Source organism: Ambystoma mexicanum, chromosome 5p (genome assembly GCF_040938575.1).
Source record: "Ambystoma mexicanum isolate Mex_15411 chromosome 5p, UKY_AmexF1_1, whole genome shotgun sequence".
NCBI classification, from domain to species: domain Eukaryota; kingdom Metazoa; phylum Chordata; class Amphibia; order Caudata; family Ambystomatidae; genus Ambystoma; species Ambystoma mexicanum.
In genome coordinates this window covers 1,320,184,640-1,320,256,728 of record NC_090930.1, presented here as the reverse complement: position 1 = coordinate 1,320,256,728, position 72,089 = coordinate 1,320,184,640, and positions in this window count along the sequence as shown.

The window sequence follows — 72,089 nt, the reverse complement described above, 5'->3', positions numbered from 1 at the left end:
AGTCAACACAGATACTACCAAGGAAAACACCCAGATAATCCACATAATGAAGTAGCAGGTGGCCAACCTAGAGAATCCAGCAGAGGAAGCAGAAGGGAGAGCGAGATGCAATAATATACGGGTGGTCGGTCTGCCGGAAGGGGAAGAAGACCAAGACCCCACGAACTATGTGGAAAACATGATCATGCACGAGATAGGTGCAGATAAACTCTCCCAAGGATTTGCGGTTGAACATGCACATAGAGCCCTGACGAGGAAGCTGCGACCTGGAGCCCCTCCAAGACCAATTATAGCAAAGATCCTAAATTACAGAGACAGGGAAAAGATCTTGGAGTTCTTCAGGAAAGGAAGGAAGATAAAGAGCGTCTGCCACCATTACCGCATATCACGATAACACTATGCTAGTTCAGAGACAACGCTATAGCTATGTAGCGATTAAGAGGAGACTGCGCACAGCTGGATTTAAATACATGTTGTTGTATCCGGCAAAACTCCAAAGTTCTCCACAAAGACAAAGCACACTTTTTTGATACCCCGGAAGATGCAGCGACGTGGTTGGACGCACAAGGCTGTCCGGAGCAGGACGAGGAGCAGGGCTGAGATGAACACGAGAAGTGACCTAGTAGTCATGTTTGTTGAATGTATGACGTGGGGTGGGGGATCACTGTAATATGAGACATTGGAATGCGTTTGGCTGGAATATAGTGGTTGTAATATAAGAAGAATAACAGACTGTATGAGTAATCTGATGTTTGAATAAGAAGCAAGAAACAGAGACGCCCTACTCCCGAGAGTTAGATTAGGAGGATCGCCATTAGGGTGACGTCTCCCTGCTGAGCCGCAAGTAAGGCAACTGCCAGAAAGGGCTAGATGCGGGGGTGCCTGAGATCCAGGGATGGAGCTGGGCAACAGTTGGGGAAGTGGGGTGTTTTGGGGCAAGGGAGGAAGGGCAAGGGGAAGTTGGGGAGTGTGATGGGGCTGGGAAGGGAGAAGGGTGGGAGAGGGTGGGGAGTTGGGATAGAGTTAGCAGTTGGGAGATGTTTGTATTGGGGAACAAGCCTACATAAAATAAGGGAAGATCTGAGATCTGATGGAACTGGAGGGTACCTGGGGAGGGAAGGGAAGAGACCCGGATATGCTATGGGAGACCTTAAAGTAGTCACCGGAATGTGAGAGGGCTCAATAGCTACTAAGGTTATGATGTATTTGCAACGGCAGAAAGTTGACATAGCCCTATTGCAAGAGACTCACCCACGCAAGAAAAACTGGAGGTGGTACGGAAGAAGTGGAGAGTGACTGTAGTGGGAGCAACATACTCGGTGTATGCTAGGGGGGTAATTACCTGGGTGGCACCGCATGTATCGTTTCAACTATTGCAATCTACGGTGGAGGCAGATGGGAGGATGCTAATATTAAAGGGATTGGTGGAAAACAAAGAGATGTGTGATAAACACCTATGCCCGAATCAAGATACAGCGGCATACTTCAGAACCCTATATAGTAAACTCAGTGCAAGCCTGGGAGAGGCAGTGATTTGGGGGGGGGGGGGGTTTAATTGCGTAATAGACCTGAAGATAGATAGATCAGACTCCAAAATGGATAGACTGACCCCAGCAACTAGGATACTGCAGTCCTTGATAACAGACTTTGGGTTGGAGGATGCATGGAGAACACACTATCCGCAAGATCGACAATATTCGCATTACTCAGCCCCCCCAGAATCTACACACTAGATTAGACTATGTGTTTGTCACACATGCGCTGACTACAGAGATAGCACAGATGGAATACAAGGCAAGGGTCCTATCGGACCATTCGCTGCTTACCTGTCAGTATCCACCTCCGAGAGCGAAAATACCGACATGGTGTCTCAGAGAGGAAGTGCTAAAGGACAACATCTTCAGAGAAGACATGAGGGAGGAAATAATAAGCTACTTCGAGATCAATACAGGTGTGTGAAATCGGCGGGGGTTCTCTGGGAAGCCTTTAAAGTAGTAGTGAGAGGGATGGCAATAGCCAAGTCCAAGGGGCTACAAGGAGGGATCGTAGCAGACTTACAAGAAGCGGAAAGGGAGCTGGTAAAGGCGTTGAAAGGGGGGGAGGTAGCACCAAAGATGATAATGAGGCAATACTTAGGTTACAACAGAAATGCGCGGGATATTGGGAAAGGCTGTGCAATCTAAACTATCAAAAATACATAGAGAGACAGCATGTGGGGGGAGATAAACCACGGAGAGTTATGGCATGGTTATACAAAAATGAGACTCCCAGACCAGTAATCAGGACGATAGTGAAAGAAAATGGGAGTATAGCAGAAACCCAGGAGGATGTGAATCTAGAATTTACAAACTATTACCATGTCCTGTATGGGGACGTGGAGGAAAGTGATAATAATGCAATAAGCAACATTATAGAGGATATAGGATTGCCGCAGATTAGCGCTGAAGAGCGAGAGGAGCTAGACGCGCCAATCACTCTAGAGGAATTGGAAGAAGCGGTGAGGCAGCTAACCACTTGTAAAACCCTGGGGGCGGACGGACTCCCCAGTGAATTTTATAAGGTGTATAAAATGAGGTACTCCCACCACTCTTGGAAATGCTCAACGAAGTGTATGAAGTCGGGAAGCTACCAGAATCCCTGAGAGAAGCGATAATCATACCGCTCCCCAAACCCAATAAGCCTGGTGGTGAGTGTGGATCCTATAGACCCCTGTCGATGCTGAACCAGGACAGCAAAATATTGACGGCGGTCTCGGCAAAGAGAATGAAGAGTCATTACTAAATTGATATACCCTGATCAAACTGGTTATGTCCCTAATAGGAACATGTCCATCGAGTCATTGAATATGCTAACGAAGAGACAAATGAAATGGCAAAGTGTCGCTGGATGCAATTAAGGCCTTTGACTCGGTCAAATGGCCATGGTTAATGGCTGCCTTGACAAATTATGGAATAGGGCCGGGTTATCTAAGATGGGCCAAATTGCTATATAGTGAATCGCTGGCCAGAGTGAAGACAGGGTCAGTTATATCAGAGAGGTGGAAGCTTGGTAGAGGCACCAGACAGGGTTGCCCGTGGTCCCCCATGCTGTATATCCTGGCCTTAGAGCCTTTGGCAATATATTTGAGGCAGCAATATGACACAATAGGCATCGTCATTAAAGGAGAATCACATTTAATTTCCTTATATGCTGATGACATGTTGCTGTATCTGTGCTACCCGGAAGAAAATCTACAGAATGTCCTGGACCGCTTTGCAGGGCTCTCAGGCATAGCAGTGAACCCCAACAATTCTTGTGTGTTTCTATTGGGGAGGTATAAAGGGATCCCACTAGAGCAATTACCGATCCTCCAGATACCATGGGAGGTCAACACGTTTCGATACCTGGGAATAGACATATATCATACGGTAGAAGCAGAGCACCGGCACAATACTGAGAAGGGTGTACGGAACATAGAAAATAGTATGAGATTTTGGGTGTAACTCCCCCTGGTGATGATGGGCATAGGGGCAATGCTTAAAATGGTGGTCCTGCCAAGACTTACATTACTTTGTGAATATCCCATACTTGATATCCAAGTGATTCTTTGCTAAGTTAAGCAGTATATGCAGGGAATTCCTCTGGCAGGGGACAAGGAACAGGATGGCCCTTTGGAAACTGCAAAACTCATACGAGAAAGGGGGCATCAAACTACCAAATTATGAGATCTATTATATAGCAAGCCAACTCCAGTATGTGGCTAAATGGCTTTCTGATGAGCTGACCTCGGAGACCAGGTTGTTCCAACAAGATTGTGCCCCATTCTTCCTTAAAGATATGATGTGGTTACCTAAAGTAGACATGGAGGGGCACTCGAGGATGATGGTACTTGGGTGGGAGATATGGCGGAGAGCTTGTAAAATGATGGAGGACCCTTACCCATGCTCCCTGCAGGTGCCATTGGTAGCTTTGGCGGGAAAAGAAATACAACTAAGATTAATGATCAGGAGGCATTGGGAGTCTGTGGGGATGGCGACTCTGTGAGACATATGGCAAGAAGGGAATATAAGGGATTTCGAGGTGTTGGTGGAAGAAACGGGTACATGCAGGACAGTATATTACATATCATAGGGTGGTGCAGCGGATCAAAGAGACGTGGTCGGAAGAAAAACTATCGAGTGAACCTGATACCGCCATAGACACAATATACGACATAGCAGAGGGTGGGGCCACGAAATATCAAGACTATATGAGCTGATGATGACCAAGGTGGGAAGGGAAGTGGTACAACTTGGACAAGATTGGGAAGAAGTGGGGACCCCAATGAGTGATGGGATGTGGGAGCGTGCTCAACTGTATCACAAAAAAGTGTCGAGGAATGCCAGGCTACAGCAAATACAGTTATATATCACCCATAGGGTGTATATGATGCCACAAAGGATAGCTAAATTCAAAAATGCAGGGCGACAAGCATGCCCCAAAAGTAATGAAGAAAATGCTGGAATGGTACACATGTTCTGGTCATGCCCAGAAATAGAATGTTTTTGGGGTGAAGTAGCACACAGGATGGAAGATAAAAGGATCAAAGTAGAGATAGATACAGCATTGGCTTGCCTACTGGGAGGGTTCCCTGGACCACACAAGCTAAAGCATGTGAGCAAATTGAAGGACCTGGTGTATGTACTAGCGAAGAGGAAAATTGCAATGAAATGGAAAGCATGTCACAGACCAAGAATAGAAATGGGGTGGAAGGATCTACAAAAATGGGCAGAGGCGGAAACAACAGTATGGCAAGAGGCGAGTAATGTTGGTGGGGGAGGAGGAAGCAGGAACCTTTATGGCCTGGAAACAACTAATTGCAGAATTATTTGGGCCCACAAATGACGGGGCTAGTGATCAGGACCCACCGGGAGTAATCAATACAGAAACCCTACCACATGATGAAGAAACGGAACAGGAAGGAAAGTAGGCTTGGGGGGAGGGTGGCAAGGGTTGAAACACAGTGGACAAGACAATATGATGTGTATTAATATTGTCATGAACGCTGTAAGTTTGATTGGTGTTGGTTGTTGAAATAAAATCAATAAAAATAGTTTAAAAACAAAAAAAAAGATGTGTTGTGGGAGCCATTGAAAGAAAACCCTAATTCTGAAGGTATTGATCTTGGGCAATCTCCGGTTTTGAGTCCTTCCCAAAAAAGACCAGCTGACGACTCTGATCCCCAGGCCCCTTCATCTGTAAAAAGGAAAAAAGATGTAAATCCATCGGGATGGGGATTCCAAACCCTGTGAGTCCTTCCCTCTCGGTTAGGGAACAAAAACTAATAGATCAAGAAGGAAAACAGCTGAACCCACAACGGCCCTTGTCGGATGAAGATCTCCCCATGGATTTGGCCACAGCCCAAGAGGAGGATCAGGTACCGAGGCCCCGTCTCTAGATGCAGGTTTAATCATGTCACTCACTTTAACTCTGGCTCTGTTCATGAAACTCCATGAAACTATGAGCTAGCATATCAGAGACCAGACAACTGTGATTGCAATGCTCCATACAAAACCTGTTTTCTTAGGTTTTGTTATTGGCATCCAGGGCAATCTGGATAAGAACAAAGAGGAAATCACCAATATACTGCACACTATCATTGATACGGCGACCAGAGATAAAAACAAAAGTCGATGCAATGTGAATCAAGTTATCCACGAGCATAAAAATATAGAGGTTATGATCATGCCACCTGCTCATCCTTTAACTAATGAAGGAGAGGGTCTGCCGCCTCCCCTTATTCTTAGGAGGGGATTCCAAAGCTGCGACCATACCTCAGACGCTCTATTAAACGAAGTGGTGAATTTGGAACCAGTCTCTGGCGTGTGTGACTCCCCTAAAAACATGCAGCCCTTGTCAGCTATAGTCCCCAGTGATGTCAACCTATGAAGAAATAAAACATCTTTAACATCTTCTCTAAACTATCTGAGGGAGGCCCTGCTAATAATAAGTCACCACAAAGTAAGAGGTCAGCCCTGAAAAGAAAACTGGCAAGGGAACAGGGTGATACCAGCTCAACTCCTCCTATCCAATGTGCCCCGTAACAACCCATACTCAAACCGAGCAAGATGACGGGACATCTGCTAAGAAATCTACTCCCTGTAAATCTGACTGAAGGGAAATCTACCAAAAGGGCCTTGACCTCTGGTGAGGCTGGAACTCTCCCTGTGCAAGAAAGGGATGAGATGGCAGTTAAACCACCAAAGCAATTAGAGGAATCTGTAGAGGAAGACGACATGGAAAACCTAATCAACCTATCCACGTATATCAGGATGAAGATGAAAAAAGACCCGAGTCTGAGCTACCCTTGCCATGCAGCTCACCTGACCAGGCTAACCAAAGTGTAGGGTCTAGCTCCAGTGAAGATGAGCGAGAAGAGACGAATCAACAAAGTGGTCCTCCTAATGGTCGACCTAAACGTTCATTGAGGAGTGGTATTACAAGGTCTCACTTCTACCTGGAGGGGCCTAATGACCTCAGTTTAATTGAGGTCACAGACTCCGAGGAGCCAATGGTGGAAAGCTTTAAGGATGCAGCAAATGGCTGTGCTGTGACTGGTTGGAGTGTATCTTTTCAAACACTGGATGATCGAAGACAAATCTGCCAAAAAATGTTTAATAACAATTCCAAAGGCATAATTGTCAAATCAGTAAAGACAAACCATGACAGACTGACTCCAAAATTCTCCAATGATAACATTGAGGAGGAAATTGAGGCGTTGGAGACCGGCTGTATTTATAACAAGACCTTCAGACTCTCCTTAGAAAGAGTTTTACTCATTAAGGACAACCTGGTCCTGAACAGAACTAATGTTCTGTGTCTCCTTTGCAGTATTCTGGTGTTTAAACAAATCCACTCTAATGACCTGCACTTAATGGAGTTTCGGGAAGAGGACCGATTGGATAAAATAATCATGTATTTATCAGCTCAAAAGGATACTCTGCTAAGGAACAGGGACAAATTGCTAGCTCTGGGCTTCGCATTAAGCGACTATGACACTGAAAAACCTGTCCAAATCAAAGGCAAAGGCCGTCTCGTGGATACACTGGAAAAAGTCGCCAGGCTCTTAAGCCTCCTAAACAGAGTTTTGGGCCAAATGAAAGAGTCCACCCAATGATGAACAGTCTACCGTCAATAACTCGCCTAACTCGCTTTGCAGTGAAAAACAACTATAGGCAGAGAGATGATAAAGAGCACACCCCATAGCGTCGGCATAATTTGGTTGAAGAAGACTGGGGATGGCAGGTGGGGGTTTCGGCCACTGATAATGCTCGACCATAGCACAGCAGAGCAAAGGGGGGATCAATGGAGCCACAAGTAGACATTCCAACGAGATTAAGCTGTTGGAACACAAGAGACTGTGTTCACCTGTTTGGGGAAGGAGTGCCTAATGCGCAAGACTTTGACATCATTTGTCTGCAGGAGATGTGGCTCAGGTCCCCCCATATCCTGGATGGGTATACCATCTACTTCAATCCTGCGTAAAAGTAGTAAACGACAGTAGGGGCTTGGAAACTCGACTATCTCCACGGATCCATGCCATAACAATAAGGGTGGACCCCTTATTAAAGGGGTTGATTAAGACAGTTATGGTTATAAATCTACGTTGGAATGTTGCCTCCCCAAGGGGAAAGGGGTTTATGTCTACAGTTCTAGCTTTGATCGATGAGGCAAGGGCCAGATGGCCTAATCTGGAGATTCTATTATGCAGTGACCTTAACATCTATTGCTTTGCGTCGCTAAACCTCATGAAGACCCTACACCATCGGCCTGTTCGCACACATTGAGAGGTTTATACTGGAGACCAGAACTAGACATGAGAAGCATATATTCTGGCCATATTGCGGAGGATTGCCCTGCCAAATCAACCTGGAGAAGAGGCAAGAAAAAAGGTGCTGGATTATGTTTTTGCATCAGATACTCTATTCACGCAACTGTCCAGCTTAGTGGTCCACGAAACTAACCGTGGTGACCACAAAATGGTAGAAGTGGCCCTCTAGGAAACTTGATATACCAGCTGACATGGAAGTTGAACCTGTGAGAAATGGGCTGAGACTTCAATCAACTGCCTTAGGAGTAGTCCCTCCTGTAGAGGGAACTGTGTCTGGCCTGGGGAATTTACATCTCAAAGCCTTTGATGCAACTGCCCAACTAATAGCAAATCAGGCTTCTCCGCACTTCACAAATTCGATGCAGGGATCGCGAGGAGGAAAAAAGACCTCAACAAAAAAATGAGAACAAACCGCCACATAAATACGGAAGAGGCTAAATAATGCTCCAGGTTGCTGAAGCAAAATTTCGAAAACTGGATGAAAAGCCACAAACGCTGAATGTTACAACAGGATGCGGATAAAATGCTCTAAATATTTTCCACCAAAAACACTGCAGAAATGTGGAGACTTATGAATGCGCCCCAGGACTCTTGTCTTTAAATCCGATCTCATTGGAAACTTGGAACAAACATTTGGAAGCCTTGTTTGCACAGTTCAGCCACCCACAAACCAATGCGGAAGTCTGCTCAGTGGGCCCTTGGTCGTTCTCTACAAAAGAGTGAAATCAAGGCAAGTAACTCAAGGGCTGCTGGTCCAGATGGGACTACACATCTGATGCTTAAATCAGACCTGGAGAGGCAGGCTTTTCAATTATGTGAATGGTTTGAAGAAATTAAATGGGTGAAAATAATTCCAGCCTTTTGGACCTGCTGTACCATCGTTCCGATATTTAAGAAGATGGACAGGGCGAGCCCGAGCAATTATAGGCCAATTGCCTTATTGGACACTACAGGGAAGCTCTTTGGCTCGCTCATTCCCAAAGCCCTTTATGAACTGGAGTAAGTCTACAGCGCACTACGATCCGTGGCAAGCAGCTTTATTAAAGGTCTGGGGATGTCGGTGAACCTTTTTCTTCTAAACCTCTTAAAAGCCAAAGCGAAAAGGAGGAATGAGCAAGAATTGTTTGTGGCCTCAATAGACTTGGCCCAAGCGTTCGATACAATCCACAGGCAACGGGTGTGGGTGAAATTGGAATCTTAGAGATGTCCAGCGGATATAAGGGAAGCTTTAAAACTACTCCATGACCGCACCTCATTGCGTGTGAGATTGGACCAAAAAAGACACCCGAGTGATCCAATTGCAACATTTAATGGCCTCAAACAAGGCTGCCCCCTGGCCCCAGCTATTTTAAATGTCTTCATTTCAGACGTTAACAAGGCACTTATTGCAACTGGATGCTTTCCCACCCCGCCTGGCAGGAGTGACAATTAGTCGGCTGTTGTATGCTGACTATTTGATCCTCCTGGGTCAAACCCGTGTGGGTCTTCAAAGGCAATTAGATGCATTGGAAAGTTACGTGGAAACCAATGGTCTAAGGATCAATGTAAAAAAGTCAAGGATCCTCATCTTTGGTCGTAAAAAAGTAAAGAAGACCCCCAAAACCAAGGCCTTGCAAAGAAAAGGCGAAAGAATTTTGGAAGCAATGTCGCTAACTTGCCTAGGGCTATACTTAAATGACAGCGCAGTGGATGCACAAAGGGAGGCAACACTGCTAAGCAAGGCTAAGGTCTTGGCAGCTCAAGCTTGCACAATCCAAAAGTGATATTGCTAATTCTCTCCAATAACTGACTTCTATCGACTGAAAGTCTCCCCATCCTGGCATACGGCGCTGAAACTTTGTTTGTCCTGTCTGCTGAGGTTTGGGGAAAATTGGAAAGTATCTTCCGGAGAAGAGTTTTGTGCCTGCCCAACTGCGACCCCATTCAAGTCATCAGGGTCGAGCTGGGCCTGATCTCGCTCTACGCCAGCACAGTGTGGAAAACTCATTCTTCAGGAAATGCTGTGGAAAAGACATGGAGGGAGGTCTGGAAGTGATTGGCAAAGCTATGTCTAGAGATTCTACGCACTCACTATTGACCTGGAAATCAGCGTACCTAGAGATCTTGAATGAGCTGACTGAGTCTGAAGAGTCTCCATTGAGTAACTCTGCTTGGATAAAGAGGGAACTCTTTGACCTTGATTGGATCCTATCTTTGGAACATGGGTCTAAGGCCAAACTGTATGGAAACAACCTCCCTGATTCCAGAGCTAGGGGAATGTTGCCACCTTACTTATCGAAGTTCCCTTGTAGATCCATTTGCGGCCAATTTCTAAGATTCAGGTTAAACTTACTACCACCAAGGAAATTACAGAAGTACGAAAAGTGCCAGAGTTGCAGAACTTTCAGTGCAGATTGTGTAACTGTAAAAGGGAGACTGTTCCACCTGACCCTGTTATGACCATGTTTGAGGGAATTGAGGACAAAATGGTTTGGCAGATTTACTAATCAGTTTCAAACATTGACAGCCAGAGATTGGTGAACATGGTTGATGTTGAGTAAACGAGTATCTCCCACGTTGGCATTATTGGCTTTCCTGAAAGAAGTGTTTTTGCTGATCACAAAGAAGACAGTGAGAATGGAATAAGTTAAGACCTAGTGAAGGGGGCCCGACCTTAACCTTGGGGGTTTTACCCTGAATGGAAAATTTAAACTTGAACTCTATCCGATGATGTTAAATTAAGTGTGATATTTCCCTCCTCTTTGGATTCCACTGCTTCTTGTTTTCTTCTTATTATTTCTCCTTTATTTAATTCTAATGCCTAAAGGTAAAAGGTTTGTCTTTTAAACCAAATGCTAATAATAAAAAAAAAAATAAAAGAAGCAAAGGTGGTAGTGAAGCCGTCAAGTGGCAAGTGCTAGGTTGAAGGCACAGGGTGTGTCTAATGAGTGCGGTAGAAAGAATGGCGGGAGGAGGGGTCTGTAGGGTAACTGATACAGTCCCCAGTGCAAGGGATTGCCAGGAGGCAGTGTGGGTGGGTGGCAGGGTGAGCAGGTACCTGGGCCCAATAGTCAGAGGGTGACCAGGTGCATGATGCAGTGCTTCCAGGACCAGAGATGATTCTCCTCAAGTTTCAGAGTGGCATGGAAGCTGTTCCAGAGTGAGGCCCCAGCTGAAGACGGAGATCTACCGCCAGCTTGTTTCTTTGAAAAACGACTGACCCTGAGGGAGTTGTAGGTGGAAGAGCGCAGAGCTTGGGAGGGGAGATATTTACGGAGGGACAGCTGAAGGTATTTTTGACCCAGGCCCCAGAAAGCCTTATGGACAATGCAAAGGGTTTTGAATTTAATCCTTGCAGCTACAGGAAGCCAATGGAGAAATTTCAGGGCTGGAGAGATACGATCTAAGGGCTTGAGGCCAAGAAGTCTCGTAGTACTGTTCTGGATAAGTTGCAAAGGGCAGAGGGTAGCAGCAGGAAGATTTAGAAAGAGGCTGTTGCAATAATCCAACCTAGAGAGAACCAGGGCTCGAGAAACAGTGAGCTTTTGGGGGAAGGAGAGGAAAGGCAGAATACCTCTGAGGAGGTGCAGTAGGAAGTTTGACTTTTTGGAGACATCGGAGATGTGGGCAGAGAAGGAGAGCGTGGAGTCAAAGATGACCCCGAGGTGGGTTCTCTTAGCAGATTGAAATCTTTAAATCATGAATGGGAACTCCGCTCTCACAAGGTGCAAGAGTTCCTTTCCCAATGTTTCATGTGGTTGTCTTTACCACCCATCTCCATTTCGGATGCAGTATTTTTTTCTTCTTGCCTCGGGAGAGTTTCCAACTCTATCTTGGGAGGGCCTGTGTCTCTATGCTTGCCACCCCATTTCTGCAGATTCATATAGTAATCTTGAATTTCCAGGTCCTTGTCCCTCAGCCCCATCTATCCGTCTGTGTGACTATTTTTGCGGTTTGCTGGTGGCCAGCAAGAAGTTGTGTCTCAAAAGCTTGGCAAGTCTCTGCAGCCTTGTTCTCCACCTCACCCCCTCGAAGCATTGCAGGATTCTACCTGCCCCTTCCTCCCTTAAGCCCCATGTTTGTCAGCTTGATTCCTCAGCAAATTACCTTGGTCACCTATGACGCACTGGGAATCTTGGTTTCCAGTTAGACCTCACTAGGGTCGGTACAGGAGGAGCAAGTGGACTTGTTCTGGTCACTTGTGCAGAGTGCCTAAAATTAACATGTTGCCTTGCTCGCTGACACTATTCTTTTATTTCATAGTTGGCCAGATCGGTCTATTCCATTTGATTCCTGCTGGGCTTACGTTTCGGTTAAAGGGGCTTACAAAAGTTCAGGTCATGTAACTGTCCCTTTTTGATCTGAAGATTAAGAGGCATTTTGAAGGGATTATCCATCTCTTCCTCCAGCGAAGCGTCTTCATATCTCACTGGACCTCAACGTGTTCCTTGTAGCATGGCCTTTTGAGACCTCTGTCAACATTAGCTTGGTTACGTGGAAAAAACACTATGCTTTGGGGAATTACCTCTGGCACCTGAAACAGCAAGCATAAAGCCCTTTGAACATGTCAAACCGATTTTTCAAAGGGACATGGTGATCCTCCTGGCATATATCTTTTTAATTCCTAAGGTGATCTTCGACTTTCAAATTTACCAGGATGTCTCGCTACGCACATTTCTTTCTCCAAATCCTTCTGAAGCAGACTCTGCACAGCTTGGATGTATGTTGAGTGCTTACATTCTGTCTTGACAGGACAAAGGACTTCTATAACTCAAAAGTGGCTTTTTCTCCTCTATGAAGGTGCCTCCCTGGGACACCTGTCTTCTAGGGCAAGTATAGCCTGATGGATTGTCATTTTGCAGTGTCTGAAAATTACCTCCTCGTAAAGGCGTGTGTCCCTACTCGGTCGAGTCTAAGCCAGCTTTGGTTGCTTTCCAAAAACCTGGCCCCTGGCACATCGTTAACAGGCTCCTCCCTAAGCCTTGCCTTCTTTCTGCATGCACTTTTGCAAGGAGGCCTGTTTTCGGGCTGATGCCAGAATTGACAGAAGAAGAATTCCCAAAACAAGCTACCTACTGGTGTCACACTTCTGGGCTGGTTATTTAGGCTGAAATGAGGCAAACGTGAATCACAGTCTTGTGTCAAAGCAAATATCACAAGATATGCACATAGGGTAGTATTTCAAAAGGAAATATTCAATTTTATTTTTCTAGTACATATTAAAAAAAGGAACATAATGGGTCCAATTATTAACGTGACACGTTCCACACACAGGTTTATGTTCACACATTGTCCCGACTGGGGTCTGCAAAAGTACTACAATACTTTGTCTATGATGTGAAGTCACTTTTTTCACTACTAACATCACCTTAAAAATAGAACAGGTTTGATGTACAATTTGACTCAAGTAAATAGATTCACGTGATCGTTTCACATGAGTTTTTTTCCAACAGGACTGTGCTTTCTCTGTTTTGTCTTGTGCTCTTTTAATAATTGGACCCATTATGTTCCTTTTGAGCTTTAAGTATGTGCTTGTCATCCAGACTTGTATTGAAGCAACGCAATTCCTTAGGCAAATCCAGCTATACTGGTGCCTCTTTCTCATAACATGAAATTGGAAGCTATGCTTGTTCGTATTGCTGTTTTCTCTGTCTTTACCCATCACATTTAAATTGCCTATCGGCCCTCGGGGGCTGATTCTCATTTCTGTAACCAATTTTTGATTTAGCAGCTAATCTGCATTTGAAGTTCTCCAATCTTATAATTAGGGGTGATTTTAACTTTGAATCTAACCCCCCCTGTCTCATTAAGGGCAGCCCAGTTCATTGAAGCCATGGCCGACTTGGGCCTGGAAGAGCTAGTAATTGACCCTACTTTACCTTTGGATAACACGTTGGACTTGATTTTTTCAGCCAACTCCTTGGTTACCACCTTTTGTCCTTTTTCAATCTTATGGTCCAACCACTCTGTGGACCTGTTTTCTGTCCAGGCACAGGTCTCTTGTGGTTGCTGGTACCCGTGACGTCTTAAAGGGCATTTGGCATAGGATAAACAAAGGGGACATTATAGCTAACATTCAAGCTGAATGTAATGCTACACATTTGATGTATTTCACATTACTAACAGACTTTCATCTCCGTTGCCGACCGCTTGGCACCACCTAAATTGCGGAGGGTCACATGCCATCCCTCCGAACCCTGGTTTAACAACGAGTTGAGATCTCTTTGTTTGGAAAAACACCAAAAGAAATGCATGTGGTGTTCCTCCTACTCTCTGGAAGACTGGGCTTAATTCAAAAGGCGCTCAAATAGTTACTACCAGGCAATTTGTCTTGCACAATTGGTTTTCTGTGCACACAAGGTGGAATATGTGCTTAACCAGCCTAATGAGCTTTTTTCTGTGGTGTGGTCCCTCCCGCCTAGAACTGACACACTGGCTGGCTGGCATAATTCCCACACAAGATTTATGTGATTGTCTTGCCTGAACTTAAAAAGAGGGGGGGGAGGAGGAAGAGGAGGAAAGCCTTTGGCGCAGTGAGTGCAATATAGACAGCACAGAATGTGTCGGTCAGCAGGATTGTATACCTTCCCTCCCCTAGGGGCTAGTTGATAAGCCTCCCAAGTGCATGCCATAATGATGTAGCATTAGCTCACAATGATAGCCTTGAAACAGCAACATATGAAATGCCTGACCTTCAGTCCCTGAAGAGATGAGCCCAGCTGACCCACATAGACCCAGACCCTATGGATGATGTCATTAGTGATGCTGTGAACTTTTATAATACACTGTACATGATGACTAGACTAGAACATTCTCAAGCAGCAGAGTCCTGTGCTGACCCCTCACCTGTTGTACAATTAAAACCTTGCTATCCGTGCAAGCAATCTCTTGGCCTTTTTTCCCTAGAGGGTTGTATTCTTTCTGGAGTGAGCATACCAGGGACTTGCCTTCATAACCTTGCATGATAATCTTAGTGGCACCATACTTCCCCAGACAAACTTGGCTCTCGGACCTCCTCCAGCTATTGGAGGGACAACCCAATCCACCTGGCAGCCCAGTCCGATCTCCTGTCGCAGAACAATGGAGTACTCCTGCATCATGACCAGTGCTCACTCAAGCTGACAGCGTGGCTCCTGATCACTCCGAATTCAGCCACCTAGACATCCCGCTGGAGTGTCAACCTTCCACTAACAGCTCGTACAACCAAAAGTGGAAAAGATTTTGCATGTGGTGTTCACAACAGTCCAACCTGCTACCACTGGATATACAACCACAACCTTCTAGCTTCAAACAGGTCCTTCCATACCTGCTGAAGCTAGCAGAGGAAGGTCTGGCTATCTCCTCCATAAAAGTACACCTGGCAGCAATTTCCAGGTTCATCAGGAAAAGGGGGAGACCATCCCTCTACAGCAACAGACTACTCAAACATTTTCTAAATTGACTTTTTCACTCCCTTTCCCCTAAACAAAAGGATACCACCAGTCAAGCCTAAACCTGGTCCTAGAGTCCTCATGAAGCCCCCCTTTGAGCCCCTCTCTTCAGCACACATCAAGTTTGTGACTTGGAAGTTGGCTTTCCTGGTCGCTATTACATCCTCCACGTGGGTCTCAGAGCTACAGGCATTGGAACAGGACCCTAAATACCTCAGTTTTGCAAGGGACAAAGTGATCCTCTGCACCAATCCCCACTTTATCCCAAAAGTGTCGTCTGAGTTCCACAAAAACCCAAATAGCACGTTGCCTACCTTCTTCTAAAACACCAACACCCCAGCAGAGAGAGCATTACACTCCCTGGATGTCAAAAGAGCATTGAAATATTACCTCAACCGGACAAAATCCTTCAGAGCAGTAAGACCGCTCTTTATCGCTTTCGGACCCTCGAACAAAGGGAAAGCTATCACGAACTAGGGTATCACAAGGTAGATATCCTCTACTATCGCCTTCTGCCCTGCAAAGGCCAATGAGCTACTGCAGACTAAGGCCAGAGCACATTCCACAAGAGATGCAGCTGTCTCGGCAACTCTGTGGTCTGGCGTGCCCATCAAAGATATTTGTCAAGCAGCTACGTGGGCAGTGCACCACACCTTCACAAGGCACTACTGCCTGCAACAACAGCACGCAAAGGATGCGCAAATCGGATGGACAGTCCTTCAACGGCTGTTCCAGTAAGTAAAGTCCAGCTTCTGGGGTTATCGTTACGTATGTATACTACTTGCACGGGCATAAAATGCAGGGGTTCTGATCTGTTTGCCTGTTTTTTCTCCTCCTGTCATGTATACTGCTATAAAATCTATTCACAGCATGCAAATCTATGAAAGATCCAATGCTGGAGAAGGGAGTCATTTCTTACCTGTAGCTAACTCCATTTCTCCAGCGTTGGTATCTTTCATAGATTCACATGCGCCCTCTAGCCTTCCCCTCCAGGCAAACACCCTCTGTATGTATTATTCCTCCAGCAAAAGTGGTTGAAATCTGAGGCGGAAGCTGCTGGGGCGTGTCTATGCACTCTGAGTCCCATTGGTAGGGACCAAAAGCACCATCAGTGATGTGGGTCGGACACTCAATGTGTCTCCTTTGGAAAGGTATTACAGTATAAGCAACCAGGGTTTCCCAGCCTGATGACAGGGAATATTCACAGCAGGTGAATCCATTGTGTCGCGCCTTGAAACACTTGTGTATAGGCGTGTTATATATGCCATATCATATCATATCATATATGAAAGACCAACGCTGGAAAAATTCAGTTACAGGTAAGAAACTACTCCCTTATTCAACATTTATATACAACCTCTCTTACTGCTTATCTGCTCCCTCGGCTTCCAATGCTACTCCTATGCTGATGACAACAAATCATCGTCCGGCTTGACCTGGCACAGCCAGATTGTCTCAGTTTAGAGGTTTCTTGCTGGTGGGTAGCTGGATGGGTAGTTATTGGCTCAAGTTGAATGGAGACACAACAGAGGTGCTGGTGGTGGGTCCCTCTTCTGGTTTCCCTTCCCCCTCTTCGTTCTGGTAACCTGCTTGTTGGCCTGTGGAACTTAGCCCCTGCCCCTCACCTGTTCCTCAGGTGAAGAACCTTGGATTCATGTTCTCCAGTTCTCCGTCTGCCTCAGCCCAGGTAAGTTCTATTTGCAAAATGGGCATCAACCAACTTAGGGTTTAGCAAAAGGTTTTGCCTTTCCTTCCGGTTCATCTACGTGCCATGGTAGGCTCCTCCCTTATTTTGAGTCGCTTAGACTATTGCAATTCCATCGTTCTGGCTCAACTTCTCTACATTCTGCACTGTCTTCAGTTATTGCTAAATCTTGTGGCCTGTGTTGCCTGCGTTGTTTTTTGACATAAGCAACTCCTTATGTAAAAAAGGGAGCATACGCTCCTCTCCAGAAAGAACATGGCATGATAACCTGTTCTGTGTTTTTTCCCAGCTTTGAGATGAGAGTTTGCAGCACACGCTTTTTGCTCACTGTACCTTTCACAGATGGGAAATATCCATTTGCATTTCAGTCTTTGTCCCGCCCACATGGGCAGTCCAGCACCGAAATGCTATGGCAATTCCCTTCTGAACGAAAGTACCAACAGCAACCCCATACACGTGTCGCAGCCTTGTTGGGCCTCATCAGTGAGGTGGAGCTATGCCTCTATAAGCACAGGGAGCAGGGAGTCCACGTCTAGGTCCCCCCAAGTAACTCTGGGTGAAACCCCAAGTTCCTTGCAAATATTTAAAAAAAGGTAGCAGGCGCTACTCTCCAGAAAGAACATGGCATGATAACCTGTTAAGTGGTTTTTTCCCACTTTGTGATGAGAGTTTGCAGCACATGCTTTTTGCTCACCAGATGTGGACTATTTTATTTATGTTCTTCTACTGCATTGTGCACGCTAAAGTGAAAGTGACTTTTGGGAGAATAATTAGGATGATTTTAAGACCCTAACCACTTTTATCAAGATTAATATAGTAATGTATCAGATTTTTCTGATACATGTGGTCACTTATTTTCCTCTAAACACCACAAACCAATGAGATAATATTTACATTGTTGGAGATTGCAAGACACTTACAAATGTCTCAATTGTGACAGCTGGTTACTGTAAACATTTCCCATAAAATTGATGACCTCCTGTTATGAGGATGTGTATTAAATCTCTGAGCTCCAGTACTTGTATGTCGATAGTTGTCAGAATATCAACAAATAGCGTAGGCTTTTTTATTAAATGCATTGCATATTTGCATGGTGATTGAGTAAGTTATACAATATGTCTGTTTTAGCTTGTGGAACGGTTTCATGCATGTTATGAATATTTACTATCTAAATGTGTCTAGAAACTTTTACATGGAGACTCCAGTCCAAATCATGCCTTAGTTGCAAACCTGGGATTGAATATTGACAGTTGAACTACAGGATGCCTTCTTCCATAGGCCCCATTAAGTCACTGAAATTCTGAAGTTTGCGACCTACACTACTATGACAAATGAACCATGTAAAGGCTGCACTCTACAAAGAGCTTGCTTTGGTGTCCACTGCTTCCCCTTCCTAGAAAAATCATGACTAAGAGCGCATTCTTGTCATAAGAGGCCTTACAGCCAGATATCTTTTTTTTTGTTTTTTTGCAGAGCTCTGTTCAGCCTGACAGTTCAATCTTGTTGAAACTCATCAATATGCCCTTAACGAAAAACCAAAAGTTCTCTAGCATTATATATTTTATGGAGCAACATGATTGAAATACGTATGTTATTGGCTTGGAATTTGTGGTTGCAATTGATGTAGCAAAATCCAGGAAGTAACATTATGCAGGGTGTCCACCACACTTAGTTACTTTTGACACCTGCCAATGACGTGGCTAGTTTAATCCCCTCTTCAGGGGGCCATCTTTCTTATCTTTAAAGCAAGAGAATCATCACCTTTCCTCCGGTGTATTTCATTTGTTTCTTTTCCAACTTTCCAAAGCTCTTTTCAGCACGTCTGTTACCTATTATATTCAATGCAGACAGAGCATTTTTTCTTAGTATTTTAAGGTCTGGTAGATTAGTCTTTTTCTAGCAACCTGTCATGTCGGGTCCTCAAGTGGAAACTGCCACCTTTTTAAAACCAAAATGTCCTTGTTAAAAAACTGTAAGACTTTGGAGTAGGCAGGCAGGGGTAGGATTGCAGCAGGGAGGATAATCTATTTCTATGGACTCATCTATTGCCTCCAACCCGACCATATTCTTGAAGACTGAAAAATATGCCTGGCATACCTAATGGAAGTATCTCAAAGGTAGGTGCACATAACTCTTGCTTTAAGTTAAGAGATGGTGGTCTCCTCAGGAGACAAATCAATCAGAACAGGGCCACTGGAAGTGGGCAGACCAGAAGGAGCACACCGTATCCTCCAGGAAGAGCTCACGGACACATCTGCCAAACATATGAGCTATAAAAAAACAGACCACAAGTGGTGATTAATATACCTTTTAGAGTATATATATATATATATATATATTTATATATATTCATTCATCGTTCATCAGCATCAACAGCTAGGGCTTTAGCTCAGTCTGCACCCTTCAGCACCTCGCATTTCTCCTATCAAGGATATGCCAGATGTGTCAGAACAATTTATAGCAGAAAAAGCTGAAAACACAGATGAAGCATTGCTGACATTTCACATCATGGAGAAGACATATTTTCTGAAGAGATAAGGGGACTCAGAAAACGACACAAAAGCTTGCAATCTCTGCAGCGTATAGTCGCTCAGTACGAGAGCCTTGCAACGCCCAAGAACCTATGAAGGAGTACTCGCTGAAAGACTAGAAAGGTCCTCTGTTACCACAGTAAAGGCCTTCTGCAATTGTTAATGGACCCGTGCGACTGGCAGATCCATCAAGTGCTTGATGGTGGAGACTTATGAGTGTTCAGTCCCAGAAGAGAGGGTGTGGTCTCGCAGGAAAAGGATGATGAATGGGAGGATTACCTGATGTACAAAATGGAAATGATTCCTTCTGTGTGATCTGCATTGAATCCCCGCTAAATCCATTTCATGTTTCTAACAAATGATCAGGAAAGCATTTCTTGTTTTAATATTCACAGCCCATAACAAGAGAAGACTACTTAGCTGTGCTTTAACGCTCCTGGTGTTGATTGAAAACATCTAAGTCTAACCCTCTGATTAATGTGTTTTGCCAAGCAGGGATGTGCCTCTTCAAGACCCCTCTGAGCCAACCTCTGTCTCTAGCTAGAGACAAAAAGTACAAAGCACTGAAGTGCACCCCGCTTTGCCTCAGTGGCCATCCCAAACCAGATTGTGGGCTAATCCTGTCAGTCCCTGGGTGCTCTTCAACCCCTGGCTGCTGCCCTTAATATCTCTCCTGATGGGGAGGGGAGGAAAGTTGCTTCTGTGTTAACTGCTAGGTATGGCAGGGAGATGTGGTTCCACTTCGTAGATCTGAACCAGTACCTTTTTGAAGATTAACGTGAGGATTGTCTGAGAGGGTGTAAATGCCACAAGCTACGCTATCTTCACCTCAGATCATATTGCAGACTCTGGCTTCAGGTATCAAGCTAATTGGCTGATCTTGAGCTGCCAAACCTCGATGAAGGCAACTCGCATCCAGTTCGAGGTTCAAGCTAGAATTCTGGAGAAGTCTGTTTTTGTCCAACAGGTTGAGAATACCTTAAACAAAACAATACCACTGATGTGGCCAAGGCCATGTCTTTTCTCAATGTCCTGCCCCTTTTATCATTATTTCAAGGCTCCATATTTGAGGGTGCAGTTACATGGCACTTGTTCTGCCACCATAAGAGATAGCCAATCTTCATCATACTACCCCAAGTACCAGCACCTGCATACACACTAAAGGGTGCAGATGGAGGGGCAACAAACATAGAAGGGGCTGAGGGTAGGCTGTGTCCCAGCCTGCATGCAACACTGACTCTCTGGCCTCCTTCTGATGTTGGCATCCCAGCCAGTGGAGGTATTTCACACTTAACTCCTGCATGAAAGCCTAATACTTCAGAGAGATGGATGCTTTAAATCATCAACTCTGGCCACTCCATAGAGCTGGTTAGAAACCACCATTCAGTGGCACGTGACGAACAGGGTCTGGGATTGTATTCTAGGCGATCTTTGGTCCTTGAGAATAAAGAAGAGCCTCAACCTCTTTGACCTGAACAAATAAATGAAGAGGCAGTCCTTCTGGTTGTCTATTCAGCAAGGATTACTTCCACGCTTCAGCTAAATTAACTTTCTTGCAACAATCAATTTGGAGGAAGCTTATTTTCATATTCTTTTATTATTATTTTACGGTAGAGCCTGGGCATTGTGAATTCTAAGTTCTGTTATCCGGCCTGCAGTCTGCCAAATGGGTATTTACAGACTTTTTCTTTGGGGGATGTTGTTGGGTGCGAGGTGACCAGCCAGTTCTCCAAAGTAAAGATTCAGTGGCACTCCTCATACTTAAGAGATTGTGCATTGTAATTGCCAAACATTTGCAGATCTTTAGTTCTCCCTAAACTTTGTAATGCCAAACGCTCAACTAATTTTTAAACCAGGTCTGCTTTCGAAATGCTCTCAAACCCTTTTGTTCCATGGGTTGGTCCTTTAGAGGTTCGTCCCTTCACTATTTCTCGATGGTCATGGTCGTCAACTCAAAGATATTGTGCACTGTTAGACAATCAAAATACCTGCTGAGTGTTTTGCCAATAAACATAGGGCTCGTCTCCCACTGTCTGCTCAGAATGAGACCTCTGCACGAGCTCCACAACTCTTGATGCATGCAGGTCAAGTGTGACTGGGAGGATCATCTGATGCTGTACAGAGACTCCCACAAAGCCTTTTATTGGTGGTTGCAAGTTCACAATCTAGACATGGGTATACAATGAGAGTGCCTTTGCCCTCTACACCCAAAAGGAACTGGTGCTTTGCTTCTTTGGGGATGCCCCTCAACAAACATTTGGTTCAGTGGGCTCAATCGAAATTATGTCTACATTCAAATCTCCTGGAACTCCAGTGCATTTGATTAGCTCTGAAGCATTTTCTTTCAGTGACAGAGTTGACCACCACCAGAGAGTTCAGCAGGACAAGACTGTGTCCAAGTTCCATGTAAGGGTTCAAGGGGGAATGAAGTCCTCACTGTTGTCTCTGGAAGCCCAGGTTCTTTCATATTGGGGTTTTTCAAGTGATGTAAATGTCCTGATTAATCACTTTTTGGGAAAGTCTGATTCCCTGGCACATGCCTTCAGCTGTGACACTGGAACAAGCTTTGAATGGGAGATCTACTGTGACCAACTACATCAGCTGTGGCACGCAGAATTTCCCCAGCTGTCCATTCACCACTAGCCCCCTCATGAAGGAGAATAACTGGGCTTTCCATCACAAATGGAAGAGATTCTGTGGTTGATGGCATTCATTTAGTACTGATCAGGTGCAGTTACTGATGCAACAGCGATTTGACTCTCCTGCTGTTTTAGAAAGGGCTTCACCCATATTCTTTGTTGGTTCACCTGTCTGCTATATCCTACTATGCCAAGTGGGAAGCCAAACCTTCATGGTTTACTGAACCAGTGATGGCTGTGATGAAAAATTGCTATGGTCAGGAATGGGAAGACAACCAGAGAGTTCACATGTAGGCAACCTCATGCTAGATGGTGAATGCAAAGCATCTCCCTTAGAGCTGTCAAGTCGTGGAGGTGCCAACCTCAAAAGAACCCCTCCATAAACTGAAGATGCTTCTGTGTCAAAGATAGGTTTTTGGCACAGAAATCATTAGGGTTGAGGTTGCCAACTGAACCTGGTGCAATTCCGGGGTATGCAGGAATTCAAACAAGTCAAAACCCTGCCTGAAGCCTCGAGAATGATCGAGTCACTCCCTAAACCCTGTGCCGGTTAATTACATGCAACCACTCAAGCAGGAACAACTAAATTCAGTCTCCAAAAGGGAACCGGCAGGGAGAAGCTGTTACTCTCACCTGGTCTACACGGAGGCGTCCCACGAAGCTGAGCGACGAACGTCTGTGCGCGTCTCTTCCTGTCTCACTACTTCCCTCACACTTGGGCCTTTCCCCTAGAATGATGAACGGAGATGTTAACTTGCTGTGCAAGGTGGGTAAGACTGCCACCTCCCTTAAACCTCCAACCGCGGTTCTACGTGATTTCGCCAAATGAAATGTCATTGTGGGACATTTCATCGCCGAAATCTCATCGCCAGAAACCCTGTATTTTTTTTGTTTTTATTTCTGGGGGGGGTTCCCCCCAGACCCTCCCCCTACTTTAATAATCATACCCCAACCCGCAAAAAGAAAAAGGGTTTCTGGCGATGAGAATTCCGGCGATGATATGTCCCACGATGACATTTCATTTGGAGAAATGCCTGTATACCCCAACCGCTTACCTCTGTGCTTATGTCCCACCTTAGGTATTTTAACGATGGGCTCTCCGCCCTGCGTTTGAATGCAGGGGCACTTTAATGTTCTTAGGCACTTTCACTGGATCTAGTTCCGTCACTGATCCTGCGGCCTGTAGAGGAATCCAGACCAGCTGTGACTCCGTAGGTAAGTCCTTTTACCAATTGGTTCTTGGTAACAGTTTTTGTTTAATGTGTTCTTTTGTTGCCAAAGTTTCACTATTGTGCTTATTCTTTTACAGGAGGGGATTTGGAGATGCCAGATGAAAGAATGGACTCCTCGCTGCGACGCTGAGCAGTATTTATGCAGGTGAGTGTTAGCGCGAGAGCGGTGTCGAGATGTATTTTAAAATGGATATTTCTATTGCGCGCTAACCTGGTGTCTCTTTTCCCTTCCTCTGCAGGTGCGGTGAGGCTCCGGAGCTGCGATCGCGTAAACCGCTTTGATGACATCCTGAGATGACTGTCGCCTCCGGGTAAGTATTCGTTCTCCCTTCTTGTGTCGTTTCTGCACTCGCGGCGGTTCCCAGGAGCGGCGGAAGAGAAAGCCGTTCTGATGGAGCTGGAAGACTGCTTCTCTCAGGTAAGAACTCAACCGCTGTTGTTCTTCTTGTTTTCTCTTTCCTTTCTCCGACAGGTGCTGATGGTCCATGGTTCCCGAGGCGTGGCTGAAGTCCAGGTAAGCAGGAGCTGAGCAGGCACGATGGGCGTTACGCTGCAGGAGTGCAGAATAACGCGAAGCGTGTTCTCTTCCTTGTGTGTGGTTTATATAGCCCTGGTCAAATAGTCCCAGGTAAAGTAATCCCAAGTCCAGCCACTCCTTGGAAACTAGACTGCTTAGCTCATTTCCTCAGGACTGGGCTATGTGTGACTCTATGTTCACTGAATCCTCATCCACATGATCAAATAATATGAGCCTGGCGCCAAAGGCACCAGGACTGCCTCCAAGAAGGGCTCGGAAAAGGTTTTGTGGCCTTAAAGGTCCCAATGGAAGCCTGCAACTGGGGAAGGCTGGTCTGGCCCTGAAGACTGGAGGCATGCATCATGACAGCAGCATCTAGCGAAGAAGACATTCCCTTTCCCTGGTGTATCGAAAGACATTCACCAGACATGCTCATTGGAGGTATCTCTCACTTATGGCATATTTGGGGAGACGGGTATAGCAATCTTTGCAGGAGTGACCTTAATGCACGACACAGCATGGCTATTGATAGGAAGCTCTTCTTTTGCTCCTTGATTTCCCAGAGGTATATCCTGGCTCCCAGCCCCCCGATTCTGACTTTGACTGTGCTACGGTGAGTCCACAGTTTCCTACTAATCTGTGAATGATAGGGTCTTACCCACTATACTGCTTGGGGCTTTGAACAAGCGACCCATGTTGACGACCATGTTTATTTGAACGACCTGGAGTCTACAGGTGTAGGCGGCACATACACTCTTTGCCTGCTGCATCTTTCTTACGCATCCAATTTGGACAACCATTTGACAACAGTGTATTGCTTTCTTCCCCTGATGAAGATGTTTCAATATCTTTGTATGCCAAAACTGGTCGGGACTGGTTAACTACAGGGTCTGGAAAATCTTCACTATGTACCCTTTTCCCCTGACCAAATGAAATGGTGTTATGTTAAACTACATGGCAAATTATGTGTATGGTTTATGGAATTTTAGAATTGAGTATGATTGAATGATTGTTAATGTGTTTGGTATGATTGAATATATCAATCGGCCCAAGAGGACCACATCTCCCCAGCCCTAGCCTGAAGGGTGACTTTCAAAACCTTATGCATCTCCTATCGAGCACTGCATAAAACCGAACCTCAATATCTTCAAGACAAACTAAAACCCTATCACCCCCCTCGCACCCCAAGATCAAGCTCAGCCGGCCTCCTAGTCATTCCTAAAACAAACTTAGTCAGAATAGGTGGATCAGCAGTCTCAGCCTTGGCCCCCACCCTGTGGAACTCACTCCCACCCCACATCCGCCAAACTGAGGATTTAACATTGTTCCGCAAACTGCTGAAAACCTGGCTCTTCCCCTAAAACCAACCGGTAACCAAACTAACCCAAACAGACAATCGGCATCTCAACGACACCAACCCAATAAACTACCTGAGGCGAGAAATTGACAGCTAATGACCCTGAATATAAACTAGAAAGACAAACAGAATGTAATGAGTAAAGTAGATCAAAACAGTGAAGCGGATAATAAGAATAAATCATAGGGAAACAGTAATGAGATGTAAACTGCTGAAACGCACATAATGCATGAGGAGGGAACGAAATGAATGGCGTCGATGAAATAGTTAGAATAAATGAAGCATGTTGAACAGATTAATGCACTAAGTGAAAGAATGCATGAGTGGAAGAACTAATGACTATATAGACTGAATAAGTGTGTAAATTGAATGAGTATGTATACCTGATAAGTGTATAGAAAGGATGAACTTGTTAAGCGTTTCAGTGTGTAGAGTGGTTAAGTATAAACAGTTGAGTACACTGAGTGGAATAATGCATGAGTGGAAGAACAGATGACTACATAGTTCAAATGAGTGTGTAAATTTAATGAGTATGTAGATCGGATGAAGGTATAGAATGGATGAACATGTTACACGGATGAGCGTCTGGGGTGGTTGGGTGTGTAGAGTGGACAAACCTATATGGCATATGAGTGCATAAATACAGAGAAGCGAATGTAGAACTGATGAATGTACAGAACGTATGAGCGTGTAGAGTGAGAGAGTGTGTAGAGTGGGGGAGCGCGTAGAGTGGGGGAGTGTGTAGAGTGGGGGAGCGTGTAAAGCGGGGGAGCGCGTAGAGCGGGGGAGCGCATAGAGCGGAAGAGTATGTAGAGTGGAAGAGCTTGTAGAGCGGAAGAGTGTGTAGAGGGGAAGAGCGTGTAGAGGGGAAGAGTGTGTAGAGCGGAAGAGCATGTAGAGCGGAAGAGTACATAGAGCGGAAGACTATGTAGAGCGTGTAGAGCGGATGAGTGTATAGAGCGGATGAGTGTATAGAACAGATGAATGTATAGAGCGGATGACAAGTGTATAAAGCCGATGAGTAGATAGGACGGATGAAGCTACAGAGCAGACGAGGTTACAGAGCGGATGAGGTTACAGAGCTGAAGTGTATGTAGAGCGGAAGAGTATGTAGAGTGGAAGAGTATGTAGAGCGGATGAGTGTATAGAACGGATGAGTGTATAGAGCGGATGACGAGTGTATAAAGCCGATGAGTACATAGAACGGATGGGGGTATAGAACGGATGAAGCTACAGAGCAGACGAGGCTACAGAGCGGACGAGGTTAAAGAGCAGACGAGGTTACAGAGCGGATCAGTGTAGAGAGCAAATTAATGTATAGACCAGGATTACTGCATATTACCGAATGACTCTAAGCGGCTGATGAGTGCATATTAACGTTGAACGCGGGGAAAGCACGAATGCATTGAGCGGATGAGTACGGAGAGTGAATGAGTACGGAGAGTGGATGAGTACGGGAACGGATGAGTACGGGGAGCGGATGAGTACCGGGAGCGGATGAATATGGGGAACCGATGAGCGCCGAGAGTGGGTGAATGAAGTAAGTGAATGTGTGCGGGAGCGGATGAGTTGAATGCGTGGAAAGCATGAGTGCATTGAGCAGATGAGCACATAGAGCGGATGAGTGCATAGAGCAGAGAAGTGAGAAGAGCTGATGAGTGAGGGAACAGATGAGTGCAGGGGAGCGGATGAGTGTGGGGAGCTGGTGAGTGCGGGGAGCTCGTGAGTGCAGAGAGCTGGTGAGTATGGGGAACGGATGAGTGTGGGGAGCGGATGAGTGCCGGGAACGCATGAATGTGAGAGCGGGTGAATGCAGGGAGCGGGCGACGGCATAGGGTGAATACGAAATACAGGGGCAGACAGGACTGGATGCATGGGGCAGACTGGAGCGCGCAGGGCGGACTTGAGTGCGCGGGGCGGACTTGAGCGCGCGGGGCGGACTGGAATGCATGAGTGCATCGAGCAGACCGGAGTGTGTAGCACAGACGGGGACGCATGGCATGGATCGCATAGAACTGCGCGACGTACATAGTATGGTCTGGAATGCAGGGAACGTTTGAAAGAGCATGTAACCCATCATATCACACCCCACGCTTACTCTCTTCTTTACACCACCACTCAACTAGAACCCAGAGATACTATGACACCATTCGGTATAACTGTTCTCATACTAACATCTCCCGTTCACTCCCCATCATTCTAAGTAAACACTGCTGGTTACACACCCCCCAGCCAGGCGTTCTCCTCAGGCCTAACGCAGCCACAGGCGGTCTGGATAAATCCTGCCAGAATGGCTCAACCGCCACACCTACCGATAAGAAGCAGCTATTTCACGAATACCGCACCAGCAGCACACATACCCTGTGCACACACGCGCCGTTGACTCTCCCTACTCTCTCTACTGACCTGAACTTCAGTTCCCAAGAGTGTTCAACCTACCAGCGCCTTCAGACCATACCAATCGTATATAAGGCGCTATATAAATACAAAATAACATAACAATAACATAACATTAACATATGATTGGCCGACTCTTTTTGATAATAGATATGTGTTTCTTTTGTCTTTTTTAGTTTGTTTTGCCAAATAATGGTTGCCTTTTGGATTGAGAATTACATCTTGTGTTTTGAATTAGTAGGATTCTTTTTCTATTGGAAAAGAAAAACATCAAATACAAGTTTCTTTGCTAAATAAACCTTCTGTTTTTTTCCCATTTAATTGTCCCCGTTTCTAGGGTTAGGGACCCCTGCTTTTCTATTTTTCTATAGCTCGATAAATGACAGCAGCTTAGGCTTGTGGAAATGTTTCATGCTCACACAAACTATTAGTATAGCACTCTCGATCCTTCACCAAAACGCAACCATCTCTAGTGTTCCCAATCGCTTGTAAAGGTGCCCTGCCTGGACGTGCAGTAGGCAAAGGTGCTCCTGGGACCTCATCCATCCTTGATGGTTCATGTGACAAACTGGTGCTGTCACCTACCTTCATTGGTGTTCTCGGCAACCTGTCTATAGTCTCGTTGGGAGGTTTCCCTGATTCGTCTAGAGCTACCTGAACCTATCACTGCATCTGAGTGGGTATACCATCTCGGTGCAAAAGGCTCTGTCTTCTCCTGCTAAGCTACAAAGTATGTGACCTCGGTGGGGGAATGCTATGCTCCTGCCTCAAAGCTGTTGTGAGGTATTTGATACCTGCACAATCTGGCCTACCTAACAGCTGCTGCGTGCCATTTCCACAGAAAAAAAAGGTGATGAATGGAACATTTTTGAATGAATATCATCCATTGGGCAACTCTCCAGCCCATTGTTTTTGAGCCTGACGTGCCATTACACAAGGGAAAAGAACACATGAAAATTGAACTTGGTCTCACCCCAAAAGAAGCAGCCCAGTCAGAACTTGTTGATCACATCCCGTTTGCTCAAAACCACAAGTTACCACAGACGTGTGTCAGGCTCGTTGGTCATTGCCAGTGAGGCTGGTCTTTGGTCTCAACATGGCAAACCTAGGATCCACATTTGGGCATACCAGTCCCACTCAGGGTGACTTCATAAAAACAAAAAGGTGATGGCTGGAAAGTTTTGAATTTATCACCTACCATAACAGACTGTCTTGCTCAGTCAGAAGAACCAACCCTACAGTGATGTTCCATCCTAATTTACTGAATAGTGCAACAGATCTCAATTTCAATGATTTCTGGCCAATATAGGATCAAGAGGACCCATCGTGACTTGAATCTGTGACACCAAGTTCAAACATTGATCTCTGAAGTACTTGCCCCAGTCTACTGAGCCACAGAATACTGAAAGTCACCAGTGTGTTGTAATATCTTACAATGGCACTTGCCACATCCCAAGCATGATTTATTACTGAAGGCCATGCTAGAATGGGTTCCGTGCAGACAAAGAGAGTACAATCTGCTGTCTTTTCTTTTTTCCTTCTTTCCTTTAGTAAGCAGATAAACAATCTACATTTTGGTAACCTAATTCTCTGGAAGGGGATACAAAAGAGTGCAGCCTGTTGCTTTGGATTGTCTTTCATAAATTAGCATTAGGAAGCAGCAAATGTACGCCGTACCCTTTATTGGAAACATCTTGCTGCTGTTTGGCTAGAATTGTGGGCAGGCAAGTAGTTCTGTTAATAACGAGTTGCAGAGCAAATACCAAATCAGGTGAAACATTTTTCTCTGGACCAGTCACAAATGTCAGTGCTCTTGTGCAAAAAAAACATTGATTTCCTTGCCCAGTTAGTCTGCGCCCTTTGGGAACCCAAGGTTACCCTGCTCCCCTCTATTAATAGGAAAAATCAACTGCAGTCCATGTTATGAAGGGGAGTCCAGGCTGGATTATGCAGATTCACTCCCAGAAGAGCCTAGCATCTAGCTGGGAGGAATCCAGCCTCTCATACTACCCTTACTCTTGCCATACATCTCATAGCTGGCCAGAAGAACTTTCAGTCAGCCTGGTGCAGGGCCTTGCTTCCAGTGGAGCAACAGAACAAAAGCCTCCCTCATTTTTAATAACACCCGTTGTTCCTGCCAGCTTTCTGGTCTATAGAACGTGGACGTTCGGGACATAGAGAGCAAGTGGAAGGAGTGCTGTCCTGCTCCTTTAAACAAAGCTTAGCTACACCTAGGGTGTGCAGGAAGGCCTCAACACCCGTAAACTGGAGAACTTTCAGCCCTTTAAGATAGGCCAGCAATACATTTTAGAGGAATGGGATGCAGAGGTTACTCAACCACCAATAAACATAACGACTCAAGAAGTTGGCAAAAAGATAACTGTTTTAATATCAATTATCTTAAACGTAGTACAACGGACATCAATGAACGTCTCACAGCGTGATCTCACTGAACTTTACAAAAAAGCACACTTTTATCCTAAAATCTAGTCATAGGTGACGTACAACCTGCGTATTAATAACATCATCCTATGTGGCAAACTACAAAAACCAGAGGTCGAAGTGTACGTAAAGAAGTAGTGGAACTATGTTCCCTACTGTCCTGCACCGCTCCCCACAGACCCCATTGCTTGCTGCGCCCCCTCCCATGCACAATAAAAAAAAAAAAACACATGTGCCTGCTCGTTAAGGAAACAACCTGTGCAGTGCACTAAAAGTGCAAGTTTCAACTTCTTCCTACACTTTTATTTTAAAACAAAACCTCTCTCCGGAACGGTTTCGTTTTAAAATAAAAGTATAGGAACGGTAAAACTTAATTAAAAGAAGTAGAGGAGCACAGCTCCCGACCGCTCCCGCCCACTTCGACCACTAACAAAAACCTACTGTAGAGAGTGATAGGATCTAAGGGAATATCTAAGTATACAATCCATACTCGTCTGATGGGCGTGTGAAAGGTGATAGGGTTCTTAACATCAGGCGGGGCAACTAAGCCCTTCCCTCAAACCAGGTCACTATGAACGTCACTAAATACACAACGTCCTATCGGCTACTTAACTATAGGACCCTCAATCATGCAATCCTCTATCATTGGTTGGCTTCTAACCTCCATAAGCATGCTTCAGCCCACGCTAGCCGCACGCAGGCCAGACTGTCAGGTGCTGGTGAGTTAGTCTTAAACATCCGCTTCCCACCAATTCGAACATCATCCATCATCACCTTAGTCATTGGTTGTCAATTAGGGCCTTTTAACTTGACCTTGAAAATGTTCTTTTGCTCTGGAAGATACATGGGAGTAGAGGCACTCTCTGCCCTCGTGCATAGGTGTGACCACCCTGCTCATCTAACTCCTCCTCCCCATCTGATGGAAGACCACAAAATTGAGCTTTTAGTGTATTAAAAAGACTATTTTCCAATGAGCCTCTGACGTCTTCTTTGTTCTCTCCAAACTTCTGAACAGGAGGTTCATTCCTTCACAAGATTGTAACTAATTTCTGTTTTCTCAGCCAGATACGACCTTGGCTTCTTGGCTCGTTCAACCTCGCCTGTCTAAACTTAGTTTGTAATCCATTTGTTTTCTAACTGTGCCACACTTGGAAAAGATGGCCTTTCTCCTTTAGCTCAGCTCTGCTTATAGTTCATAATTGGACCATCTATTCTTTACTTATTCCTATGTATCCATACATTGGCGCTTACCGCAATCTATTCACTATAAAACCAGCCTCATGAAAACTTTGTCTGCTTGTGTTACTTTGCATCTGTACACGTGTGAACTGGCTTTAACAATTTCATCATTTCTGTAGCATAAGCCTCTTCATCTTGAGCCCAAGATGTTGCTTATCTCTGATACTTTCTTGATGCCTTATAGAATATCCGCATTCTCTCGCCTCTGCATCTCTTTTATTTACGTCATCTCAACTCTCGCATGACGTCACCAATCTGATTCGTCAGTCAGGCATCCTGCTTCTTCTGGGATTTCGTTTAAACAGACATCATAATGTCTTGAATACAGGTATGGTTTTCTTAGTGGGAACCTAGCCTCCAGGATTTCCTTTGGCCTCTGTCGTTTTAGTTGTTCCACATATGTCACATACTCTGGTTTCCAACATATAGGCTTTCTGGGCAAAGTAGTTGAGGTCGGGGTGCTTAGCTCCTTCTCTACACACGTGTGTATGGTGCAAGCAGCTTCTGCATACAGGCCTTATGAAGGACAGTTGCCCCCTACCTCTCGAGTGTTGCCATTAATGTGAATGTCTCCTTTGACCTAGCTAGCCTGCCATGCATCATTTTACAACATTAACAGTAACTTAAATCTCTCATACTACATTCCAGTGGCTCATTTACCAATTCACTATAAAACACGTGTTCTCTCTTCTCTACTGAAAGTCAATTAGGTATGTCTTGGGGTGGGGGAGATCTTTTTTGTCAAATTCTCATTTTGTGTCCCCAGCACTCATTCTGCACATAGCCAATTCCTGGTTTTGACCCCTCCATCAGCGGACTTGCCTTTTCCAGAACCACCCCCCAACCCCTGTCTGCCATCAACTGAGGTAATCGAATATGATTATCGGTTAATAGCTCCCACAACTCATTCTAACTCTTGCACACACCTCAAGGTCATCATGCATCCAAAGCAAGATTTAACATAACCGCACTATTGTACTAGTAACGGCCTCTATGAAAGTTCTGCTGGCCAGTAAGGGTGGCTCTTGTTCTTTCTTTTGATTACCTTTACATTTTCTTTTGTTCAAAACAATATATTTAGCATAACAGTCAACCTTAAGTTGTCATATCCCTACATGTTGTGAGTTAAGTCTGTACTTTTTGTCTGCCAGCCTTTTCCCCACATCACCTTTCCTTTTCACCCCACAGACTACAGTCTGGATACCACCTGGATGGGGAAACTATTTGTCTCTTCACAGCAAGGTTCATTGCTTTTAGATATCATAACATAAGAACATACACATTATGTTGCAGTTAATTTCCTAGACGAAATTGGTGTAGCCAAATTGATGTAGCCAAAAGAAATATACACAACGTTCTACCAGTGGCAATGCTTCAGCCAGGCTGAACATGCCACGTAGCTCTAGATATCAGATATGCTACAATCCTCCTTATATACATTGGGGCTCCTTCGCCCTGGAAATAACTTGGGTTTTCTTTGCAAGGCTTTAGTTCGCTTTCCGTGCTGCTGCGAGCACCCAAGCGCAAGGTGAAACATCCCATAGATTAGCCGCCTCCAACCTTACAATGCTAGTATTTTCAACCTCAGAACTCAGTCATGGTAATGTGTGAAGAGATGGAGTGTATAGTCCTATGACACCGGCTGATGTCATGAGAGGGTTCAATAGAACTGCTTGTTTATGCTGAACAACCTGTTTAGTGGCCAATCCGCCTCTGTGGGCTCTGTAGTAATCAAGTTGGCATCCGTCATGATATTGTGCACGGGGAGGCCAGCAATACCTACTGCTGCACACAATTCTAGCTTATCGACCCTATCAGGATTAGAAACTTAAATAGTTAAGATATGTTAAGAACCGATCGAAAGCTGCCTATGACTGAAATTGAATGGGCCTTCTGCTCCAAACCTGCTAATACAGTGGTATGTAACCTGTGGCTCTACAGATTCTGTGGAGTAAGACTCTCATAATCCTTCACCATTGGCTTAATTGGCTGGAACTGACAGGAGTTGTAGTCAAAATATCTGGTGATACAATGCTTGTAAACTCCTGTGCTCATAGGATAGTAGGGTTTAAGCTAGCAGTGCTTAGTGACCAGAAAACATGCTGCGTCATTTCTTTGCAGATGGCCTTCGAGAACTTTAATACCTCTTTATTTTCTTTAATTACCACCATGTCCCTCTTTCTCGTTCCAGTACTTGCTCAATGAAGGCCATCCAACTTCCCACAGAAATAATAAAAACCATTCCATGTTTTTGCTCCAATTTCCGCCCACTCTCCTATAAAGGAGATTGCTTACCTTCTCTCGTCCTGTTGTTTTTTTCCGCCCAATCCATAGATCGGTGGAGGGTCTTCTGGGCTGGTCCTGTTCGTGAAGGATAACTTGCTGAGATCTCCAACCCACAGTGCATGGCTTGCCGGGGCAGTTGCAGTCAAGGAGGACCTCGTTTGGGTAAGTTGTTCATCGCCAATGGACATCCCGAGCAGGTGAGAGGGGGGCTTAGAGGTCCTGGTCTCTGCTGGGTTCACAGCACCAGCAGGGGCTTAGTGCTGATGCCACTTTCCCTAAAGAAATGCCGCCAGTGCGATGAAATGGTGTTGTCTGGCAGAAGCACAGTCACACCAGCGCATGACTTCTTGCCTGGTGGGAGGTGCCCAACAGCCAGCAGAGGGCCATGGAGGGAGCAGAGATGCTCCTAATAGGTAAGCAGGCCCACTGGGGGAAGTAAGCTCTGTCCTGTTGCTACACAAGGCGAGGTAGCGGCACCACCCCAGCCCATGCTCCACACAGACTGTACCATGCTTCTCTAGGGTAGGTGTGGCTGGTCTGGGTCCTCACCATTCTACACTCATCTCTGGAGGTTTTGACCACCTTTGCCTGTCACTAACTCCCCTTAATCCCCCTGCTGGAGGAGAGGGAAGAACGGGGATTAGAACTGCATTTCAAGGTGCACTGCAACTAGGGGGGGGGGGATTTTTGTGGCTTAAGACTATGTTTCCCAGACCTTCAGGGGACTTTTAAAGGAATGCCTAACTGTTGTACTGAATGTTGTCTCCTACGTCTTTCCACGGCTTCAACATGGGCAAAGCTAAGGAGAGAACTAGGTATGTTGAATCCTCCTTTTCCACCTCTGATATCTTAGTTACCACAGAACAGGAAGAATAGAAGGGAAGGACCTTAAAGCAGCTCAAATGAGGGCCATTATGAGGGAAACCATCAGAGAGCAGTCAAGCTGGGATCTGAAAGATAGAGAAGGGATCCCTCTTCATCTCCCCTCCACCGCTTCCTCATCAGAATGCAATGGACCCTCGAGGACAATGGGGAAACTGCTTGACCGCAATGCAGTGGCAAACGGTCTTCTCGCATGTGATGTCTGCATGAAATTAAAAGACTTAGCTCACACCTTGACAGAAGACTCAATGGTTCAGCAGTTTGAGGAGGAGATTAGAAGAGACCTTCCGGTGATTCACGCTATCAAGAAGAAGGTGTTGAGATTGGGGGACCCTGGAAAGGTTTCAGTCCCCTGCTTCATGAACAGGTTGGATCCTTTGGGACCTGAAGAAAAGGTACTGTTAACAGTTGAGGTGGACTTCTTGTTATCCAGCCTACCTGGCAGGCCCTCCATTTTTGCAGAGAAGGCTTCAGTAAAGGGACCCAACAGACTGCAGAATGCTTGCAGCTCTTAAAATGAATTTTGAATGCTCACATCTCACTATGATATCATACATCTATGCCGCTTTCATAAAAGTGTAGCCTGCAGGACTTCCAGCAATTGGATGACGCCATGGAGACAGGGAAGACTGTTCAGGCCTAATTGAATGTAGGCACCATCCAGCAGACTTCCTCTCCGACCTGTCATTTGATGGCAGTAGGGCAGCTGGAATCACCTTAGGTTGTTCCTTTGCAGCTGAAGGAATGCACATGTCCAGGATGGAAAAACAAACACTGCTCAGAAGTCAGTGGACTGGCATCTTCCCTTTCTGGGGTCGAAACTCTTTGCGGATGACCTGCAAGAAAGGGTGGATAAGGTCCACAAGCAAGACAGGCAAGCGGACAATCTGGTGTAAGGCTCGATCCCACCGGGAGATGTCTCGACCAAACCCCAGATTCCTAAGCTGTCTAAGCTGCCTGGCCATTAAGGGAAGATGTAGAGCCCCTACATTGGGCAAGGCTAGCTCAATCCCTCCAAAACCTCTACAGTCCTGACTGGGACTGCTTACCCCGGGCCGGGACAAGACTGTCACAGTTTTATCACCAGTGGTAGGTGGTTGTCACCGACTCATGGGCTCTCTATATCATCTGAGATGGCTACCTACTGGAATTCTTGGAGTCGCCAACAGACAACGGGGTCCAACATGCTCCTATTCTACAGGACCTTTTCAAACAGGCCACTGTACGGGAGGAACTGAGGATTCAGCATCAGAATGGTGTATTCAGGTTGTTCTGCCACAGGGAGAGGGGAGTGGATGTTACTCAATCATTTTGCTCTTACAAGATTGGTGATTGACTTGATGGGAGTAAATACCTATGTGAAGCAGATCCATTTCAAGATGCAGAGCCTGCAGCTCATCATCTCATTAATATCAAGAGGGACTAGCAGACATCCCTAGACATGCTGGATGCATACCTACAAATCCTGATACACTAGGCATGACATTCCTTCCTCATGTTTGCTGTGGGGTCTCACCATCTCTAGTTAATGGTCCTCCTCTTTGGCCTCAAATCCACCCCTGGGTTGTTCACCAAGGCCTGTGGATGCAGTCCTTGAATTTCTTTAATTCAGAGGGGATCCTTCAGTCTGTTACTGCGCTGTAAATTGATTTGTAATGCTCAGTCTTAAACTGAGTGGCGGCCTAAGGGAAGTTTCATGAACCAAGTGAACTCTACAGAGGATGCAACTCATAGGTTAGGTTCAAAATAGTTTTTCAGAACTATATATAAAGGTGGACATTCCAAAACTGGATAACAAAAAATGTCTTATAACCAAAGATTCTTCATAAATCTCTCTGGGTCTGTCCCTGGTGCCATTCCGTCTTGAAATACAAGTGTCAACTGTTGATCATTGTCCATGTCACTGGTTGGCCTTTTCTTTGGAGGCCACAGATAGAGAGTTCCACCCGAGGAGTTGTAGATACCCCAGTTTAGGATCCAGTAGGGTCTAGGTGCTTGGTTAGGTTGTAGCATACTTTCCTGTCTTGAATACTGCGTTGCCTCCAAGGGAAGGGCCTACTCGAATAGTGGGAACTTATTCTTCATTGCCTTAAGCCCCTTCCTGACTTGTTACAGACCTGCAAAGAAGACCCACTTTTGTTAATCTGCGGGATTGTGCGTTTTTACGCACAACTGTACTGTTGAGCACAAGGCTCCCCTCTTCTTAGGGTTAGACTCGAAAGTTAGGGAACGAACTCTGAACAATGACCTAATGCCATTCGTATGCTAACTTGACCCTTTCTTCACAGGTGTGGTTATATTTCCACTCAACTGCATTAGGAAACGTGTTGTATATATACTGTATAGATTAAGGATTTTAGTGATCATTGTTTTTCTCATTGCAAAAGTTATTTATGTCTATTTGATCCGGCTGACAATAAGTGTATAGATATCTTTCATATACATTTTTCTAAGAGTAATTTGTGGTTCGTTGCTGTGTGTGCTCATTGTAGGATTCCGATCACTCTTACCCCTCCTGAGACCTAGTCTTGACTGCCTGCAAAGCTACCTAGATTGGTCTGGCTTGTCCAAAATGTTCTCCTGTTTCACTAAACCGATGGTGGGCTCCTAAACATCTGCCCACCAGGTCAGAGTTTAGAAATCTATCTTAACACAAGGGGACAATAAGGTTTTCCCCTGAGAACACTGCACAAGAACTCTAGATACAACTCCCATGCAGAGGACTCTGCAGTAAAGGTGGTAGAAATATTGCACAACTCTCTTCCTGATAGAAAAGGAAGACGTAAATACAGATTAATAACACAGATTTCAATCACCAGTATCCGTATCTCCCCCAATTACCCAGTTCAACCACTACTACCACAGAGAAAGCTTTAAGACTTTGATAAGTCTAGGCAGGCATTTACTTCTGAGGTGTTAGGCCACAGTCTAGAGAGCAGAAATCCACTGCTGTCAAATGGATGATTTGATCATGCATACAAAGACCACAAAATAAATGACCCAGGCTGCATGAGGACGTACCTAAGGGACATAGAGGAATCCAGATTGGTTCCAAAGAAAATTGTCTCCTGAGTAATAGTGAGAACAGAGAGGCATACCAGAGCTGCTATAGCCCAAACGCTTAAGGTGAAGTGCTTCTATAAATAAAAACCACACCAAATCAGCCATGGTTTTCCAGGAGAAAGACAGGTGAGGGGTAGGTAAACAGCACGTAAGGTCTGCAGATTCGATAGTGGAAGCATTTTTGGACAGCTAATTCCCATTTATCAAAACAAAAGAGACATGCATATAGTAGTCCAGAGGGCTGTATTGATTATACACCCACCAAACAAGTCCAGGTAGCGAAAGTATAATCTAAGCAAAGTCAGGGTACAGGTACCTGGTCCTTAAGCCAGGTTGACCAATAGTTCAAATGAATAGTCACAAGTAACGGTACTCACACATACTGACGGACCAAACTGACATGTTGCGAAGCAGCTCAGGCCAAACTTCCTACAGCCATATTGCCAGGTTTGTGGTTTTCCAAGAATATGGAACGTGTGACTGGCCAGTGTTATGATGCCAAAGCATCAAATGTGATAATATCATTGCTTGCTGTTCCTTACAGGAATAGTAGGTCCTTCTGTGCTGTTAAGATGGATTTGTAGATTCTGGCCTGGTGGACAGATTTTAGGAGGCCACCTTAGTTATTGTGAACAGGGGATCTCTGAGAGGTTTGCCAAATCCCCATCAAGGTAGTAATGGAGAGCAGTCAAGGCTATTCTCAAGAGAGTGTGAGTGGGGTCAGGGCTCCACAAAGAGTTCACACAATAAAGCACACAATAATTTAAATTAGACAAGGATGTATATACATACAGTATTGATTCTCGGCCTTAAACACACATTAGAAAATGAAACAAGCTGGTGATATCGCACAACACTCAATAAACATATATACGGTCACCATTGGTTCTTAAAATGTACTCAATTACTTAAATCAACAAAGGAGGTAAGCAAAGTGATGCAGTAAGATGGAACCCAGTCGCAAGTGACATTCCCTACCTCCATCAGTCCAAACCCTGCAAAAGTTACAACTATGTTCAAAAGAAGAGATGCAACAAGTTACTGGCTGGGTAAAATGTGTTCTTATCGTTCAAGTATTACTACTCAGGTTTGATGACCAAAAAGCAGGGAAATGGAAGGCTGCACAAAGATTTGTTCTCAATGTTATCCTACGGGGGACAGGAGGAGACACATGCTTTGCATTTACTTACTCCGCTCCCCTGACCTCGATTTTCCCAGAGGATTGAATGGGTTGCTTAGGGGTTGTTGGAGGATGGATATCCCACTGTTCGTTCTGGTGAGAGGTGTCCAGGAGCTGATGGTGCAACACTTGGCTTTCGAGAAATGCAGGATACATCGATGTAGCCCCCTTCAGGACCCTTCACAGGATGCGGGAAAGTGAGTTCCAGTGATGGTCATTACACATAGACGTCAGCAGGTATCTTTCAGTTGCAGTTGTAGAAGTCCTTCAGGACAAGATCCCCTGAAGCTAGGAGGCGACTTAACCACAAGCTGGCAGCCACAAAAGTTATGGCTGCAAACAGAAAACAGCAACGTTTCTAGAGAGGTAGCCCACTGGAGAGCTGCACAGTCCACCAGGTGGGTGAAGGACATTCTTGAAGGCTCAGGATAGCTGGATCCTCGTGAAAACATTGAGACTGGTTGTTCTCACCAATGCAGGGGTTGAAACACTGCATAGGGCCTTCACAAATCAGGTAGTTCAATAGGGCTTCACTGGGTCAGATGCAGGAAGAGATGCTGGGCCTCTTCGGAGTCTTCTTCGTATCGTCAGTCAGCTCTTCTTCTACAAGGGATTCTTGGCTCCAATGCTGATCTAAAGAAATGGCTGCAGGAGTCCTTTTCTTATCCGAAATCCAGCCTGGAAGCAAGTCCAAGCCCACCAATGCTAATGATCTGCACCATTCAACCAGCCAGCAGTTGTCCAGTCTCCCCCCCCTATATGGAATTACCTGGCAAGGCAGGAAGAAGGCCAAACAATAATATGGCAAAAGTACAAACATAAATCCTGTGGCGTGGTCGATTTAGGGCACTAGCCATGGTTAGTAGCCATAAGTGGTAAACGCGAATGTGCACACTAGAAATAACACAACAATTGTAAAAATAGCACCAGCTTGTCTTTAGGCACATATAAAAGTAACCACAAATCCGAAGTGTCAGAGTCCAGGGTGATACAAAGGTATCCAAGAAGATGTGTGCAATGTTAAAAGTTACATATAGTAAAAGACAAAAAGGGAAACATAGTTTCCCAGTACTAATAGTCTGATGAGTTTCCCCATAACAAATGAACAAAAGGCCAGAAGAAGTGAAGCTGAAGTCTTTACTTCACCTAAAACAGAACAGCTTCACAAAACAAAGCAAACCGAACGGGGGTCCGTAGAATCTATGGAGGGTAAAGTTTCCAAAAGAGAAATCTTGCCGAACTAAGACATTGCCCCAAGTGCCATGGTAATACCAGGTTTCATCTGCAATAAGTTAGCACATCAAGTACTGAAATGGCATGTTGTCACTACCTCTCTAGTAACGTTGCTGTTCCGTGTTTGCAGCCCTAACTTTGGTGGCTGCCAACGTGTGTTACAAGTAGCCTTTGCGTCCAAAATTCTGCCTCTCTGCTTCAAGGGATTCTGTCCTGAAGGACTTCTGCAACTGGAAGTATACCTGCTGTCACATGTGTGTGATGGCCGTCACTGGAACTCACCTTCCCGTATCCTGTGAAGGGGGCTGCATCAGTGTATCCTGCATTTCTCCCTTGCCTTGGGTTGCGCTCCGGACCCAACTGGAAGAATACATGCGCCAGCATCTCCTGGGGGCACCTCTCACTGGAACAAACAGCGGGATATCCAACCTCTAGTGACCCCTAATCGACCCATCCAATCCTCTGGGAAAATCGAAGTCAGGGGAGGGGATAGGTAAATGCAAAGCATTTGTCTCCCCCTGTCCTCCATAGGAGAACATTGAGAACAAATCTTTCTGCAGCCTTCCATTCCACTGCTTTTTGGTCATCAAACCTGACTAGTAATACCTGAGAGATAAGAACACATTTTACTCACCTAGTAACTTGTTGAATCTGTTCTTTTGAACAACCTTGTGACTTTTGGGCAAACGACCCCACTCTTCTTAGGGATTGGACTGCTGAAGCTAGGGAATGTCACTTGTGACCTGGTTCCATCTTAATGCAACACTTGACTTACCTCCTTTGTTGATTTAAGTAATTGAATACATTTTAAGAACCTATGGTGACAGTATATTTGTTTATTATTGAGTGTTATGCGATATCACCTGCTTGTTTCATTTTCTAATGTGTGTTTAAGGCCTAGAATCAATAGCGTGTTAGCTTGCCAAACTAATCTTTCACTGAATTTATTTCATTCTGTGCTTTCATTAAATCTTTTTTTAGCATAGCAACCATTCCCCTAAGTTCAATCATAGCTTCCTCCGAGCTTTTTTTTACGAGTAAACAATCAAATAAACAAACATGCTGATCTCTCCCCATATCTGTTTCTTTATCGTTAGTCGTCGTGCCTTCATTAGCCTAAAACAAAAAATGTATTGGAATATTTTAATACCAGAGATTTACATTTGAGGTACTTCTAACCCACAGCCTTTCCCATAAGGCTTATTTCTCATGCTTATTTGTTACTAAGGTAAACCAAAAGTCAATATGTTCACTTGAACATTCTTGCTGTCCACCTGAAAAGGTAGTAACACATTCTCCACTTACTCAAGGAAACCATTATTGTTCTAACAATGATTTTTTTTTCCTAATTGGTCTTTGCTTAGTGAGGTGGCCAGTTCCTCATTTCCTGTCTTTTTAGTCCAATGAGTATTCTCAGCAAAAAAGATTGTTTTAAAAGCAACAGAAAAATAGGGGTTCTGGTTCCAAAACCATAAGCACCCGGTCACCAAAACCACTTCTATCATGACTGATAACAAACACAAAAATTCAATGCTGAAAAGAATAGAAGAAATGAGAGCCTGCATATAGATCGTGGAAAATTGGCTGATTGGACTCCAAGGCCACAAAAGGCCCCCACTCATCTACAATCATAGATTTCTCCTTACGTACCCACAAATCTACATCCAGGCGAGTATCCAGCCTTGCAAGAGTGGGTGGGGAAGCGAGCCACGAAAAAAGTATTGCTACTTTTACCCCAAATGCAGTGTGCGCATTTCCATACAGTATCATTCGCTCCAGTCCAATCAACTTTTTGGGTAAATTTAGTGGCAAGTGGCAAATGGCATTTTGAGAGATAAACATAACAAAACAAAACAAAAAACGACAGGACCATTACAGGTGCAGGAAACTCATCTATTAGAGCTCTGTGGAGCAAAATATATGCAAACCTCCTAATTTGCATATGGATTGTACCAACAGAAGTGACTTCACTGAAAAGGACATGGCAAGGAGCACCATCAGTCTTTGATACTTGGCGGCACCAGGAAAGTGACTTTAGAATAAGTGTCATAGGTAAGCCAAGTGGCAAATAACTGTGATGCAAAATACCTAAATTGCCCTATTATTATATATGGAACAACTCTGGTCACCAGGCTTTTTTTATGATAACATGATATATTAACATAAGCGTGAAGTGAATCACTTAGAGCGCTGCACATAACACACAGTGCAAATAGATGATTTGCCCAGGAACACACACTTTGATTAAATGGTGAAACCAGGATGTGGACAATTTAAGCAACTTAACACAACGTCCCGGGTTTAGTTGATATAGATATTTATTAAGTTCATGCTTTGCATTTCATGTGTTTAAATATTACTTTATTTATTGCAATATGTTGTAATGTATGTCTGGCTTTGCTGGTGACATCATTATCGCTGGAATGCTGTGATGTCAGTGTAGAGTGCTGATGTGTGTAGATCTGAATTAGGTTCTAACTGTTACAGTTGAAGAGTGCAAACTGGCACAGAGGGACGTGCTGATGTCTTCTTGGCAACTATCTTACCAATAAACCTACAGTAAACATACCTGCTGGTCTGGATTACGGTACCACGTTATTTCACGATACCTTGGAAGAAAACCACATTGAATAATAAACTAGCCTTTCATAATAAACTAACTTTCCACTATATACATCGTTGGTGAAATATGTTGTGAAATAAGAGTATGGCTTTGGTTTTACTCTCCTCATCCTGCATTCAAAGTCACAGTAGTATTAATGGGAGCCCTAACAAATCCCTCTTGGGCTTTAAAGCCATAGTCATTATTTCATAAAGCATGTAGCATTATGCACCCTTCTCGCTTCTGATCACCCCATTCACATTTCTTAAGAGACAAAAGTCCCTGCAAATAGTCCCCCCTCCCATCAGTACCTAATGGCTCCCATTGTAATGCTCTGTTGCCTGAGAGCAACATGCCACGCCCTCGGGAGAGCCACTCTACTGCCCTGAGCTCTGTGGGTCATTGGCCTGGCAGAGAGACACCTCTCCTGTTTGGCACCCTCACTGACAATGAAGCTGCTGAATGGGAAAGGTGTCCTGCTGCCAGGACCATGAGGGTTCTGAGCAGGAACACCTCCTGCTCGGCACCCTCATTGTCTCCCACTCCCAAATGTCCCGGTCTGGCTGGTGAAAAGGAGGGGGTGGGGTTGGGGGAGCTGCCTCCCCACCACCCCGCTCGGTACGCCACTGTCTAGATCAATTATTGACAAAACGTCATGGAAAGTGCCAAGCCCTCTGCTGGCCCCCTGCCATCTGAGACACAGTTACACTGATTTTTTGTTTTAAGTATCTTGCAATGGCATTGCCAACAAGTTAGTCAACTATGAAGTGTCAGCCACGTTCGGAGATGTAAATACATTTCGCAGCACTTCACAGCTGGTAATATTTCAGTAATAGTTAAAAGTCACGGATCTTGCACGAAAAGAAAAATTGCCTAGTGGTTCAGTCCACGGTAATGTATGTGTCCTTTCAGCTTTCCAATCAGGAAAGAAGCTCTTCTAGGACTCACGAAATACTCCAGCTTCATTAAATGGTGTAGTGATGTGAGAACAGAGTCAAAAAATCAGAAAATGGCAAGCAATTGTCAGGGACAGCAGGCAAAAGCCCAACGCACCCCAACTGCCATCAATGCACTGCCATGCATGTTGACAGCAGTCCGGGTAGGCAAAGGATAATCCAAGCAAGGTCAGGGGACGCATACAAGGTCCTTAAGCCCGGTAGACCAATAGTTCAAGGTCAATCTGCTCTCACATACTGACGGGCCAAACCACCCTGTTGAGGAGCATCGCAGGCATAGGCTTCCTGCAGTGATATTGCCAGGTTTGTAGATTTCCAAGAATACAGAGCATGTGACTGGCTAGTGATATGTGGTCACGGCTTCAAACGCGACCACATCAACAGTTGTTGTTCCATGCAGGAAGAGTAGTTCCTCCTGTGCTGACGTTGCCCCAAGTGCCATGGCAACACCAGATTCCATACACAATAGTTCTGCATATGAAGTGCGGAAGTGGCAAATTCTGACAAAGTGTTAGCTTGCCAAATTAATCTTTCAATGAATGTATTTCATTCTGTGCTTTCATTGATTGCTTTTGAGCGTGGCACCCATTCCCCTGGGTTCAGTCATGGCTTCCTCTGACTTTTCCTTTGTGGCTAAACAATCACACAAACAAACACACACCGATCCCTCCCCGTATGTGTTTCTTTGTCATTAGTCGTCGCTACTCCATTAGCCAAAACTGAAAGTAAATTAGAATATGTTAACACCCCAGAGTTACATATGTGAGGTACTTGTAACTTGAAGCCTCTGCAATCAGGCATTTATTTTTTAATGTTTATTCGTTACTAAGGAAAACGAAAAGGCAGTGATTTTACTTGAATTTTCTTATTTTCTCTCTGAAAAGGTAGTAACTAAACCTCCATTTCCCCGACTAAACCATTAATTTGGTCTAACAATTCTTTTTTCTTAACTGGTCCTTGCTTAGGGAGGTGGCCAGTCGCTATCTTTTAAGCCACTGCACATTATCAGCCAAATGATTTTTATTTAAACTAACAGAAAAATAGGGGTTCTGGTTCCAAGACCATAAACACTAAACATGCAATGCTGGAAAGAGTCGAAGAAATGTGAGCATGCATATAGATCGTGAAAAATAGCCAGTTTGGAGTCCAATGCTACAGATGGCCCCCACTCATCTCCAATCATATATTTCTCCTCACGTCCCCGCAAATCTACATCAATTATTGACAAAACGGCCTTGGAAAGTGCTCTGGCTGCCGGCCCTCTCTGCTGGCCCCCTGCCATCTGAGACACAGTTACACTGATGTTTGGTTTTAGGCATCTTGCAATGTCCCAGTCAACAATTCAGTAAACTATGCTGTCACCTTCGGAGATGTAATTAAATTTCACAGCAGTTGTACGCTTCCCTGCTGGTAATAATATTTCAGTCATAGTTAAAAGTCACAGATCTTGTTGCGCACAAAAAATAATTGCCTAATGGTTGAAGCTTATGGGAATAGCAGAGAAAGCTAGAGGCAGAGTAGCAAGCACATGGAACAATGCAAGGTGTCTGTGTATGTGGCAGTTCGGCGCCGCAATCATTAGAAGCTCTTTTAGAACTCGCTGCTGGTACTGCGGCTTCGGTAGGCGATGCGGTGATTTCTAAACAGTGACCAAGAGCAGCAAATGGCAAGCAGCTGTCACGGAAAGCAGCGCGGAATAAGGCGGACAAAAGCCTATCCCGCCCTAACTGCTTTAGATGCACTGCCAGGCGTGCTGACGTGCAGCAGGGAGATTTTTCAATGAGGTTTGCTGGTACTCCTCCTCAGGCCCAGCATGAACTGTTCCATCCACTGGGATTGCGCTGCTGATAGTACTGTCTGATGCCCTACCAGCACGCAGAAGCTTTGTGCAGGTCTTTCCTAGTCAAATGAAAAGGTGTCTTGCACCCCAACAAACACAATTCATGTGTCTATATATGTGAAGCATTACTGAAATTCTCAGGTCCATGATAGCTTTTTAAGCTCATGCTGGGAGTGTGCCTAGCCATTGGGTGAGAAGTCCACAGCATAGCGCAATGCAATGCCCCGTCCATAGTACTAGACTGAAGAGAAGGGATACTGCAAGAACAGCCAGCCACACTCTGCACTTGCCCTCATAAACCAAAGAAAGATAATTGGCTACTGCACAGGCATTTCTCGCTTCAACCACACTCCTCCCCATCTGCTTGCACGTCACATTTGGCTTTGCCCACCTGTGGCTGATGCCGCAATTTGCATTTCGATGTCTTGACTGCCCAGACAAAATCCAGAATGTGTTCAAAAGGCCAGGAAATAGTCTGATGTATATCCATTGCTCTCGGTATTGGACTAGTCCCCAACCATAAGAGCAACACACCGCTACAAGACGGGCGCTCTGCCACGCAAACTCCAAATTGCTCACCTGGCGTTGGAAGGCCACATCCGCCCTCCCCGTAAAAAATGGGTCCTGACTGACACCAAAGACCCCCAAAAATTCACCTCCCAAACCTGGTAAATTAGCATAGATAAACAAGGTGCTTAGTATTTAAGATGGTAAGCACAGTACTGCCACTCAGTGGTAAACTCTCCACCTGCTAAACTGTCTCTCTTTCCTATTTATCGTACTGCAATGGGTGTTGTCTACAGTCTGCATTCATTACTATGCTATGTTATGTTGAGAGCACCATCCGGCTAGAAGGCACTTTTTCCCTTTCTTCTGTAACTTCTGCAGTGTGTTCTGCTATGTGGTGATGTGCTTAAATACTGTAACATAACAATACAATAATTTTTTTAACAGAAGCCCCCCCCCCTTCTCCCCCAAGAGTCAGCAGTCACCAGCCTGAAGAATGAGGCCCTTGTGAGCATCACCAATAGCATTATAATATTATTCTTATAAAGAAATACCCCCCAAAAGCTTTACCGTTTGAAAAAGAGGTGGAAAACGAGGTGCAGTGCCACATCATGGCATTAGAGGTGCTTCCCACCCAAACTGCCTAGTGTACCAAGCTGTGACTTTATTGCCTGTGTTCCCAACAGGCAGCACCTGATATGGCAGATTTTCTCTGAACTGGAGGTTCGCAGGAGGCATTTGCTTGTCAAAGACCATGTTGAATTGCTGGTAGAGAGCAAGGTGTGGTGCTCCCACCTCTGAACTAAAATTATGTAAGCACACCAGGAGGGTGATATTGAAGCACCCACCTTCTTGTCCCTGACTTCACAAAATCCCCCTCAGCTGTACACCTGGACTTCTCCGTAGCCCCCACTCTGTTATTTTCGGCCTTATCACTCGCCCCCATCTTTGACTTCCCTGCCTTCACTTAAGCCGTTCCCACTCTTGATCCTCTGTCTTTTCACTAAACCTACCCTTGCACCTCCTGCCTTCTTCTCACACACCCCATACAGGTCACAACAGATCTGTGGAACTTGCGGACTTCCGCCCCGATTCCCATTTGATTCCTTGCGTGCCATGGGACACATGCCACAATCGATGGCACTGAGAACGCAGAGTGTTGCCCTGTGATTGCCCCATTGTGCATTGAAAACCATTTCAGCAGAGGCTGAGCAAGTGGATCGCACTTGTAAGCACTGCCCGGGTGATATGGTAGGCATACTCTTCAAACATTTGATACATTTTGAGCAATGTGAGCAGTGGTAGAAGAAAGGGGCCATTTATGGATTGGACAACTATTCCCGGGTGACCACAACACAGCATTGCAAGAATAAAATAGACACATTTCCCGTGCCTGAAAAGGAAGAACCCATACTCTCCCTGCCCTGATCCTCCACTTCCCTCCTTGGTTCCCCTTACCAGTGGCAGCCATCAATCTTCGCTTCCTGCTGCAGCCCACCCATGTCCCCCCATTTCACCCTTCACATTAGAGGCAGGCATCAAGCATCCTCCACTGCCGACCCTGATTGCCCGTTCCCCTTCTTTAGTTACACTTTCTAAGCAACTCTTTGCTTTTACTGAACATTTCACCATGATGTGCTGAGCTTGTGTTCTTGCTCCCACAATAATATGTTTGACAAAGGTTCTATTATGTATTTCGTTCTTGCACTGAGTCGCCTGGACAGTATGCAAGCTGAGTGACATAATGGCACAAGCATTTAAGAGGGGGCATGCAGTGCACTCACATACTGGTTCTTGCCCGATAGCTCACCACGACCGTGGGGAGAACCTTTTGAATGTGGTTAATATTCCTTGCAAAGGTGTCTATGGTGAAGACCAGCCACCAAAACGCTGATATGCCGGCCAGTAATGGTTTCTTGTTGTTGATCATCTCAATAGGATTAAGGTCAAGAACGTCGACGGATGGTTCGATGCCAATTGAGCCCCTGTCCTGCCATAAAGGCAGCTGCAGAAGAGTAATTGGCAGTGGCAGCAGCACAGTTCCCTGTTTTCTTTAGTTTCACGGGCGACTTTTGCTACCTGCCTCTCTGCAGGGGCGCATCCCTCACTACGATACGCAACAAATGTAGCACAAATAATGGGAGCCGGTGGGGCGTTGCTAGACTGGCCCCACTGCCTCTCATTATTAAGCCAGCAGCATAGCCATGCTGGTGAGGATGCCTCTCCTGTCAATCAGCGTGCTCACATTGTGGAGACCCGCAATGTGAACATGCTGACTGGCAGGGCGGTCATCCTCTCCTATCAGGCAGCGTCTCTACATACCCAGAGAAGGGGGCTGGCCATCTAGTCCTCCCTGTGCCTTTGCAGACACATGTCAATGCATGAAGGTAAGGTAAGTGTATTTTTTTATTAACTCTGTATTTCTGCATGCATTGCATACATGTATGTATGTATTTTGGGGTTTGTTGTGTGTGAATGATGCGTGAATGTGCAGGTCAAAGTGTTTGTATTGTGTGTGTCAGCCACCACCCCTGAATGTATGGGCCTCACTCAGTGGGGCCCCTTCCTCTAGAGGTGTGGGCTGCTTTGGGATTGGCCTTTTCTTTGCTTTACACTGGATGCATACAGTACTGTGCATCCGGGGTAGAGCAAACATGTTAAGTGAAGTGTTAATACATGGATAGGCTGGCTGTAGGCCATCCTATCCATGTAATAACACTTATCATTGCTTTACCCATGATGCACAGTTACTGTCCATTAAGGTTAAGCAAACATGATTTGGCTAAACTGGCCTACATTCAATGTAGCACAGACTATCCACGTAATAAAACCTGTCTTTGTTTTACACTCGATGCACACAGTACGGTGCATCAAGGGTAAAGCAAACATGGTAATTGAAGTGTTGTTACGTGGATGTTCTGGCCTACATTGATTGCAGGCCAGTCTAACCATGTAATAACACTTGTCTTTGTTTTACACTTGATGCACAACATACCGTGCACAGAACCTCTGGCACATGAACATGCCTGCTTATGATAGAAGAAAATGAACACTGTTATGGCTGGGGTAGAGTGGGTGAGCATTTTAGCGTAGACGGATTGGAGTGAGGTACAGTGGGTGGGCAGGGTGAGGCAGAGTGGGTGAGTAGGGAGAGTGAGAGAGGGTGAGCAGGTTGAGGGAAAATGGGTGAGTGTGGTGAGCTATAGTGTAGTGCAATACAGTAACCTATCTTGCATGAAACTTTCAGCTGGCATCCCTGAGCCCAGTGAGAACGGTAGATTACACCTATGCTGACGTTGATCCACTGCTGGTGCAACAGGATTTCTTTTAGCTGTCCTTCTTATTGCAGCAAATCATCTATGATCTTGCTGAGCTGCCTAATGAGAAGGATGCAAAAAGGGAGTGTTAATGTACAGTGCTGTAGCATACAATTACTTTACTTTCATCAAGCAAATCTTGAACAGCTTGTATCAACACTGGGCATGCTTTTAGAGTTCAACAAGGGGTAATGTGACAGTTTGAGTAGACTGTCCTTGTCAAGAGTGGATAGGAACCCCTCTCAGCCTATGGTGCGAGACCTACTGGGTATACGCCAGAGCCATTCCTGTCCAAGAGGAGGAAGGTGGCAGTTGAAAGGCCCCAGTTCCTGTCCCCTATGTGCTTGGTCAGTACCACCGTTAGTCACCAAATTACTCTTCATAAAGACGCTGGCCAGTCTCCTTGCATTGCTAGCCACAAGATGCATCAACAGCTTGAAGGTGTGATGCTGGAAATGCATCAGAGAGACATGGCCTCCGTATCCTTGTCCTTTACTGCTTTTTATCATGTGTTATGTTGTGTTTTCTGTGCAGGAGTTAATGTGGGACTCTTGGCGGTGTAGCTCTCTCTTTTGATTTGGTGTACAGACCCATGGGATACCCTTAGGGCACCCATGGGTTTGGGTACAACCCTGTGCCCCTAGTGTATGTTTTTGGGCACCTCTGTGTGTGACCCACAGAGCAGGGTATGGGCTGGTGGCAGCTCCGTGCTGAATTGACAGGTGCCCTGAGCGTCCTCCATTTTGGGATGCCCTGGCCTTGTCATTGGAATCGGTAGATTCCTGATGGAAACAAGATGGTCCCAGTGGCCTCTTGCCTTCCATCGCCTGTTACCTTGGTTTTCCCAAAGTCCCGGGAAGCCCTGACTCTGTCCCGTCCCCCTGACTGGCTGTTGGGTAGAAATTCCATATATGGTAGTGTGGCGAAGTGCTGACCAGACTGTCTGGAGCCTTCCCAAAGACCGTATGTTGTGGGTACACCTGTGGGTGGGACCTGGGTGAATGGAGTGTGTGACGAATATACACTTCATGTTGTGGATGTCTGGTATCTGGTGTTTGACACAATGACTGAGACAGCCCTGCCCGAAACTGGTATGAATGCAGTGTGTATTGTTGAATGGCGTGGTACTTGTCTGAATCCACATTCTCTGTGTGAGTGTCTGGATGGAGAAGAATGGCCTGAATGCACCGTGTGCCTTATTGGCTGACAGACTGCCCTTCTGAGTGATTAGTTGCCTGAGTGTGACCCAGCAGAATGAATGGGAGGTCCACTAGTATATCTGGGGGCCTCTCACTGCTAGAAATCGTTCATAAACTGGAGTTGAAACTGACATTGAAACTGAAGCTTAACCATGAAGCCCTGCTGGAAGAGAAGTATTGCTGTTGCTCTACTTTGTCGATCTGAAAGCTGCTGTGTCTCCAAGGACTGATCTAGAGAGGACTGTTTAGGCGCCCTCTTCCCGAGCTACGAGGGACCATCGTGCACTGCTAACCTTCGCCGAAGCACCCTGTAAGTCAGCCTACGAAAGACTGTCAGCCCGAGACGGGGACCGCCGATGAGAAACAAAGAGAAGCAACAGACATTCCGTCCACCGTCGTCGACCAGGGTTCGCAGGTTTGCTATAACCGCTGGAGGCCCATCGAAGTTAGTTGCCCAGAAGCGGGGACTGCTTGATGCTGTGCCATTGATGACCGGAGCCGCAACGCTCCATTGATTAAGACATTTGATTCCCGGACGTGCTTGTCTGCCCCGCTGACCGCCTTATCCCACCAGAGACGGCCAGGTTGTCTATGCGCCGAGGAGCATCCGCCGGTGGGTTTCCCGCCACCCAACGACCATAGAAATGCCAGACAACTGGACGCCCTTGCTGGGCCACAGTTCTTCACAAACTCTTTGCGGTCCTGTTCTATCTACCTCAAGGTTACCCGCACCCCTCATCCTCGCAGGACGTTTACTCGTAGTTCGACAAGCACAGCCAGGACCGAAGCTACTGCCTCCATGCCATTATTCACCCTTTCTTCAAGGGATCTCAACGATCCGTGGCTCCTGCCTTAAAGGGAGCCACTCAAGAAGGATCCATCGACGACCCATCATCGAAACCTAAGATTCCAGGTACATTGGGGTTGTAGAACACTTTAGAAGGAAATAAGACTCATTGAACAATATGTGGACTGAGCTTGTGGTATATCTTTACTTTACAGGTTGCCCAGGTGGGGGGATCTCCACACAGAACTGTATCTAGGTAACGGGGCCAGCATTCTGCCAATTATTCAGACCGACTGCTTTCCTCCTATATCTATTGTTGGTTACCTTTATTAATTGATGTGTGTGACATTTGACCAGAGTACCGTTGATGCACTTTACTGAAATCTGATAATAATTGTGGTACCACTTAGAACTGTATATATTTGCCATTGTAGATTAAGTAAACACAAAGTGAGTTATTGTGATTGTGTTTATAACCTTGAACCTTAATTATATAAAGACTGTGTTTTAACTAATACAGTGTGCGGACATTCCTTTGTGGGTGCTTGGGGACTACACTGTCCTTAAGAACCAGCCTGCATCACCTCCTGAGAAGCTAGGCCTTGATTGCTCATCCATTGCTACCAACAATAGTGAATCTTGGCTGGGGTCCTCTGTGCCTCTCCTCTACCATGTGGAGAGCAGGAGTACAGACACCCCCCTCCAGTCTTTACAATAGTGGCAGAGGTGGGATGCTTATGGTTTTAAGAATCAGTGTATAACCGTGCCACTTACAAAACATCTGCACTTTGTAAAATTGAGGTTTAGTTGTGTGCAAGATAACTTCATTACAAGCAATGGAAACTATTGTGAATGGCAAATTGACTCGGATGAGCTTAGAGGCTCTCCAGAGTGCTTGTGAAGCCAAGGAGTTAGACTTTGAAGATAAGTCTAGGGCTGAGCTGATAGCTACCCTGGTGGACTACCAGACCGATTGTGAAGCTCTTGAAGGGGAGGATGTAATCATTGAGGCCCCTGCCCCTGGGGTTGCCATTGAAGCTGTTTCTAGGAATGCTGCCATTCCTGCTGCCTCTGTTCCGACCTCCAGCAATGTTTCTTCAGAGAATGCCTTGGAGCTTGAGTTATTAAGGATGAAATTGGCCTTTAAATACCGCAAGTTGGAAATAGAAGCTGAGCTTAAAACAGAGGAGTTGGCACAGCAAGTTGAGCTCAAGAATAGGGATCTTGAACTCAAAGATAAGGACCTTGAACTTAAGACCAAGGACACTGAATGTCAGAAAATCCAGCTAGAGAAAGCTAGAGTGGAGACTTCAGCTAAACCAGTTGAGAGTGTCAGGTCCCCAGCTACCAAGTTTATGAAAGATTTGGTTGGTGTGTACGTGGAGGGTTCTGATATCCTCCAATGGATTGAAGCATTTGAAATGGTTTGTGCAATTCATGATGTTGATAAGAGAGATTGGGCTAAGTGTTTGTTAAGCAGAGTGCCTCAGACTGGATATGACTCTATTCTGAAACTGAGTGTGGAAGAAAGGGGTCAGTATGAGTGCATGAAGTCTGCATTGATTGCCAGTTTGGCAAGACATCTACCCAATACTGTAAAAGGTTCAGGGACTTTAATAAAAGAGAGAATGTGCCTTGGGTTGACTGGGTGACTGCTGCACGTATGAACATGATGGGGTGGATTGATGGATACAAGGTGAAAACCTTTGTTGAATTGTCCCACCTTTTGTTTTTTGAGCATTTCTCTGAAGCCTGTTCACCAGAGCTGCGTCAGTATGTTGCTGACCAGAACCTTTTGGATCTCTTTAAACTGGCCAGGCTGGCTGACAAGTGGGTCTCCCACCGGGTGTCCCCAAAGGACTCCAATAGGAAGGACAAGGACAAAGGCAAAGAAAAGGGGACCTCTCAGAAAGCTGAGGGGTCCCAAAGCAATAACAGTTGGGTAAACCAAAACCTTCCTCTCCTAAGACCCAAAATCTAGTGGGGATAAGTCCTCTGTGGGTGGGAATAAGAGTAGTGGTCCACCTGCTGCAAAGCAGGCTCCCATTGGTTCCAGTACCGTACCCCGCATTCCTGGCACTTGTTGGGACTGTGGGGCTCTGGATCACAAGAAGGGTGACCACAAGTGTAAAGGTAAGGCACTTGGAGTCCAGGCTGTCAGCCTGAGCTACCCTTACCCCATGCCTGCGATGGAGGCCACTGTCCTCTCCCCCTCTAAAGGTATCACATTCAGTGCTCCCGTAGAGATTTCCCTAGCGTCCCTTGGGGCCTGGGACGCAGAAGTACTGGCGACAATCCAACAGAACCCCCGTAGGATTCTGAGAAGTGTCCTCTTCAATGGCCAGCCTTCTACTGGTTTGAGAGACACTGGGGCAAGCATGACAGTGGTGGACAGGACCCTGCTCAAGCCAGAGGACTATGTAGATGCTCCTATGAGAACCACCAGGTTAGCTGCTGGGCCTCCCAAATTATCGCCTGTAGCCTTAGTCACACTCATGATTGGAGACAAGACAGCAAAGCTTCCTGTCCTGGGTCAGGACAATGTCTCTGCTAACATTCCGTTAGGAAATGATCTTGTAAAGTTGGGGTTGATCTCGGATGATCTACCCATGACTGCTGCTGCAGTCACTAGGTCACAGGTGACACAGGATCTGGCTGTGAGTCAGGTACCCAAGCCAAAGGCGAAGCCTAAGGCAAGAAGACGGAAGAACAAGAAGTCCACCTCTGTGAAGGGGGCTTCTTCTCTTCCTGCTGTTCATACAGCACCCATTGAGATCCATGCTCCGGACGGGCTGGGTCCAGTGGAAAACCCAAACTCAACTCCTGAGGGAGAAGAGGCAGAAGACCCTCCTGCGGGAGAAGTGCTCAACCCGGAGGACCACCCGACCTTCAATACCTGTTGGCTGAAGGGGGACCCTCCTGGGCAGACTTCTGTAAGGGTCAGAGAGAGTGTCACTCTCTCGAGGGTCTGAGAAAACAGGCTCTGTCCCAGGCACAAGGAGACATGCCTAGGACATTCCGGATCTATTGGGAGGGTGAGCTCCTTGTTAGTGAGCCCACTAAGCCTGAACCTGGTACCCTCAAGAGGTTGGTGGTACCCCAGGTTTACAGGCCCTTCCTGCTGCAGTTGGCACATGAGGTGCCCTTAGCTGGTCATCTTGGTACCAAGAAGACTAAGCAGAGACTCTCTGACCATTTCTACTGGCCCCGGATAGGAGTAGAAGTGGAGTCGCTCTGCAGGACCTGCCCAACTTGTCAGTTGTCTGGCAAGACGGGAGGCAGTGTCATTGCCCCACTGCAGCCGTTGCCAGTGGTTGGCACAGCGTTTGAGAGGGTAGGCATCAACATTGTCGGTCTACTTGACCCTCCCACTTCAGGTGGACATCGGTTCATCCTGGTCTTGGTTGATCATGCCACCAGGTACCCTGAGGCTATACCCCTTCGGACTGTTACTGCCAAGGTGGTTGCCAGGGCTCTCCTGGGCATTTTCACCCATGTTGGATTCCCTAAGGAGGTTGTCTCTGACTCTAGAGTCCAACTTCATGTCTAGTTACATGAAAACCATGTGGAGCGGGGTAACCTACAAGTTATCCTCCTCTTACCATCCCCAGACAAATGGTCTGGTTGAGAGATTTAATAAAACTCTCAAGGGTATGCTAGGCACTTTGGAAGAGCCCCTAAGGAGGAAATGGGATCTCCTCCTGCCATGCCTGCTCTTCGCTTACAGAGAAGTACCTCAAGAGGGTGTTGTTTTCAGCCCCTTTAAGCTACTCTTTGGACATCCCGTGAGGGGGCCCCTTGCCTTGATCAGAGAAGGTTTGGAAGCAACCCCTCCAGGTCCTGCCAAGCAAGTGGGGGACTATGTGTTAGGCCTCAGACGGAGGATGACACAGATGATGGGTCAGGCGACAGCGAATCTCAAGGCCAGCCAAGAATTGAATAAGTACTGGCATGACCTTAAAGCCTCGCACGTGGATTGGACTCCAGGCCAGTAGATCCTTGTGATGGAGCCTACCAAGCCTTGAGCGTTGGCAGACAAATGGACTGGACCCTTCAGGATAATCTCCAAGATGGGCGAAGTCAATTATCTGGTTCACATGGGAGTCTCTGGGGTAGCCCCTCAAGTATTCCACGTCAACAGGTTCAAGCCTTTCCATAGGCGAACAGAGGTCTCATGTCTCTTCCTAGCTTCAGAGCAAGAAGAGGATGAGAGTGAGCCCCTTCCTGATTTGCTGCATAGCAACCCTCAGGATGGCTCAGTGGAGGTAGTACATCTCTCTCCCGATCTGATGACAGAGCAGCAGAGGGCCTGCAGGGTTTTGCTTCGGCAGTATGCCTCTCTGTTCTGACTGACACCAGGCCCTACAACGTGGTGTAGGCACGGAATTGACACTGGTGACAGTGTGCCTGTCAAAAGCAGGTGCTACCGTATGTCAGATACCGTTAAGAACCACATCCAGGCTGTGGTTGCCAAGATGTTGGATCTGGGTGTGTTATTGAACCCTCAACCAGTCCCTGGTCCAGTCCAGTGGTCCTTGTCGTCAAGGCAAGTTCCCAGGCAGGTACCAAGGATTGAAGGTTCTGTGTGGACTACCGAGGAGTCAATGCTGTCACCAAACTGACGCGCACCCATTGTCCAGGGCTGATGAGCTTGTGTACACCATAGGTGCTGCCAAATTTGTGAGCACCTTTGACCTTACCTCAGGCTATTGGCAAATAGCTCTGACGGACCATGCCAAGGAAAAGACAACATTCTCAACACCTGAGGGACTCTACCAGTTTAGGGTCATACCTTTTGGGTTGAAGAATGCCCCTGCCACCTTCCAGAGATTGGTCAATCATGTGCTCAGTGGTCTGGAGGCCTTTTGTATGGCCTACTTAGACAACATTGCCATCTACAGTTCTACTTGGGAAGAGCATTTGACACATCTGGATAGGGTGTTGCAGGCCTTGAAAAGGGCTAACCTCACTATCAAGGCCACCAAGTGCCAGATAGCACAGGGGAAAGTCATGTATCTTGGTCATGAGGTAGGAGGGGGACAAATCCAACCTTTCCCCAGTAAAGTACAGGATGTACATGACTGGGAGACTCCCACTTCGCAAACCCAGGTAAGAGCCTTTTTGGGCCTCACTGGGTATTATCGCAATTTCATGGAGGTCTATGGGACCATAGCTGCCCCTCTGACAGCTCTGACTTCACCCGAACAACCTAGGAAGGTTAATTGGATGGAAGGCTGTCAGAGGGCCTTTGATGGCTTGAATGAAAGTCTGTGTAGGGCACCTGTGTTGTGTGCACCTGCAGCTGACCCTTTATCGTCCAAACGGATGCCTGCGACACCGGAATTGGAGCTGTCTTGTCCCTGTTAGATGACAAAGGGAGGGAACATCATATCATATTCATCAGTAGACAACTTAAGGGTAGAAAACTTAGGTGGGCCATTGTTGAAAAGGAATGTTTTAGCATAGTTTGGAGCCTTAAGCGTTTAAACCCCTATCTTACTGGGTCTACCTTGAAGGTCCAAACAGATCATAAGCCCCTGAAGTGGCTTATGCAGATGAAGGGTGAGAACCCAAAACTGCTCAGGTGGTCCATTTGCCTACAAGGGTAGACTTCACCATAGAGTATAGACCAGGGAAGAGTCACGATAATGCAGAACGTATGCTGGATGAGGGCGTCTATCTTGTGGGAAGTTAGGCACCCTCACCTCAGTCTGGGAGGAGCAACTGTGATGCTGGAAATGCATCAGAGGGACAGGGCCTCCGTATCCTCGTCCTTTACTGCTTTTTATCATGTGTTCTGTTGGCCGAGGCCTCTTGCCTTCCATCGCCTGTTACCTTGGTTTTCCTGAAGTCCCGGGAAGCCCTGACTCTGTCCCTTCCCCCTGAATGGCTGTTGGGGGGAAGTTTCATTTATGGTAGTGTGGGGGAAGTGCCGACCAGACTGGCTGGAGCCTTCCCAACGACCATATGTTGTGGGTACACCTGTGGGTGGGATCTGGGTGAATGGAGTGTCTAACGAATATACACTTCTTGTTGTGGATGTCTGGTATCTGGTGTTTGACACAATGACTGAGACAGCCCTGCCCGAAACTGGTATGAATGCAGTGTTGAATGGCGTGCTACTTGTCCGAATCCACATTCTGTGTTGTGAGTGTCTGGTTGGAGAAGAATGGCCTGAATGCCCCGTGCGCCTGATTGGCTGACTGACTGCTGAATGCCCTTCTGAGTGATTGGTTGCCTGAGTGTGACCCAGCAGAATGAATGGGATATCAACTAGTATATCCAGGGGCCTCTCACTGCTAGAAATCGTACAGAAGCTGGAGTTGAAACTGACATTGAAACTGAAGCTTAATCTTGAAGCGCTGCTGGAAGAGAAGTATTGCTGTTGCTCTATTACGTCGATCTGAAAGCTGCTGTGTCTCCAAGGACTGATCCAGAGAGGACCTGGTTAGGCGCCCTCTTCCCAAGCTACGAGGGACCATCATGCACTGCTAACCTTCACCGAAGTGCCCTGGAAGTCAGCCTACGAAAGACTGTCAGCCGGAGACTGGGACCGCCGATGAGAAACTAAGAAAAGCACCAGACATTCCTGCCACCGTCGTCGACCAGGGTTCGCAGGTTTGCTATAACTGCTGGAGGTTAGTTGCCCAGAAGTGAGGACTGCGTTACGCTGTGCCATCGACGACCGGAGCCGCAACACTCCATTGATTAAGACATTTGATTCCCGGACGCGCTCGTCTGCACCGCTGACCGCCTTATCCCGCTGGAGAAGGCCAGGCTGTCGATGCGACGAGGAGCATCCTCTGGTGTGTTTCCCGCCACCCAACGACGTAGGGACTCCGGACAACTCGATGCCCTTGCTGGGCCACAGTTCTTCACAAACTCTTTGCGGTCCTGAACTATCGACCTTGAGGTGCCCCGCATGCCTCATCCTTGCAGTATGTCTTCGACTCATCGTCGACGAGCACTGCCAGGACCGAAGCTGCTGCCTCTACTCCGTTGTTCACCCTTTCTTTGAGGGATCTCGATGATCTGTGGCTCCTGCCTTAAAGGGAGCCGCTCAAGAAGGATCCGTCGACGACCCGTCGCTGAAACCTACAATTCCAGGTACATTGGGGTTGTAGAGCACTTTAGAAGGAAATAAGACTCATTGAACAATATATAGACTGGGCTTGTGGTATATCTTTACTTTACAGGTTGCCCAGGTGGGGGATCTCGACACCGAACTGTGTCTAGGTAACGGGGCTAGTAATCTGCCAATTGTTCTAACCAACTGCTTTCCTCCTATATCAATTGTTGGTTACCTTTATTAATTGATTTGTGTGACATTTAACAGAGTACCGTTGATGCACTTTAATGAAATCTGATAATAATTGTGGTACCACTTAGAACTGTATATATTTGCCATTGTAGATTATCTAAGCACAAAGTGAGTTATTGTGTTTGCGTATATAACCTTGAACCTTAATTATATAAAGACTATGGGCCTCATTACACGTTGTGCGGTAGGGTTTAACGTTACCGGTAAGGGAATACAAGTATCGTTAAATCCCCATGCCAATTACGACCCGGCTCACCGCTATTTGCAGCACCGCTAAGTACGGTGCCACTAATAGCGGCTAGTCCGCGGGCGCGCGACCCTCTATCCCGTAAATAACGCCATGCCGCTACCGGCATCGCGAACCACCCGTTATCAGAACCTAGCAGTGTCCCTACCTATCACAGGTGGACAAAATCAGCACAGGTGGAAGCAATGGAGACTGTGGCAGCACAAAAGGAGCACACTACACCCCTTCACACACCCATTCCCACACCAAGATGGTTGCAATACTAGCAGCATTACATGGGCTGGAGGACATGATTGCAGTGCAGCAGCAACAACAACAGGCAGCACAAAGGAGACGCAGGAGGAGAAGGAGGAGGAGGGCACGACAGGCGCAGCAAGCACCACCAGGGCACCTAGTCATACCACAGAGGCAGCCACCAATCCCCAGGATCCGAGCCAGTCCATTTAACCTAACCCCTGAGCAGATACACACCCTGTACCGTATGGACCGGGATACCATCACCAGCATCATGTACATGATACATGACAACATTGTCAGCCTCATAGACATCAGAACTGCCATTCCCCCCTCTACTGAAGGTGGTGACTGTGCTCCACTTCCTGGCCACAGGCACCTACCAGCATACAGTGAGGCAGATGCATGGCATCTCACAACCAGTATCCTCACGCACGCTGAGCCAGGTACTCGATGCCCTCCTGAAGCATGCACGGGAACACATATTCCTGCCACGGACTGCCCAGGAGATCGCAAACACCAAAGTTGGCTTCTATGCACTGGCAGGCATCCCAAGTTGCATCGGGGCCATCGACTCTACCCTTGTGGAATTGGTGGTCCCACATAACAATGAAGTAGTCTACCAAAACAGAAAACAATTCCACTCCATCAATGTCCAAATGGTATCTGACGCTAAGAAGATAATCACACATTGTTGTGCCCGATTTCCCGGATCAACCCATGATTCCATGGTCCTGCGTAACTCAAGCATGCCATGCTACATGGTGCGACAAGCCAGACAACGTTCCTGGCTACTTGGTGAGTAGCAGGGCAAGCACATGGCAGTGTGATGTGGTGGGGAGAGATACATACTCCAACTGGGTGTTGACTGTCGTCTGTAGGACAAATGGACATACAGATGTAGGCCAATGTCCATCAGGGAAGGCCGCAATGTCCTTGAGGAGAAACCACATGCAATTATGAGCTGCACAACATAGAGTACAATCCAGGTTCCCGAATATTGCACATCCATCCACATCCACATTGCACATCATGCCACACCACATACCACACAAATCAGAAACATGGCGTCAAGATGGTACTACAGAATCAGCGCAGTACAACATCAAGACAGCAATGTGCCCTTGAATGCATGCAAAGGTAACACCCCTAGCCATAGCATTGAACCACACACCTATAGCACCACTGAAGTGATGCCACACAGCATGGCAACATCGATGTCGGAATGGCAGTACACTAGCAGTGTGGTACCAAATTTGCCTGGGCCCAGGGACACCTAAGACCTGGCCTCACCTAGGACATGTCATTTGCTGTCGGAGGCATGATTCGGGCATGTCCATTTCCAGGGTCAAGCTCACCTTTGCCCATTGCAGTCACCAGATCGTCTGCATGCATGCTGGTAGTCGTGATTTTGAATCACAATGCAAAGTCGATTTGTGTGACATGTACAGGCCACACCAGAGGTGAACGGTAACAGGTACCCATTCTTCACCCCATACAGGCGACGCCGGCTATCCCCTGAAGAGGTGGCTCCTAACCCCTGTACGGAACCCACAGAACCTGCAGGAAGAGGACTGCAATCGTGCACATACCCGTACCCACGTCGTGATAGAGCAGGCATTTGGCCTTTCAAAGACACAGCTCTGGTGCCTAAGCGGGCCGGGTGAGGCTCTCCTGTACGGCCATGACAAAGTGCCGAAGATAACCATGGCATGTCTAATGCAGCACAAAATGTGCATCAGACGGAATGTGCCTATGCCACCTGACATTGACATGCAACCACCAGATGAGGATGATGTTGATGGGGATGAGGATGGGTGAAATGGTCCGCCAGGACATGCAAGAGGCGATGGCCAGGAGGGACACGATGTGCAGGTATCAGGTAATATTATCCCCGTATATATGATCGCCGTAAATAATATCGCCGGGAAAAGGTCGCAGCGATATTATATGGGTGACCATATATATGGGGACAGGGGCAAAAAAAAAAAGAAAAACTAAAAGTTTTGGGGTTGCGGGGGTGTCCCCCGCATGTTCCATGCAATAATGTCGCCACAAAAAACAGCAATTTTTCGGCGATATTTTTGCATGGCGAGATTTTTGTGGCGACATTATTACATGGAACCGATGTGCGTCAGCATCTGATGTATCAAATGTTATGAGATACAAGGAAGAACTATTATTGATGGAGATGGGTATTGTTGCCCTGATGTATGTGGTGAGGCCCACAAAGGACGCTGTCCCCAATAAAGTACACATACACAATGATGAAGACCAAGCCTGAGTTTCAACTATTCAACAGTGTGTTGTGATCAAAATGTGAACAAAAAGTGCATGGCCCCAACTGTGCAAACACCCTTTCCCCCCTCCCCCACAACACTCCCAAAAACACCCTTCCCCCTACCCCCACAACGCTCCCAATAACACCCTTTCCCCCCTCCCCCCACAGCACTCCCAAAAACACCCTTTCCCCCCTCCCCCACAACACTCCCAATAACACCCTTTCCCCCCCTCCCCCCACAACACTCCCAAAAACACCCTTTCCCCCCTCCCCCCACAACACTCTCAATAACACAGTTTCCCCCCTCCCCCCACAACGCTCCCAATAACACCCTTTCCCCCTCCCCCCACAACACTCCCAAAAACACCCTTTCCCCCCTCCCCCCACAACACTCCCAATAACACCCTTCCCCCCTCCCCCCACAACACTCCCAAAAACACCCTTTCCCCCCTCCCCCGACAACACTCCCAATAACACCCTTTCCTGCCTCCCCCCACGACATTCCTAATAACACCCTTTCCCCCCTCCCCCCACGACACCCCCATGTGAGGCTTATAGTGTGTAAGTGTCCTGCTCCACATGTGCCAGCTAGTTCTTGCTGGCCCTAATTCTCATGGCCTCCTCCGCCATTGGGTGGTTGGGATGGTGTGCGCTCATGGTGTGCAGAGAGTGGCGCCGGGGGCTTTTTTGATGGGAACTCGCAGAGGAGGAGGTGCCTGGTTGATCCTGTGGTGGGGGGGCATTGTCGCTCCATGGCGTCCGTAATACGTGTGAGGGCCTGCCTAAGTTGTGCCATTTCCTCACAAATCCTGTTTGTGCAGGCCTCCATGCCCTCCCTTGTCTGGCTTGCATACGACCTAAGGTCATCCCTCAGACGGGCTGCCTCTGCCACATGCTGGCCAACCAGCGCAGTGATTTCAACCTGCCTCTGGCTGATGGTTGCAAGGTCATGTTGACTGCGTCCAGCTGTTGGGGTGGCTGCTGCGTCCTGGTCCATGCCTCTGGCATCAGATGAGGACACCTGAGGGCTCCATCGCCCTTCCACGGTGTCGTTGCCTGATTCTTCCACGGTGTCGTTGCCTGATTCTCCATGGCTACCTGATTGTGATAATGGCCTTGGGCTTGGCTGAATGGACCGTGGTGGGCTGGGGGTCTGGCTTTGATTCTGAACGTCAATTGCCTCCTCCACGTCCGAAAGTGGCGCAGTGGCTGCTGCCTCACCAGTGGAACTGGTGGCAGCAGAGTGCGGGCCCTCCGTGCTGGTTTCCAATGTCATGGGGTACACTGCCGTGGGTGGAACAATTGCAGCAGCTGTGCCCTCAGGCTGTGTAGAACTGGTGCTCTTGCTGCCTTTGCCCCTCTGCTGCTGATCACTCCTCCCGGTTCCCCTTGAGGTTGTGGCGGTGTCCCCTGTCTCATGTGTCCTGGGCTTTTTCTTTGCTGGGGGAGCAGGTGTCACAGTGCCCGGTTCATCAGTGTCTGTCTGTGATCCTGTAGGGGACAAAAATAGGGAATATCATCGTTTATGGTTCTACGTGCCTTATGCAGAATGTTTACGTAATGCCGCTTTATGCATTGGGGCCTCTTTATTTTTGATTCCGGTAATGGGGATGTCGGGTGGGTCATGCATGAATGGGTCTGTGTTGCACGTGTATGTGGTGATGCGTGCATGTAGGTTTGTGGCTGGATCGATGGCCTGATTATGGACTCATATTTGGGGGCCCCCTCTGTCACGATCCGCTTCCCTCGCTCCTGTTCCCACCACTTGGGGGCATGATTTGGGGTTTATTCCCTACTGGACATTCCTTCCGAATCTTATGCTACAATGCTGTGATGAATTGGGAGCGCTAAATCCTTATTTGCCAAACTACTTTCCTTCCGGATCCATTCGAGGTTTTTGCCAGCCAGTATGCTGCTTTAATCAAATGACTATGCTTCCCAGAATGCCTGGCCCACTGCTTCATCTCCACCCTTGCAGGACAAGGCTGGGTGGAGGATAGGCAACACCTGTGGCTGCAGGTGCAGCAAGCTGCACACCTGCGGCGTGTGCTCGTTAAGCATGTTTTCAAAGCCTCAGTTTGCTTCCGTCCAGCGCTGGTCATTGTTGCAGTGATCCTGTTTCTGGCTGGTCCCTTGTTCCTGGGTCTTAGCCTTGTGCCTAGTTCCAAATTTCCATTGCTTGTTCCTTATCCTTGGATTTTGAATTTATGTGCTTAATTGATTTCTGCATCTCAGATTTCCCTTCTGTTTTCCCCTGTTTGCAGGCAGCACTTCTCAGTGCTTTTCCCTTTGGTGCAGCCCAGTTTGCCTGTGTTCTATATTTCTTTGACTTGTCCTTTGCTGCTGTATACCTTGATGCTTTAGTCTTTCCTCTTTTTAGATTAGCCTTCTGCCCTTTTCCTTGGTTGGGTGGGGAAAGTTTGCCCTTGTAATTTCGTTTTCCCTGCTCCTGTTCCTTTACTTTTCTTGGAATCCATTCCATGTTTTCCCTTGCACCTCTACATATACTGTCCATTGATCATTAGGTGTGGGGTTCGGTTGTTAGCTAGCTCCTGAGTGAATGCCTATGTTTTCCTCACTATTCTGTAATCACTATTCCTACTTGCCCCCTGTCTTGAGTCTTATGTATTTAGTTATCCTCCCATTGCTGTTACAGCCTTTCGGGGTCCCTGTTTGATCAACAGGGTTCGTGGGCTTGCTGACATTCAAGTGGTATTTCTCGTCCTCGTGAGTATTGTTTTTAAGTTTCCTTATTTAATAACATCAAGAGTGTTAGATCACAGATCTGTCGTTGCTTGCCCTCTACGTGGGCTTAGCGCTGTCAGAACCTGTAATAACAATTGTGGGTAGGAGCTTGCCGACTTTCCTTGCAGTCATAAGGAGTATCTAAGTGCTTACCCCACATCCCTTTTCATATATTTGTATTGTTGTCACACTTTGTTTGCACTCCTGGGTTTTAGTATACCTGAGTCTTGGTTCCTGTATGTATGTTGTTGATTCAAGCTATTCACTATGTGATATCGTGCATATATCCCTTGCCATATTCACTACCTTTGTCCTTACCTGACAGATTCCTGACAGAATGACCAGCCACCTATTCCCATTGAATATGGCATATTTAAATTTAAGAAAGAAAGACAGCAAGGCCTGTAACAAATTTGTACGGAAAGTTTCCCCTACATTTTCCTGTGACAATCAAATCACTAGTCCTGACATAAATGAACTCCTTGGGCCTCATCACGACTTTGGCGGTAACCCTTAAATCCGGCGGTAGCGCAATTACCGCCAGATTTAAGGGTCCACCAAAGCAGGACTTCGACGGATTTCTCCCCAGCTCTGACCTGGGGGGAAATCCGCCGAAAATGTGCGCTATTACCGCCGGCGGGAAATCCGCCGGCGGTATTAGCGCGAAATTTCCCTATTGAGCCCAATGGGGAATGGGGCATTCCCGAATGGGCTCAATGGGGAATGGGGATTGACATTACCGCCGAACTCGTGACTCGGCGCTATTAGCGCCGGGGAGTTCGGCGGTAGGGCTAATACCGCCCGCGCTAATAGCGTTACCGTTACCGCCCAAGTCGTGATGAGGCCCCTTGTCTCTAATGGGCATTTACGTGCAGAGTATTTTTCCCACAGGAGGGCCCATCTTACTTTGCCTAATCCCAGTTCTGTCTTTCATTCTGACCCAGATTCTATGTCAGCACAAGCCTTAGTAGCAGAAAACAACACACTGTTAGGCTTATTACACAAGAGTACCTCTGGTGTCGAACCCCATGATTCCAGTTATGCTTCACCTCAGATTGAACAGTTTCATGATACAAACATAAAGAATAGAAGGTTTCCTTGCATAACTTCTGTCTTCTACCCTCAGTCTATAGCATACTCCTCTGCACAAGTACATACTGTAGTCCCTAATGCCAAGAGGTCCAATGTCAATAGTTTGCTTATTGGACACATAGACCAAGTTGGTAAGAGAGAGAATAAGTGACAGAACCTGCAAGCAGTAAATGACAATGTACAATCGGTGCACATCCAGATTGCTAGGGCAGGATCCAGCCCTGATTCCACCATGCCTTCCACTGTGCCTACTGATAGTGGTGTACAGTTTAAACAGGGCTCAGTTTATGACATTTGTCCTGCTGTTTGTCAGGGATTGCAGTTAGCTGAATATTTACAAGCCACTCCTTCACCAAAGATTTCCAGTGTAACAGCCCGCCATAACTCTGAACCTGCACACATGCAAGATTCCGATTTCCAAACACAATCCACAGTGGCGGCATACACCGAATCAGTCACTACAGTAGATTTAGGCTCTGCTCTTGATCCAGCTGCTTAGACTGAAGTAGATGTTCAAGCTGATGTGGAAAACAATGCTACCTCTGTGTTCTCTCTTCCTTCTGCCAATTTTGGTCACATCGAACACTCAGAGACAGAACAGATTTCATGTTCTGATGGACCCATTCCACAGTATACAGAACCAAAAACCCGGCAGGCGATTCCTGAACTGTTTGTTAATCTGCCACTTTCAGAAACCAAGACAGATGAATGGACAATTGATGAAATCCTGATTAACAGAGACTTTACTATGGTGATCCCTCTGGTTGATTTTGACTTCTACAAAGAAAGAGACTCTGTGTCATCCACTAAGGAAAGGGACTGCAAGGGTACAGCTCGGTCTTTGGTTACTGGTGCCAAGGAGTCTACTGCCCTAAAGGTGCCTTCCATTCCTGAGCTACAAATGTGTCTGTCGACTTCTGAGACTTCAGTCTGTCCTCCTACAACCAGTGACTCTTCTATGATTCAGTTCACAGCTCTGCAGTCATCTGAGGCGCATGTGTCTTCAATCAATGAACCTCTGCCATGTCTGCCATTTACTCAAGAGCCTCCACCATGCACGTGGTCAGTCCCAAAGACCTTAACATGTTTGTCTTCAGCTACAGCGACCCATCCAGCATATCACTCTTCAGCCATAGAGCCTCTGGCAGTCCATCCTAAGTGCATGTCTTCAGTTCCAGAGTCTACCGCTTGTCTGCCTTCAGTTCACGAGACAACTGTATCCTGCCTAGCCTCGCTGCCAATATCAGCGGTATACTAGTCTACACCGTCAGATCCTGCAGCAGTTTCTTCAGCTCCAGAGATTCCTCCTGAATCCCAACCATTCACTGCTGATGAACGTCCAGCCTGCCCTTCTTATGCTTCAGGGGGATCACCAGAGTGCCTACCTTTTACACCAGACAATTCTCCCAACTGCTTGACTTTAACATCAGAGCCTCCTGAAAATGCAGAATCAGAATCTGAGACTTTTGCCAGCATGCCTGCAATTTCCTCACCTCCCGCATGTCTGCTTTTGACAGAAAGGCTCACAGAGCACCTACCATTGTTTAATTCATGTTGCACTAGCCTGCCTTCCTCCTCAAGGACTTATAAGTGCCCGCTCTCAGTGACTGAGTTTCCTGGGCCTTCCAACTCTGCTTCAGATCCTGCAAGTCCTTCATGCATTTCTTTGACCCATGAGTATCTTCCTCACCAGAAGCCTGCCTATGACTCTTCTAGTCTGCAACCTGACTCTATGCATTCCAGTCCATCTGCCTTTGCCCACAGGCCACCATTTCCATCAGTGCCGCCTCCAAAGAAAAGGCACTCCTATCATGGAAAGAAGATGCCTCGTGTGGGTGGCGGGCACCAGAAGACGGCCATAGGAGGGGGTATACTGTCATGATCCGCTTCCTTCGCTCCCGTTCCCACCACTTGGGGGCATGATTTTGGGTTTATTCCGTACTGGACATTCCTTCCGAACCTTATGCTACAATGCTGTGATGAATTGAGAGCGCTAAATCCTTATTTGCCAAACTACTTCCCTTCTGGATCCATTCCAGGTTTTTGCCAGCCAGTATGCTGCTTTAATCAAATGACTATGCTTCCCAGAATGCCTGTCCCACTGCTTCATCTCCACCCTTGCAGGACAAGGCTGGGTGGAGGATAGGCAACACCTGTGGCTGCAGGTGCAGCAAGCTGCACACCTGCGGCGGATGCTCGTTAAGCAGGTTTAAAAGCCTCAGTTTGCCTCAGTCCAGCACTGGTCATTGTTGCAGTGTTCCTGTTTCTGACTGGTCCCTTGTTCCTGGTTCTTAGCCTTGTGCCTAGTTCCAAATTTCCATTGCTTGTTCCTTATCCTTGGATTTTGAATGTATGTGCTTAATTGATTTCTGCATCTCAGATTTCCCTTCTGTTTTCCCTTGTTTGCAGGCAGCATTTCTCAGTGCTTTTCCCTTTGGTGCAGCCCAGTTTGCCTATGTACTATATTTCTCTGACTTGTCCTTTGCTGCTGTATACCTTGATGCTTTAGTCTTTCCTCTTTTTAGATTAGCCTTCTGCCCTTTTCCTTGGTTGGGTAGGGACAGTTTGCCCTTGTAATTTCGTTTTCCCTGCTCCTGTTCCTTTACTTTTCTTGGAATCCTCCCATTGCTGTTACAGCCTTTCGGGGTCCCTGCTTGATCAACAGGGTTCGTGGGCTTGCTGACATTCAAGTGGTATTTCTCGTCCTCATGAGTATTGTTTTTAAGTTTCCTTATTTAATACCATCAAGAGTGTTAGATCACAGATCTGTCGTTGCTTGCCCTCTACGTGGGCGTAGCGCTGTCAGAACCTGTAATAGCAATTGTGGGTAGGAGCTTGCCGACTTTCCTTGCAGTCTTAAGGAGTATCTAAGTGCTTACCCCACATCCCTTTTCATATATTTGTATTGTTGTCACACTTTGTTTGCACTCCTGGGTTTTAGTATACCTGAGTCTTGGTTCCTGTATGTATGTTGTTGACTCAAACCATTCACTGTGTGATATCGTGCATATATCCCTTGCCATATTCACTGCCTTTGTCCTTACCTGACAGATTCCTGACACCCTCACCGTGCATTGTTTGATGTACACACTCGCCTCCATCTGATGAAGTGGGCGCACCATGCTCCATGTCTCCGACACCCTCGATCGATTCTACACCAATTGTGGTGGCGCAGGTCTCCTCCCACTCCCGGAGTTTTATAGGGGAATCAGCGCCACCTCCTGTGGCCATTGCCAGCTTGCGATTCACAGCCAGAATGTTTTGTACACGGACCCGTAGGTCATCCCACCGCTTTCGGCAGTCCTTGACAGTGCGGGTGGTGGTGCCCAACACACTGACTTTGTGGGCAACCTCTGCCCAGATGGCCTTTTTCTTGACGAGGGTCTCCCGCCGCATGTCATTGGTAAATACTACATTGGCATTTGCCGCAAGTGTCTCAGTAAGCATGATCAGCTCCTCGTCGCTGAATTTGTCTTTTCGCTGCCGATCAGCGCCTTTCTTGACGGCCTTGCGCATCTTTGCGCTATCCTGGATGATTTTGTGTTGGAGTCTTGTGGAAAAAGGTCCTGGATGCAGAGGATGGCAATGGATTGTGTTTTTAAAGATGGCCGCCATGCTCCTTCCCATTCCTGTGCGATGACGCTATTTCCGGTTCCGCAATTTAATGGTTACCGCTAATAGCGGTGACCGCTATTTGCATGTAGAGTGAGGGCGGAGGTGCTATCAGCACTTTCGTCGAAGCCGGTAAGGGACTTTTTGGGGTCTTTAGCGGCATAGCGGTAGGGTCATTACCGGCATGGCGCTATGCTCGTGTCCGCGTACTCTTAATGGTACGCTATTAGCGCCCTCTTCCCAAGGCGGACACGTTAATAGCGCCATGCTGGTAAATGTCGACTTTTACCGCACAACGTGTAATGAGGCCCTATGTTTTAACTAATAAAGTGTACAGACATTCATTTGTGGGTGCTTGGGGACTACACTGCATTTAAGAACCAGCCTGCATCACCTCCTGAGAAGCTAGGCCTTGATTGCTCATCCATTGCTACCAACAATAGAGAATCTTGGCTGGGGCCCTCTGTGCATCTCTGCTACCTGTTACGCCGTCCGCTGATCACACTCTGCGGATGAGCACCCATAGGTCTACTGTTCCTTCCTTCTCTGGTTCTGGCCCATATTTACCTCTACCGCCACATCTCCACTCCCTCAGGCAGTGCAGCAGCAGCGGCGGCGGGTTATAATATACAAGAGGGGCACACAAAGGCATCCTGTTGGCTATGAGCATACTAACCTGTTACTTTCACCTCATCAGTGGCAGCTACCCTGGCGTCTCTCAGCCGGCCGGCGGAGCCGCCGACTCCTCCCGCTGCATCGTCACTCCTCCAGGAAGCCCCGGCAGCATATTGATACTTTGAGTCATTTGACGAGGAAACGTGCAGAATCGCGCGTCATGTGACAGGGCCACATGACACTCCACTGCCCATTCAAAACCTGAGAGGGAACGCTCATTCAGTGCTTCACAGCTGATCCATTCGAGCACTGTTTGGCGTCTTCTTGTATTACTGTCACGGTACTGGACTACGGACTGTTTTCTTGGATCTCTCTTGTCAAGCTCTTGGTCATCGTATTTCTCCGCTGTTTAAGGACTCTTTGGACTGTTTTTTGGATTCCTTTGGATTGCCCTTGGCTTCGACGCACACGGCTGGTCTCGACCTCAGAACTCTTCACGGACTGCATACGGATCTCCACCTCTACTACCTCCCAACGTGTCATACCCGCCCATGCAGGGTTTGCAGTGCTACACCATCTCAATTGCCTTCCAGTGCAACGCCTTGCCCGCTGCTGCTTGTCGCACACTACAGCTGCACGAAACACCTCCATTCCATCTGTGCTTTTCAGAACCCAGACCCCTCCATCTTGGTAAGCCCTTTAGTATTCATTTACGCTCTGTTTTCATTGGTTTGCTTGCCATTGTACTTACCCATTGCTTGGATTACAGCGGTCGGGGGGTCTCCGGTGTTCCTGGTTCCTGGCATTTCCGGCACTCAAATACCTAAATACCTGTGGCCTCAAGGATCGCTCAGGGAGTTATTTGTATTTTCCTGAGTGGTACTTGTGGACAAAGGCCCCATAATCTTCACAACCATCAAGTCATAATACTACAATATAGAGAGCAGGAGTACAGACACCCCCCTCTAGTCTTTACAGAAGGCACCAACATTCCAAGCCTGAAAGAACTAACCAAAAGCAGCATAGGTCACACCTAGAATGTCCCACAACTAGGTTGGACAGATAAGGTGATTGCTTTTGGTCCTCACCACCAGAAAGGAAGAAATTAAATAGTAGGGTTAAAGAGTTAATTTTTTAATTTTTTAAAATGTAATCTAGAATAGCCAAAAATATTACTTTTTACATAGATCCCAAATAAAATAAATTACAGATAGAAAGCAACATTTAAACATTTGACATAATCCTAACTAACCCCTGTTTCATGTATCATTACAAAGTTATCCAATGAAATCAACCCTAACTCATTCAGCAACTTCAACAGTTACATACTTGAAAAAGTCTTGTGAGCTGAGGACAGTCTGTGCCAAAATTCTTCAGTATTGAGCAAATAAGTCTTATTTACAAAGCGAGCCAAGTTCCGGACCCTTAGTTCTTGAACCGCTGGGCACTTAATCAAAATGTGACGTAATGTCTGAGTCCACTTTTATTTACACATGGAGCACATAGAGCACTCCTCCTTTACTTTCTCATCTTTTGATCTCATACCCAAGATTTCCCAAGTTCATAGTAGATTAAGGCGAAACCTTAATAATTCGTCTCTCCACTTTGCACACATTATATTGTGTAGGCCCTACGATATGATAGGTTATTTATAACGCGCTTAATACCCAGAGGTTTCTAAGTGCAGACCCGGGGATTGAATCTGTGTTGCTCCGTGTCTTCTTGCTTCCAAGGCGAGCATGTTGCCCCTGAGCTATCGTACCGAGACAAAAGGTTGTCTTAAAATCGACACCTTCACGTCTCCCGGATTTGAAACTAGGTCCCCTATAGTTTTGTCGCAATCGTCTAAGGTCAACTTGACCCTTGTTCCCAGCTTGACAAGGAAAGAATTTCTGTCATGTTGGTTTATGCATTTTACATCCTCAAATAGGGAATTCCTGTGCGAAATTCAAGTTCCAGCACTGTGATTCTACATCCATGCGTATAAAAGGGATGGTATAACTTTACCTTTGTAAAAAGTTAGCATGGGGACTAAAGAGAATCTAGCATACTTGCCTTTCAGTGTTTTCATCTGGCAAGCGAGATGATCTATTTCCCCCTTTAATCTATTTTCCACGGCCAGGATGTTAGGATGTGATGCCTAAACGAATCCTGAATAAATTACTTCTTTAACCAAATTTATTGGCTGGTTGTTAAGTAACCACTGAGCCCTAAGTGCTTTTTTTGGTATGATTATTAAAACTCAAGATTTTAGATTTAGCTGGGTAATAATCATGAGCTTATGGCCCTTTAGGAACATTCATATGTAATGGGTGGGATCAAAGAGGGCAAATAACAGAACCAACTCAGGAAGATGGCAAAGTACTATTTTATTAACAATTATCTAAAACAGGGAGTTTACAACGAACATCAACGGACGTATGCTCATTCTCAGTGATCTTTACACAAAACATTTATACCAAAAATACATCAGAGGTGACATCATACTATGTGGCAATAGTGAAAAAGCTACCAAGGGTTGGGATTATCTAAGGGAAACATCTAAGTATACTTTTCTATAGCAGCTAGGATTGTGATTGGCTGTCCACTATCAGGTGGACATTATCTACCTACCTCTAACACATGCATCTTCAGAAACATTAGATACACAGTTTCTCATTGGTCTTCAAACTATAAGGTCCTTCATTATATGGACTAATATAATTGGTTGGCACGCTTTTGCCATATCTGGAATATTCGGTTCATTTAGCAGCACGTAAACCCAGACCCAGGT